The sequence below is a fragment of the Dendronephthya gigantea genome, unplaced genomic scaffold (assembly GCF_004324835.1).
Source record: "Dendronephthya gigantea isolate DGI-Jeju-01 unplaced genomic scaffold, DenGig_1.0 000103F, whole genome shotgun sequence".
Lineage (NCBI taxonomy): Eukaryota > Metazoa > Cnidaria > Anthozoa > Malacalcyonacea > Nephtheidae > Dendronephthya > Dendronephthya gigantea.
In genome coordinates, this window is record NW_021163113.1 from 753,236 (window position 1) to 825,324 (window position 72,089).

At 37.0% G+C, this 72,089-nt stretch overlaps 5 protein-coding genes and 1 long non-coding RNA gene across 12 annotated transcripts in view; 5 read left to right on the forward strand and 1 right to left on the reverse strand.

The window, feature by feature from the left end:
- The first annotated feature begins 620 nt into the window (after positions 1-620).
- LOC114534621 lies at positions 621-8,145 on the forward strand. 3 transcript variants are annotated; one of them, XM_028556088.1, is made up of 2 exons: positions 621-766; positions 6,618-8,145. In XM_028556088.1, the coding sequence occupies exon 2, from the start codon at positions 6,630-6,632 to the stop codon at positions 7,566-7,568; it is 939 nt and encodes a 312-aa protein (XP_028411889.1). In that variant the 5' UTR covers positions 621-766; positions 6,618-6,629; the 3' UTR covers positions 7,569-8,145. The 3 variants fall into 3 exon arrangements, with proteins under 3 accessions (XP_028411889.1, XP_028411888.1, XP_028411890.1); XM_028556087.1 differs by lacking the exon at positions 621-766 and adding an exon at positions 2,367-2,584; XM_028556089.1 differs by lacking the exon at positions 621-766 and adding an exon at positions 3,984-4,058.
- A 624-nt stretch (positions 8,146-8,769) lies between these two features.
- On the reverse strand, positions 8,770-10,146 carry LOC114534637. Its single transcript, XR_003688147.1, has 3 exons — positions 9,922-10,146; positions 9,596-9,674; positions 8,770-9,235 (listed from the first exon to the last, which is right to left on the reverse strand). It is a non-coding gene; the product is annotated as an uncharacterized LOC114534637 (long non-coding RNA).
- LOC114534636 (gamma-butyrobetaine dioxygenase-like) lies at positions 9,615-29,615 on the forward strand. Of its 5 annotated transcripts, none has more exons than XM_028556111.1 (5): positions 12,901-13,039; positions 15,491-16,064; positions 27,380-27,485; positions 28,368-28,573; positions 28,961-29,615. In XM_028556111.1, the coding sequence occupies exons 1-5, from the start codon at positions 12,985-12,987 to the stop codon at positions 29,325-29,327; spliced, it is 1,308 nt and encodes a 435-aa protein (XP_028411912.1). In that variant the 5' UTR covers positions 12,901-12,984; the 3' UTR covers positions 29,328-29,615. The 5 variants fall into 5 exon arrangements, with proteins under 5 accessions (XP_028411910.1, XP_028411907.1, XP_028411908.1 ...); XM_028556110.1 differs by lacking the exon at positions 12,901-13,039 and adding an exon at positions 13,666-13,948; XM_028556109.1 differs by lacking the exons at positions 27,380-27,485; positions 28,368-28,573; positions 28,961-29,615 and adding exons at positions 9,615-9,699; positions 10,490-10,558 and having other exon boundaries at positions 11,326-13,039; positions 15,491-15,576.
- A 338-nt stretch (positions 29,616-29,953) lies between these two features.
- LOC114534602 lies at positions 29,954-47,532 on the forward strand. The gene is made up of 26 exons (XM_028556064.1): positions 29,954-30,030; positions 30,244-30,277; positions 31,388-31,508; positions 32,083-32,229; positions 32,601-32,661; positions 33,272-33,431; positions 33,780-33,918; positions 35,050-35,132; positions 35,726-35,860; positions 36,388-36,523; positions 36,750-36,823; positions 37,163-37,281; positions 37,346-37,355; positions 37,562-37,648; positions 37,833-37,908; positions 38,014-38,062; positions 38,216-38,318; positions 38,639-38,834; positions 40,129-40,321; positions 40,869-40,953; positions 41,276-41,341; positions 41,500-41,568; positions 41,744-41,800; positions 42,413-42,561; positions 42,695-42,774; positions 46,946-47,532. Exons 2-26 carry the CDS (start codon positions 30,248-30,250, stop codon positions 47,320-47,322), a joined length of 2,802 nt encoding a protein of 933 aa, XP_028411865.1. The 5' UTR covers positions 29,954-30,030; positions 30,244-30,247; the 3' UTR covers positions 47,323-47,532.
- An 11,696-nt stretch (positions 47,533-59,228) lies between these two features.
- Positions 59,229-63,633, forward strand: LOC114534567 (core histone macro-H2A.1-like). The gene is given in 6 exon segments (XM_028556029.1): positions 59,229-59,748; positions 59,751-59,788; positions 60,734-61,115; positions 61,254-61,343; positions 61,527-61,701; positions 63,268-63,633. Coding segments are annotated over 6 exon segments (1,089 nt in total). The 5' UTR covers positions 59,229-59,507; the 3' UTR covers positions 63,431-63,633.
- Positions 63,634-63,739: 106 nt separating this feature from the next.
- The window catches only part of LOC114534604 (ubiquitin carboxyl-terminal hydrolase 36-like), a 19,853-nt gene continuing 11,503 nt past the window's right edge, over positions 63,740-72,089 (forward strand). Inside the window, exon 1 of the mRNA XM_028556065.1 lies at positions 63,740-63,956. Coding sequence (XP_028411866.1) covers positions 63,874-63,956 — 83 coding nt within the window. The 5' untranslated portion in view covers positions 63,740-63,873. The remainder of the gene's footprint in view (positions 63,957-72,089) is intronic.

Genomic DNA, 72,089 nt, shown 5'->3' on the forward strand with positions numbered 1-72,089 from the left:
CCAATAATTCGGTGACCGAAGTCGGTGTTTAAAATCTTCAGTCACAGAACTTCAAAGCAACCGGCGTCTTCAAGATGTTCACATCTTTAATTACTGTGATGAAGGCATACTTGGACCGCAGAAATTTCGGATAAGTAAAAACTGGGCCTTAAACACTACACAATCGTTTCGGTGTAGGCAAATCTTCAACAGTGTTTGTGCAATTCAAAAGCGGTAAAATTCAGGAACTTTTTAAGGACTTTCAAGGACATATCTTAGGAAATTCAAGGACTAGTAAGACGCGATCGAGTTGTATAAAAATCAAAACTACAAAAGTGACGCAAGAAATACACATTAAAGAAGGAATTTTTTCTACTTCAGGAAAAGGAAATTCCTGCGTAAACTGTCATGTTTACAAAGGTTTGATCAAGAAAATTTACAAATCATGCAAGGATTTTCAAGCTATAAATTTAAGCCATCAATTATTTATTTTGAATTCAAGGACATTCAAGGACATCCAAGTTTTGTACGAGCCCTACTTTAACCAATCAGGTTTAATTTTAACAATGTCGTCATTTCCTGGAAATTGTATATTTAGGACTTCGGAATTTATGACTTAGGGTATAACGCAACCTGAAACTAAACACAGACGGTTGACAGTGACCTAATTGCGTTAAAATATTTGGTCTCCACTCCGCCAAACAACCAGTTTTTGCTTCTTTGATCAAACCAAGAAGTCAGAGCGAATACAATACACAGTCTATAGAAACAGCAAAAAGATTCGAAGGTAATAAACTGAATTAATATAAAAATGATACAGTTCAGGAAGTACAAATATCAACATGCTCGTATTAGAAGGTAGCATTCAAGTTATATTCTTCCGATGTCTGTTTGTATTGAAAGAATTGCTTTAGATATCATATGGTAAACGATAGAATGGCTTTAGATATCATATGGTAAACGATAAAGCAATGTATAAAAGCAATATTTAACCGACAAGCTAACGGTAACCATGCATGCGAAACCGACTTGGTTATATCACCCAAAACCACGATAGCGAATAGTATAATTGTAGCGAGTAAAATAAATAAAATGTGCAAACTTTTATTAAATTTTTATCATTGTTTTACTTGTTGTTTTCACCGCTCGTCTTATATTATGTGGCGTCTCTTTTGTGATTGATTGCGAAGAGTGAAAGTGAAAGTGCAGTGAAATGGAATATAATATTTAAAATTCGGGGAAAAATCACAAACTGTATGAGACGAGGATTGAAGGAAAATTTGATTCGGGTAAAACTATATTCTTGTTTCCGGTACCTTTCTATTAAGTTGTTTTTCCTTTAGCTGGCGAAACGCAGTTTACTTCTGAAGTCCGTCATGGACGCATGAGCCGATTCTGAAAGAAAGCTTTGCCCACGCCGGCAAAGGGAAAGTACTGGAAAACAGCACAAATTCATCCTTATTTCTTGTTTAGACTCAGGATAAATGTGATTTTTGATAAAAAGAGCACAAAGTATTCTTGAGAAAGTCTGCGTGTTTGAACTATTTAAGCAAGCACCTCACATGGGGCATGAGAAAACACTCCTGCTGTTAAGCCTGAATAATTGACACTGCCAAGGTTTCGAAGACGTTAGGCCACAGTTTTAGTAACCAAAGTCTTCGCTCAAAGAACGTTAACGCCAAAGCGACTGACGTCCTCAAAAGATGTTTAATTTTTAGTTAATGTGATGAAGATATATTTTGACCACAGAAACTTGGGATAAGTGTAAACGGTAAACACTACACAATCGTTTCGGGGTGCGGAAATCTTTAACCAATTAGGTTTAATTTTCACAATACCTTACTTTCCGGGATTTCTATATTTAGTTTTTAGGGTGTAGCAACACAAATTGAAACTAAGCCCAGACAGTTGAATGTTACTGTATTACGTCCGAATATTTGGTCTCCACTACGTCAAACAATTGGTTTTCGCAGGTATACTTGGACCGCAGAAATTTCGGATAAGTAAAAACTGGGCCACACTACACAATCGTTTCGGGCTAGGCAAATCTTCAACAGTGTTTGTGCAATTGAAAAGCGGTAAAATTCAGGAACTTTTTAAGGACTTTAAAGGACATATCTTAGGAAATTCAAGGACTAGTAAGACCTCGCGATCGAGTTGTATAAAAATCAAAACTACAAAAGTGACGCAAGAAATACACATTAAAGAAGGAATTTTTTCTACTTCAGAAAAAAGAAATTCCTGCGTAAACTGTCATGTTTACAAAGGTTTGATCAAGAAAATTTACAAATCAAGGACTTTCAAGCTATAAATTAAGGCCATCAATTATTTATTTTAAATTCAAGGACATTCAAGGACATCCGAGTTTTGCATGAACCAATCAGGTTTAATTTTAACAATGTTATCATTTCCGGGAAATTGTATATTTAGGACTACGGGATTTATGACTTAGGGTATAACGTAACCTGAAACTAAACACAGACGGTTGACAGTGACCTAATTACGCTCCAATCCGCCAAACAACCAGTTTTTGCTTCCTTGATCAAACCAAGAAGTCAGAGCGAATACAATACACAGTCTATAGAACCAGCAGAAAGAATCGAAGGTAATGAACTGAATTAATATAAAAATAATACAGTTCAGGAAGTACAAATATTAACATGCTCGTATTAGAAGGTAGCATTCAAGTTATATTCTTCCGATGTCTGTTTGTATTGAAAGGATTACTTTAGATATCATAAGGTAAACGATAGAATGGCTTTAGATATCATATGGTAAACGATAAAGCAATGTATAAAAGCAATATTTAACCGACAAGCCAACGGTAACGAGGCGAAACCGACTTGGTTATATCACCCAAAACCACGATAGCGAATAGTATAATTGTAGCGAATAAAATAAGTAAAATGTGCAAACTTTTATTACATTTTTATCATTGTTTTACTTGCTGTTTTCACCGCTCGTCGTATATTATGTGGCGTCTCTTTTGTGATTGATTGCGAACAGTGAAAGTGAAAGTGCAGTGAAATTGAATATAATATTTAAAAGTCGGGGGAAAATCACAAACTGTATGAGACGAGGATTGAAGGAAAATTCGATTCGGGTAAAACTATATTCTTGCTTCAGGTACCTTTCTATTAGGTTGTTTTTCCTTTAGCTGGCGAAACGCGTTTTACTTCTGAACACGTCACGGATGCATGAGCCGATTCTGAAAGAAAGCTTTGCCCACGCGGGCAAAGCGAAAGTACTGGAAAACAGCACAAATTCATCCTTATTCCTTGTTCAGACTCAGGACAAATGTGATTTTTGATAAAAAGAGCACAAAGTATTCGTGAGAAAATGTATAAGAAAAAATATATAAGGCTGCGTGTTTGAACTATTTAAGCAAGCACCTCACATGGGGTATGAGAAAATACTCCTGCTGTTAAGCCTGCATAATTTACCCTGCCAAAGTTTCGAAGACATCAGGCCAAAGTTTTAGTAACCAAAGTCTTCGCTCAAAGAACGTTAACGCAAAAACGACTGACGTCCTCAAAAGAAGTTTAATTTTTAGTTAATGTGATGAAGATATATTTTGACCACAGAAACTTTGGATAAGTATAAACGGTAAACACTTCACAATCGTTTCGGGGTGCGGAAATCTTTAACCAATTAGGTTTAATTTTCACAATACCTTAATTTCCGGGATTTCTATATTTAGTTATTAGGGTGTAGCAACACAAATTGAAACTAAGCCCAGACAGTTGAATGTTACTGTATTACGTCCGAATATTTGGTCTCCACTACGTCAAACAATTGGTTTTCGCTTCTTTTGCTTGAATCGGGAAGTCATAACGAATACAATACCATGCAGTATAGAAACCGTAGAAAAAATCGAAGTAAAGTTGATAACTAAAATAACACAGTTCAGGGAGTTCTAATTACCATTATTAGAAGGGGGCGTTTCATTTATATCCATGTCTGGTTGTTTGAAAAATTTGCATGAGAGAAAGGGCTTTAGATGTCATATATGCATGGTTAACGTAGTTTGATCAAATCGAGAAATCACAGGGAATACCTACAGTCTAGAACCATCGAAGGTAATCAACAGAAATTCAAATAATACAGTTCAGGAAGTACAAATATTAACATCCTCATATTAGAAGGTAGCATTCCAGTTATATTCATTCCGATGTCTGCATGGTTGTATTGAAATAACGGCTTCAGGTGTCATATCGTAAACGTTGAAGGCTTGAAGCATTAATTATATGAAAGCAATATTTAGCCGATTAGCCAACGGAAACGAGCCGAAACCGACTTGGTTATATCACCCAAAACGACGATAGCGAATGGTATAATTGTAGCGAGAACTTTATAACAATTTAATGTGCAAACGTTTTTTAAATTCTTATCATTGTTTTACCTGCTTATGAGCTTGATATAAAGTGAGTAGCTCAGCCAATCAGATTGTGTGAGTAATTAATGAGGGGGTGAGGAGTGTGAGAAAGACAATTATTTTGAAAAGACAATCAGAGTGAAAATGCAGTGAAATTGAATATGATATATCTGAAAGTCGGGGGAAAATCAGAAACTGTTTAGGACGATGATCAAAGGAAGATTCGATTCGGGTAAAACTGCACGTATCCTTGCTTCGAGCAGCTTTCTATTAAGTTCTCTTCCTTTGAGAGGGCGAAACGCGGTTGTCTTTGAAGCCAGTTATGGACGCATGAGCAGGTTTTTAAAGACAGTTTTGCCCACGCAGGCAAAGCGAAAGTAATGGAAAACAGCACAGCTTGCCTCCGATGCCACTGACCAAAATTCATCTTATTCTTTGTTTAGACTGAGAATAAATGTGATTTTTGATAAAAATAGCACTAAGTATTCCTTATATAAGGCACAGCTAAAGTTAAGCCTGCATGCGTGTTTGAACTGACTAAAACGCTCGGCTGCACCTCACATGGGGTATGTGACAAAACACAACTACAGTTAAGCCAGATTTACACTACCAAAGTTTCAGTGAGCAAAGTCTGTGTTTAAAGTCTTCAGTCACAGAACTTCAAAGGAAATCGAAAGATGTTTACGTCATCGAAAGATGTTTACATATTTAAATACTGTGATGAAGGTATACATGGACCACAAAAATTTCGGATAAGTATAAACGGTAAACATTACACAATCGCTATGGGGTGCGGAAATCTTTAACCAATTAGGTTTAATCTTCACAATATCTTAATTTCCGGGCATTTCTATATTTAGTTCTTAGGGTGTATGCAACACAAATTGAAACTAAGCTCAGACAGTTGAAGGTAACTGTATTATGTCGAAATAATATCATTTGCTCTAAAACAGTTAGTTTTTTCTTCTTTTGGTTGAATCGGGAAGTCATAGCGAATACAATACCAGTCTAGAAACAGCAGAAAGAATCGAAGCCTATAGTCAAAAACTAAGATAATACAGTACATTCTCTTATTAAACATCCTCTTATCAAAAGGGGGCACTTATATTCATTCCCATTCCTGGTTGTATTGAAGAAATTGCATGAGAAAGAAAGGGCTTTCATGTGGTTCACGTTCAAGCAAAATATAAAGCAATATTTAAAAATTATACCCATGAGCTCGATTCGTATTGTTGAGGGTCGTAACTCTCAACAATAATTTCAAAAACCGCGCATTTGACCGTGTGAAAGCTAGTCATTTTCCAAAAGTAGGCCTATTGCACCTCGTAGAAATTATCGGTGTGAAAGATAACACTTTTCTTTTGAGAAAAAACAAACACCTTACAAACTATTTATCTGGGTCATAATTCTCACATTGATTTTTACAAATAATCTACAGTTATTTCTGAAGTAAACAAATTAAACGTAAAATAGCAAAACTGCAGTAATACTGATACATATACTGTTGAACTGTTATTTAAAGAGTAAATGAAACGATATCATTTTAAACAAATATTCAGTACGATCAATATCAATTCGGTGTATTCGGTGTTACACTGCTTAACACCCCTTTAGGTGGTGTTAAATTTGCAAGCTAAATTATAGTTTGCCAAATCCTTAACTCTTTAAATTGTGTTAGTTTAAATCCAACAATAGAGTTTTTACAGCTGAAATTTTGTACTCCCCTGCATTCACTTTTAAGGCATTTTAGAGGTGTTATTACACCTCTGTTATTACACCATGCAGTATAAGAAAAAACACACTAAATTACTGATTTTATTGTATGGAGGGGGGTATTTTACTGAGAACTAAAACACTCGTAGAACTCATACGCCACTACATCCGGGGTACGGTGCGGATTTTTCCGTATGTCACGTTTAGGAGTGACATAACAAGTTTCGAATTTAACGTTGGAAATACAAACGAAAACACTTAAAAGTCATCTTAAGATATAAGCAAAATTTATTCTATTTTAAAGTTTAGTCTATAATTTAAAAAATATTCGCTTTTATAATGGTCTTTCGCGGCGTCTTACTTGGCGTCTTTGTGTGTATTTTTGTCATTCTGATTTTAGTCCATATATTAAACAGAACATGACACGGTTCGCTCGAAGATATGGATTTTATGTTCTCGTATCAAAAACAGTATAGATATTACTTTTGCCACTCGAACATAAAATCCATATTTACTCGCAACCGTGTAATATCCTGTATTTATTTTCTAGATTTCATACATCATGTCTTGGACTTCCTGGGCACACACTGGTGCGATGACAGCAGCGAAAGCAGCTTTATCAATTTGGAATCCCGCATTTCCTATAGGGATTAGTGTGGCTGAAATATTACACTCGGCGTTTTATCGTGGTGATTATCATGGAGCAGCAATTGAGGGAGTATTTACCATTGTAGATGCCTTCACATTTGGCATGGCGGGTACAGCAACTCAGGCATCGAGAGAAAGTTGTAAGCTAGCTATCATACAAAAGGCAAAAGAACAAGCAAAGGCAGCGACAAAAAAAGAAATAAAAGCCGTCTTCAAAGCTGGTCCAAGCCAAGCTGTCATAAATACGGCTAAAACTTTAGTATCAGAAACTACCAGTGATATAAAGAAAAAGGAAGGTCGAAAATTAGCAAAAAACATCGCTAAAAATGGTTTGACAGGGACTGCCAAAGAAACCGCCGTCAAAGAGGCAAAACAAGTCACAAAGAAACTTACGAAAGAAGCGAAAAAAGAAATCGGTCAAAATTTGGGAAAAGAATTTGCAAAAGAGGGTATTAAGAAAGCTACTAAGGAAACAGGAAAGAAAGTTGGAAAGGCTTTTGGAATGATTATAAAAGACCTTCCGCAACAGACCATAGATGAAATATTCAAAGGAAGCAGCAAGCTGACTGCGGCTTCTGTTGTTAAAGAAGGTCTGATGGGAACAGCTAGTTTAACAGGTGCCAGAAAGAAAGTCTTTGAGAATCTGGTGGACACTTCAACTAAAAATTTCATTCAAAAAGCTTTACCAAAAGCTGCCAAAACAGCTTTTGATCCAGAATTTAAAAAAGTAGCTACAAAGGCAGTTACTGAAGAATTTACAAAGTTCAGCAATAATAGATTGGGCGTTGAAATTCTAAGAACCGGTGTTGTAGGAGCAGTCAACCTATACCGAGATAAAGGACAAGTGTTGTAGAAATATCAAGACCTTTACTAGGGGAGACAGTAATACTGAACAGATTTTGCAGTAGAAAAGCTTAAATTGCTTAATTAATAGACCGGCTGAAACTTAAGTTACCTCCTGAGAACTTTAGAAATATACAACCATTTGCAAGCTTTCATTAACCGCGCACCCGAAACAAGGTTTTGAAAAGTTTAAATCAATAAGATTTTTAACGGAAACACATTTGTTTTGACACTTAAACGTTTTCTGCGAAGGGCCAAAACAATTAGCTTCGCGATCAAAACATTACACTTTGCCTATAATTGTAACCAAAATTGTACATATAACCAAATGGTTGCATCCGCAGTGGCGAAGCCAGCCTGACGATTTTGTCCTGCTATGTAAATTTCGAGTTATCAATATTATTCATTTCTTTAGAAATTTATTGTTTTCACAGTCAATGAACACCAAAATATTAGCATATATAGCACGTCGACAAATCGTCAGGCTGGTTACGCTACTATAGCTGTAAAATAAGTAAGAAGATAAACTTTTTGGTATAAATAGCTATTTTGTTATTTCCTCTATGAATGTATTGTTTTTGGTAGAACTCTTGTTATATAACGTATAGTCGATACTTTTGGTAAGGAAATTCTTCAAACCAATCCAAAATAAGATTGCATCGTCGGGAATTCTTGCGATTTCCGAAGATGACACTTTCTAGTTAACATAATTTCCCCATGGGATTCAAATATTAATTAAATGTTAAACAAAACATGGAAAAAGGTCTTGTCCCCAAACCCGCTGGCAGATGAGGAAATATACCCGGGTATTGTAACAGAACATGCATAGCGGAATCCAAAGTCGTCTAAAATCTATGGATGGTTCTGTTAGTTATGCGCAAGATTTAAACGAACGCCGGAGACTGGTAATCAGCAGCCTACTGATTTGTTGTATTCACTTTCACTACATGTCTATTCAAGTAATCTATAAAACTATTTTATAAACATTACATCATACAAATTTGGAAAAATAGTATAACAGATCCAATAAAAATCATTAGAAAAAATCATTATCAAAATCAAAAAGGGTGCAGTTCAAGATTGAACAACGAACTGGAAACGATTTAAAATCCATAATCTTTGAAATGACAGGTACGTGCTTCTGGACTTTGCTTATTCCGTATTTGCTGTATTAAATTTTTAAGATGCAATTTATTTGTATAATATGAGCTTGGTACGTCGTTTTCCAAAGACATAATCGACTATCAAGGGCTATTACACAATCGCCTTAACAAAAAAGGGTTTTTTGAAAGCGTTGATTGCAATAATATAATGTAAAAATAACTTCAATGAAATATGCCCCACATTTTGTTCCAAATGAAAGTAATATTGGCTATCGGTACATTGAGTCTAAAGGTGATACCCCTATCGTTCGGTACAAAAACTGTCATATATAGAAGTGTAAACACTGCCCGTCTTTCTGCTGCCTTCAAGCAGGCAGTTCATACGAATCATGGACTCTTGAACTTATCGGTACAGGTTCATTAACCCGTTGGTATGAAGGATCCCTATACCGCCTGGAAAACTTCCGTGAGAACGTCTGTCTGCATGAGAATGTCCTTGATCGTTGCCAATTCGTGATAACGTTGCCAAGCTTAGCCTGTAGGCCACCTATGGTCTGAGATGCGTGTTACGATTCTATATAAGAGTTCATCAGAACTGGTTGATATACGAATTATTTACAGAGGAAAAAATGTCTTGACTGATCATGTCCATGAAAGATTGTAGTGTACAGTGATGCGATGCTGTACTTTAATTGCCGATAGACAAAGGAATTTTTATTGCACGGCTTTGTTGGTGGGTTCTGCATCACCTCGGATATATTATAAACAGCTATGAAAGATATATGTTAGGCGCCTGTTGAGCTGCTGCTATGGCCTATTTCTGTAACAGGCACGTACGCTTTTAAGGATAATAAAAATGCTGTAAAAACTCTACAATGTCGTCATTTCCGTGTAATTGAATATTCACCTTTTAATGAAACCAACACAGACTGACCTGAAATATTTCGTCGGGCCTTCTGGAAGACTTATATCTGCTTCTTTAGTCGTTCAAATGAACCAGAGTGATTGAAATTCTGTGAGGAAGGAACCAAAGCCAAGGTGAGAGTTTAAATATTAAGGCATATCTAAACGATAGCGCCACGTGAACAAGCGTAGCCTATTTGTATACAAATATTACAACTACAATGTATTGACTGAGTTCAATATCGATCAGTTCTTGGGGATCTTAAAGTTTATAGTTTCAACCAAATTTTTAACTTCGAGCCTTCTTTATAGGCAGAGGATAATGATTGATATAAACAATTGCCTGCCGTATTTTACCGCAAGTATCAACTTTAAGAATTAAGTGTCTGTAATCTGTTAGTTGATGCAAATATTCTTTCCTTCACGGATATCAAATATTTAAGTCATCCAGGCCCAGGTATATTCTAACTGCTCACTGGCGAGCTTATTAAGATTCACCAAAGCTACGACACGTATACGTAAAAAAATACTGCATGTCGCTATTCGTACAATTTCATGACACGGTAAAGTATGTGATATAGACGCCAGTCACGCCATTTGGTAAACAAAGACAGCCGTATGGCAGCATAAATTAAATTAAAGCTGGTATCATGTCACCAACCGCTGTTTCTATGTAACGTCGGCGTATGTTTGGTACATGTTTTACTTCATGTAGTGTTAATGCAGTATTGTTTGCATGAATGTGTGTTTCTAATGTTGTCGTAAGAATTCACATTCTTGGTCCACATTCATCCATATTGACTCACGCGGAGATGTAGAAATGCGAATGCTTAAAATGCGGCCTGTTGGAAATGGCGCGTATTAGGAATGCAGGCTTTTGGGAATGTAGGGTGTTCAATTAATTAAGTCGAGATATTTGATTTAGGCTGATGTGGGCTCAACGTGATATATTTACTGGCTGGACAAAAAAACTCCGAAGGACTGGCTTTTGGAAGTATACAGGCTTGTTTTTGAATTGAATGAGTTATCTTTGAAATCAGAACATCAATATATTTCAAGCCGATATTTTCAATCCTGTCAATTTCTCCACAAACCGAATTGTTAGGAATCGAATCTAAATTAGCAAGTAGAGCGTGGAACGGACCTTTTTCATCATGACGTCAAACGTGGAAAGTCTGATGTTACACGAAGTTTGATTGGCCCGTTAGTTTTGTGGAACCAATCAAATTTCGTGCAACATCAGACTTTTCGCGTTTGACGTCATTATAAGAAAGGTCTATTTGATTTGAAGCAGCCATATTAGTGTGAGCTCACTGGTTATTTTATTTATTTTATTAGATTTTAAATAATAAAAAATAATGAGATTCGAGGCATCCTGTTAAGAGCTCATTAGTTATTCAAATAACGAGTTTTTGTCCCGTTCACCGTGTTAGGGGCTGTTCACATGAGCCCAGTTACCGAGATTTAACGAAGCATAAAATGGACTTTAAGGTAAAAAGAATCTTTTTAAAATAGAACAATCACATGCTATTCATTGTTAGGATGATCAAACGACTACCGGAATCGTGTTTTCTCATTTCAATACCTCAATACCTTTTACGCTCATGTGAACAGCCCCTTAATCAGGATTTACGAACCATAGTAACAATATCACTTCACCAAGATGGCTTCAAGTATGAATGCCAGATGCATTTTCCAATATAGTCTTAAGATCAGTGGCTAGGTATACTCTAGTTTCTAAACTTGTTATTTTTTGAACAGGTGAAAACAGGAAATGGCATCGTACGAAACAGGTTATGAAGATGAACTATTTCAATATCCTGTTAGCCAGACATTTCATTGTGGTATTTGCTACAATGTCATGAAACATCCAGTCATGTGTCGACGTAATGAACACTTGTTCTGTCGAGCTTGTATCACCAGGCATCTCGTGAACTCTCGAACATGTCCGGTATGTATGGAGCAACTAACAGTCAATACTTTAACCCAAGCATCGCGGACCTTGACAAACCTACTTTCAGAGTTGAAGATTCGCTGCGAATTCTTCAACCGCGGTTGTGAAATGTTTGTCGAGTTAGGAGATCTTGAAAGGCATGTTGCCGAATGTGCGTTTTCTCCAGTGGTCTGTGCGAACAAAGGCTGTGGTCTAGAAGTGAATAGGCAAGACTTAATGCATCACGACGGCGGTGCGTGTGAAAAACGTAGGATTAAATGTCACAACTGCAGTGGTATAAGTCGTGAGATGGATGTGGTCAAAAATAATTTGGCTGCGATGAATGTAAAGTTGAACGAAGTCGGGGAAAAGCTGAAAAGAAGTGAGAGAAATATCAAAGCAGTGGAGGAAAATGTAATCGCAAAAGTTGAACTGGTTCACAAACAACTCAATAAGCAGGAAGAAAGCAACCAGGAACTCAAAGCGGACAATATAGAAATAAAGAAAACTTTAAATCAGTTGTCGCAACAGTTGGAGTTTTTGACAGAGCAAACACTGCACGTAGTTCTGGCTGGGCGAGAAGGCGTAAAAAAAGGTCTCGCAAAAGCGGGTAGAATTGAAAGAGAGGGGAAGATTGTTGTTGCTGGAGGCAAGAATAGTGAATGTTTGAATTCCGTTGAGATGTTCGATCCCTCAACTGCAACGTGGACGCTGCTTCAGCCGATGAAAGAATGCCGTCAGGTAGCATCTTCGGTTGTTTACAACAATCAAATTTTCGTCATTGGTGGTTTTTTAGGCAGTGGATCGAAAGCAATTGAGAAAATATCAACGAATGCTGTTCACGTTGATCAGTCCATAACCTGGGAAATCGTTCCTGCTGAACTATCCTCGTCGTTATATGGTCACTCCAGTTTCGTCTATAATGGACGGTTAATAGTAATTGGAGGGTATGATTGTAGCGTTGGTGCGTATTCAAACAAGATTACCGAGGTTTCTCTTGTCCCACCATATACCAGGAGAGAGCTGGCTACCATGCCCCAGCCAAGATGGTCACATTGTGCCTCGTTGTTTGGTGATAAGATTGTCATTCTGGGAGGTAGAAAAGACATGAACTATAGAAAAACGTTTAAAAGTGTTTTGCTGTATGATATTGAGAGGTGTGAATGTCAAGAGTTAGCACCATTGCCCTATCCTGTGAGTGACATGGCTGCCGTCAAACAAGGCGATGACAATGTAATTTTACTCGGAGGCGTCGACACTGATGGTGAACCAATGGACAGAGTATTAATATACAATGTTACGACGCAGAAGAGTCACATGTTACCAAATATGAAGTATAAGAGGAAAGGATGTGCGGCAGCAACGATTGAAGACACCGTGTTTGTCATAGGAGGTGAAGACGATGGCGGGAATGAACTGAACTCTGCGGAAAGTTTCAAATTTGATTCCTTCACCTGGGAAGAACTTCCGACAATGCACGAACCAAGATGGGGTGCTACTGCAGTGGTGTGCTGATGAACACGATGTTTCAAAAAGTAAGAGGTAAAATTCTGACTGCTGTATTCACCCCAAAGGTCACGCACCAAACACAATTGAAATGAAATAAAATTGAAACATCTGGTTTTAATTCCTTTGTGTTAATGTGTTAATTGTGTTAATCAGTATTGCACTTCAGACATTCGTATAATAGATGAATTTCCCCTTCATGTAAAAAATATGTTTACGTCTGTGCAATATGCACAATCGAGATGCCTGAAGGCCCTGTTACACGGTGCAATTTTGCAATGCAACTTGCAATGCAATTCTTCTATTGCATTGCAAGTTGCAAGAAAAATTGAACCGTGTAACATGGCCTTAACGCGCTTAAGGTTGTCTTAAAAAACATATCCTTGAACTGTGAACACGAAGAGATGGATTAAACCCATTCTTTTTTTGACTCGACTTGAAAATTTGGCTTCCAATAGACAATTCTGACAAAATTTAATTAATTTATATTTAGATTTGAAATAATAATTTAGGTAATTTAGATTTGAAATACTATCAAATTATATCATATATCTGTAACATTATATATCAAGACAGAAAGACAGAACACCCAGGCGTTGATAAACTTCACTGCCCTTTTGAAATTCCACGTATCAATTTACATATAGCAATATTATCTCACGTCTTTATACTGTCTAATTATACTGTATGTGCGCTGATATCTACCAATTCTGTTGGACATAGATGAATGCGTTTCAATCACCTAATTCGCGACAATCAGTCTATTACCGAAGTACACATTTAGGCTTTAGCTACAGTTTATGTTTGTGCCTCTTGCGCTTGGGCGGACCGAAATGCTTCTCAAGACATTAAAGGCCTTCTTAGTGCGAAGAAATAGGACTAGTTTGTTAAGGTCTGTCGGTTCTTTTGCGACATCAAGAACAGCAAGCGATCCTTCACGCCAAGGTATTATCTATATTACATGATTTATTTATGGTTATATAGAGACTGTTGTGAGTGTTTTGTTCGCAAAGAAACGCACGCTCGGACCATACAATGAACGAGAAATTTCAATATTGAGATTTCGAGTTCATTGTATGGTTAGCAAGTGCGTTTATTTGTAAAATACAATCGAAGATCCAAGCTGTCATTGTCGACCTTTACGAAATTGTGAACGAATTTCAACTCGCGCATAAAGCTTATCACGAAAGGCTAGGTAATGAAGAGGAGAAATCGAACTCGACTCTTTATTGCGCAATTGTGTTAGAAGAAGCGGAAAAACATCAAACAAAGGTACCTCTGTGGCTGAGCAAACAACGGAACGGAGCACAGAGAAAAGATCCTGGGTACGAGGTTACGGAACGGAAGGATAATACACTTTTAGCGGCTGAGATCCGTCTCGAGGAATCGATTAATTGCGTCAGTTCCTTAAGGTCTAGAAAATCTAACGCAAGTTCGACGAGAAGTTCAGCGAGTGCCAAAGCCAGAGCTGCTGCAAAAAAGGCAGCGTTAGAAGCAAAGGCAGCTTCACTTCAAAGATTGCATGAACTCCAGTTCGAGGAGTTAAAACTTCAACAAAAAGGGGCGGAAATAGAGCTACGCTCCGAGAAATTTCAATATTGAAATTTCGAGTTCAGTGTATGGTTAGCAAGTGCGTTCATTTGTAAAATACAATCTGAGTTGATTGATTGCTGTATTGAAGATCCAAGCTTCGCTGCAGGCTGTCATTTGCGAATAAACCATGATTTTCTAGCCTGCTCGCAGACTGAATTAGGGGGGCGGAAATTAAACGGGGAAAATTCAGTCTGCTGAACAGCGGGCTTTATCGTGTAGGGTGACGTAATATGAACTGCATAATAATATGATAATTATTCGGGCGCACCGAATACTAAAATCATGGCCAGTCCTAATTGCAATTCCGGGAAGACGAAATTTAACGCTAGTGAGGCTCTTCGACAGTTGCCATTTGATGTTTTAGACTTTTAGAGACATCACTTTACATTTGTCGACAGTGTCTCGATAAACTAAGGAAACGAGCCGCTCTTCTTGTTCAATCAACATAACACCAAACTTTGAGAAGTGGTATATAATAAGTATATATTTTTTTCAACTTTATTGCAATAACGCCACCGAAATTGGTTTTATCAGTCGCTCTAATATTGCCCGTTTTTCATCACTACCTGCATTAAACCTAAAAAGTATATTAATTATTGATTATTGAAAATCGTGACCTCTGATCAGCCGTGCGACCTATTTTTACTAGATTAATTATTACAGCGATTTGTTATTGTCAAAGTGTCAGATGAAGAAATAAGTCATTTTAATACTGTATCTAAAGTACAAAAGAAGTGAAAAAATAGGCTTTAACTTTGTTTTGCCGAGGCGTTTTATTTTAATGGATGTAAATATTGCTTTCTAGGGGCTGGTTGTATAAAACTATAGTTACCTTTAAACTATATTCGATACGCTTGTAACTAACGTTATGTAATTGCATTCTGTTAATTCTAGAGTTTAATGACGACTCGGCAAAACCGTCCATAAAGAATATGAAGACAACCGCAGACAAAAGATGTCTGGAAATATTTTGGAGCGATGGCGTCACCTCGCGATATCCTCACGTCCTCCTGCGCGACAGCTGCAATTCCTGCAAATGTCCACAGTGTTCTGTGCATCAAACCGTCGTCAATGCAATCGTGGAATTTGGCGTCGACATTTCATTAAAGAAGTCGACAGTTTCCGACGATGGGAAAACGCTCTCGTGTCTTTGGCCAGACGGGCATGAAAGCGAGTATTCCAGTGAATTTCTTTTACGAATGAGAATGCCAGAAAGCAGGATAAAAAGAGGAGAGAATGTGGATGATCTTGTGAAAGATGAACTGGTGTTGTGGAACCGAGAAACGATGCAAAACGCAATACCGTCTTACGATTACAATGACATCATGAATGATCACCGCTGTCTTTTCGATTCGCTTTACGATCTGTATCAACGGGGTATGATTATGCTTAACAATGCACCTCAACGTGATGGCGTAGTTTTGGAAATGGTCGCTAAGATCGGTTGGGGAAGGAAGACAAACTTTGGGTAAGTGGAAATTGTTGTTTCATACGTGTTTTTGCAAGTACGGCAGTTTGCCGCATCACGGCAGTTTGCCGCATTACTAAGCTATTCACAGTAACATGGCGAATCTATTTACATCAGTATACAGGGCGCATTGTGGTCGAAAATGATTTAAAACAGCAGTTACATAAATCCCATATCAAAATACACTATGCGAATTTCAGGTCATTTTAACTATTCATTTCTGTAGGAATTGATTCTTTCACAGTTTCAGTATGTTTGTGACGCTTGCGCTTATGCCAATTTCAGGTCATTTGAACTATCAGTCATTTCTGTAGGAATTGACTCTTTCACAGTCATGCAATGAATAGTCGTAAACATCGGCGAGACCTAACCAGTGGCGTCGCCAGCATCGATAAGTGGGGTGGACATATTCATATATTAATGTTCACAGAAAGTTAAAACAACCAATTTGAAAAGAAATGAATAATGAAAAACACGAATATTATTGTTAAAAACATGGTTATGAAAACGAAACAAGAAGTAATCGTATGTTTATGGACTTTTCGTTCTCCTTCGGCCGGATCTTAATTTTTAGTTTTAATTTTCATTTTTACACGTAATAAAACCGCTAAAGTTTCATAAAGGCTGCTTTTCTTGTAACATATTTCGTCATAATTCGTCGTAATTTACCTTTCGTAATTCGTTGTATTTCGTTCTTATGCGAAACCCATCATATTACACATTTCATTCGTACGTGACAATTGTCGCCTACAAATATTTCTAGTCTACGGGGGAAACCTTTAAAACATTTTCAACATGGATGGAGAGCTTATGTTTCGTTTGGCTAACGAGAATGACCTACCAGCCATCTATGAGATGTCAGAAGGAATTTATGGAGGCTATGATTGCATCACCGTCGAGTTTTTAAACTATTTGAAAGACCCGTATAGAAGAATTCTAATCGCAGAGAAAAATGGCAAAGCTGTGGGTCTACAAGTTATGCATTTTGTCGACGAAGGAAAAACAGTGATTGTTCAAGGACTTCGGGTACATCTCGGCTATCGTCGCCAGGGAATCGGTAAACAATTGATCCAAAAGAGTCGAGATTATGCGAAACAGAATTTTTCACGAGTAAAAGTTGAAAGATTTGCAATGTCAGCAACTGCAGTAGAACACATCGACATTGTTAAAAAGTCGAAGGACGTTTTCTTGGATAAAGTTGCAATTTATCGTTGTTTCGTGAATGGAAACTCATCTGAGCTATCTTTCAGTCTTCAGAAGCTCTGGGCAAATTTGCGCGTGGACTTTCCTCGCTTAAGTAAATTTGAATTGTCCAGCTATCTTGAACAAGGAAAGCTTGCTAGCATCCTGTTCAAGAATAAATTTATCGTTAATTGGGAACTATTAGAAGCTCTTGCGTCTAATATTTCGAATGGGTTGTCGAAGGAGAGTGATTGCATTTTCGCCTCTCTGTCATCCAGATCCGTCCAATCGTTGAGTCATTCTCAGTGGTGTCCTCTCCTGAAATGTCCTCAGTTGGTCACCACGTGTTACACACGTGACGAAGAGTTGCTCAAAGCCCACATTGTCGCGCAGTTGAGGAATGCGATGCAGATCAACCCAGGCGAAAGATTCCTTTTTGCGTGCTTCGTTGATATATCCCTGGTAAAATGCACATCTCAGCTTCTGTTTAATGATTTGTGGTTAAACAGTTCGGAGAAATTCGAATACTGTGACGTGTACTTTTATGAGAAGTCATTGACATAAATGGGCAAGAATAACTCATCACAGCAAGGGGTTCCTCTCAAAACATTACATAGTACGAAGCACGAAGTAGCACGAAATTTCTCGACCGAAAAAAAAATTGTAACAAGACAAAACTGCAGTTCTTTCACATTTTAGATGCCTATGTGAGCTGTGGCCTGTAGTTATTGATTTTAATTTTTCCCTATAGGTAATTAAACATTTAGTAAAAAAACTATAGGCTAAATTAGTGATATTGTAAACAAACACGGCACGAAGAAAAATGCATTTTTGTATAACTGTTATAGTAAATATCTTACCTTTATTGCACAGTTAAAAAAATTCCTTTGTAAAATTGTATCAAAAATGAGTAGATTTAAAGTAATAATGTAATTAGGTAGTATATTTAATACGCATAAATAAACTGTAATAGAAAAAATTGGCAAAAATTCCGTTATGGCACATCAGAGCCATAGATACAGCAACTACGATGCATTACATTTGCCGATTCTCACTACTTTTCACGGTTACGTTCTCAGGTGCATTGTTTCAAGCAACGAATTGATTTTTCTTATTCACATTATTACTTCCGAGTGGCAGTACCTATTGTGTACTCTACAATATGAGATTGCCCATTTTCGTTTAGAATCTATCTGTTTTAAGGAAAAACTCCGGTCCATTACTAGAAAGTAATGATCTCGTAACCTTAGTTGGAACCGTATATATCGCTTCGTGTGGCGCGAATAAACTCGCCTAGTGGAAAGTTGACCAGTGTGCGCCAGGTTTAAGAATTAAGCAGGTCGATTTCGGCACGTCACGTGCGATCCATATTTTGTGAACGCTTTCTTTATATCATTGTAATTATTATTTTTGTGACGTAAAATTAATTCATCTCTCAATAAGCTCATTAGGTGTTTTTGCAAGTCAGTGCTCTAGTTTCTTAGATATGTTAGACAAGATTGAGCTCGACAAGAAACATCAAACGTATTGTATAATAAAATTACTTGTATAAACACTTGTTTCAAATCCCCCCATGCTTTTAGATCAACAAAATCAAATCATATACTTATTATAATGCATGCACAATATAAATAAGAGAAATGTCTTAATAAGTAAACAAATCATGTATATAAACTTAAATATAAACTACAGCAAACCAAATTAAGTAATATTTGAGTTCTATTCCGACAACGGGATATCTGTAGTTGAATGAATGTTTACAGTTCTCCAAGAACGACTACCACAGACACACACAACCCTAGCTCGATTTTGGCATAACCAGTTGAGAACGATGGAGGTACTAGGAACGAAAGGAAGTGAGAAGTCTCCCTTAGGCACTAAAAACGACAGGGGTGAGGGATCTATGTCAACTTCAACAATTCTTTGATTGTACTGACGTTTCTTCTCACGTTCGTTGGTGCTAAACGAGCTGGTAAGAGTCTAGCGTCGATGTGTTGAAGCGTAAGCCGTAAGGATTAAACACCCTGCCATCAAAAAATTCTTTTTCACATCTCTGCCAGAGACCTGTCGCAGCTATGTCCACTCTGGCGTATATAATTTAAGTTATTGATTATACCTGACCCTACAGTATATATACTATTTACATAAAGATATAATTATAGGCATTATAACCTCCAATTCAAATACACAAGCTATCGATTATCTTTTAAAAAACCCTGAAATTTCTGGTATTTTTGCGATTGGAATCTTTTCCACTAAAATTTGATCCATGATACAGCTCATCTATACAGCTATTTGCAAGCCACCGAGTTCTTATCACGTTTGTTTACATGTCAAACTTTCGGGTTTAACCGGAAACATCGAATGTTAAACTATTGACAGGTCGGAATCGCACCTACGCCTTTGCGATGCCGGTGCAATGCTCTTGCCACTGAGCTACAGAGGTAGCTGACAAGAGCAAGCGTATCAACCTCTGTAGCTCAGTGGCAAGAGCATTGCACCGGCATCGCAAAAGCGTAGGTTCGATTCCTGCCGAAGGACCTATGGTTGACTCATTTTTCCATCAACTGTTCCTGGCTTGAATTTGAAGTGTGTATAATACCACTCGAAATTAAGACTCTTTAAACCTTTAGAATATTCCTGCATCGAGTGAAGTGCCACAAATCATAATTTATTGACAGGTCGGTCCCACCCATGCTGTCAAAACTGTCGAAATATCACAGTGTACCGGATTGGTTGATAGCTCAACACTCGACGTTTCCGGTTAAACCCAAAAGTTTGAAACGTAAACAAACGTGATAAAAACTTCAGGATTAACGGTGGCTTGTAAATCGCTGTAACGGCCTATTTACATGGAGCGAGTTAGGCGAGGTAGATCATATGAAAGGCTTAACCTGATTAGTCTTTCATTATATGCAGTTTTCACCTCGCCTAGCCGGGATAACTTGCTCCATGTAAACAGGCCCTAAGGGGCTGTTTACACGAGCCCCGTTACCCGAGATTCAACGAAGCGTGAGATGATTTTGAGGTATTGAAATGAGCAGATAACGGCAGTCTTATATTCATCACAACAACAGCATGTGCTTGTTTGGTGTCATAAAGACTTATTTCAATACTTCAAAGTCCTCTCACGCTTCGTTGAATCTCGGGTAACCGGGCTCATGTAAACAGCCCCTAAGATAAGCTTGTTCTCGAAAAAGAAGCCATGTCTTCGATTTTGATAGGAAAAGCTTTTGATGGTTTTCAGACATGCACGCATAGTAACCTTTGTCATGCTATGCTAATATTTTGTTATTTCTAAAGAAATGAATAATAATAACATGAAATTTGCATACAGCATGACAAATCTTCAGGCGGGTCACGCCACTGAATAACCTCACAACGTAGCAAATAAAATCACTATTCTTTATAGTTCATTTCGAACACAATGAGATTTAGAACAAGGTAGAACTGAAGTTGATTACCCAGGTGGGGCTTACTACTCTCTAATAAATGAAAATTTGATAGAATTTGGTTAAAAATTGAACGATATATTAAAGAAAATTTTATTTTGCTTTCCGGGCAAATCATGGCCTGCGGCGATGAAAGAAAAGAAAGAAAACTTACTGAATGTATAATTAAAGAGCGAGGTCTATAATTAATTTAACCATATCACACGAAGTAGCGGACGAAGATATTCAATCTCTGTGTGCTCTCTGGAATAAAAGGCCATGGTTTCGTGAAGATGTGTATTTAGAGAACAAAATAATGTGTGTATTCAGAACACAAACAAAATCTTGACACAAGAATTCTCTTTACATAAAATCACACTTTGATAAAATCAATCACAACTTGTTTGTATAATCAGTTTATAACGGTAAGTCGTTCTACCACAAGTTCGTAACTCAGAACTGTGTCATACTCGTAATGACTCCTGGTCTCCGTTTTTCTTATATGATATGTCTATATATAGACTGCCCGGTCAACACTTCAACCAAAACGTTTAAAACATTTTCAACATGGGTGAAGAGCTTTTGTTTCGTTTGGCTAACGAGAATGACCTACCAGCCATCTATGAGATGTCAGAAGGAATTTATGGGGGCTATGATTGCATCACCGTCGAGTTTTTAAACTATTTGAAAGACCCGCATAGAAGAATTCTAATCGCAGAGAAAAATGGCAAGGCTGTGGGTCTACAAGTTATGCATTTTGTCGACGAAGGAAACACAGTGATTGTTCAAGGACTTCGGGTACATCTCGGCTATCGTCGCCAGGGAATCGGTAAACAATTGATCCAAAAGAGTCGAGATTACGTGAAACAGAATTTTCCACGAGTAAAAGTTGAAAGATTTGCAATGTCAGCAACTGCAGTAGAACACATCGACATTGTTAAAAAGTCGAAGGACTTTTTCTTGGATAAAGTTGCAATTTATCGTTGTTTCGTGAATGGAAACTCATCTGAGCTATCTTTCAGTCTTCAGAAGCTCTGGGCAAATTTGCGCGTGGACTTTCCTCGCTTAAGTAAATTTGAATTGTCCAGCTTTCTCGAACAAGGTAAGCTTGCTAGTATCCTGTTCAAGAATAAATTTATCGTTAATTGGGAACCATTAGAAGCTCTTCCGTCTAACATTTCGAATGGGTTGTCGAAGGCGAGTGATTCCATTTTCACCTCTCTGTCATCCAGATCCGTCCAATCGTTGAGTCATTCTCAGTGGTGTCTCTCCTGAAATGTCCTCAGTTGGTCACCACGTGTTACACACGTGACGAAGAGTTGCTCAAAGCCCACATTGTCGCGCAGTTGAGGAATGCGATGCAGATCAACCCAGGCGAAACATTCCTTTTTGCGTGCTTCGTTGATATATCCCTGGTAAAATGCACATCTCAGCTTCTGTTTAATGATTTGTCGTTAAACAGTTCGGAGAAATTCGAATACTGTGACGTGTACTTTTATGAAAAATCATTGACATAAATGGGCAAGAATAACTCATCACAGCAAGGGGTTCCTCTCAAACATTACATAGTACGAAGCACGAAGTTTCTCGACCGAAAAAAAATTGTAACAAGACAAAACTGCAGTTCTTTCACATTTTAGATGCCTATGTGAGCTGTGGCCTGTAGTTATTGATTTTAATTTTTCCCTATAGGTAATTAAACATTTAGTAAAAAAACTATAGGCTAAATTAGTTATATGTAAACAAACACGCACGAAGAAAAATGCATGTTCGTATAACTGAAGTAAATATCTTAACATTATTGAACAATTTTAAAAAATTCCTTTGTAAATTGTATCAAAAATAGTAGATTTAAAGTAATAATGTAATTAGGTAGTATATTTAATACGCATAAATAAACTGAAATGGAAAAAAATTTTTGGCAAAAATTCCGTTATGGCACATCAGAGCCATAGATACAGCAACTACGATGCATTACATTTGCCATTCTCACTACTTTTCACGGTTACGTTCTCAGGTGCATTGTTTCAAGAAACGAATTGATTTTTCTTATTCACATTATTACTTCCGAGTGGCAGCACCTATTGTGTACCCTACAATATCAGATTGCCCATTTTCGTTTAGAATCTATCTGTTTTAAGGAAAAACTCCGGTCCATTACTAGAAAGTAATGATCTCGTAACCTTAGTTGGAACCGTATATATCGCTTCGTGTGGCGCGAATAAACTCGCCTAGTGGAAAGTTGACCAGTGTGCGCCAGGTTTAAGAATTAAGCAGGTCGATTTCGGCACGTCACGTGCGATCCATATTTTGTGAACGCTTTCTTTATATCATTGTAATTATTATTTTTGTGACGTAAAATTAATTCATCTCTCAATAAGCTCATTAGGTGTTTTTGCAAGTGAGTGCTCTAGTTTCTTAGATATGTTAGACAAGATTGAGCTCGACAAGAAACATCAAACGTATTGTATAATAAAATTACTTGTATAAACACTTGTTTCAAATCCCCCCATGCTTTTAGATCAACAAAATCAAATCATATACTTATTATAATGCATGCACAATATAAATAAGAGAAATGTCTTAATAAGTAAACAAATCATGTATATAAACTTAAATATAAACTACAGCAAACCAAATTAAGTAATATTTGAGTTCTATTCCGACAACGGGATATCTGTAGTTGAATGAATGTTTACAGTTCTCCAAGAACGACTACCACAGACACACACAACCCTAGCTCGATTTTGGCATAACCAGTTGAGAACGATGGAGGTACTAGGAACGAAAGGAAGTGAGAAGTCTCCCTTAGGCACTAAAAACGACAGGGGTGAGGGATCTATGCTCAACTTCAACAATTCTTTGATTGTACTGACGTTTCTTCTCACGTTCGTTGGTGCTAAACGAGCTGGTAAGAGTCTAGCGTCGATGTGTTGAAGCGTAAGCCGTAAGGATTAAACACCCTGCCATCAAAAAATTCTTTTTCACATCTCTGCCAGAGACCTGTCGCAGCTATGTCCACTCTGGCGTATATAATTTAAGTTATTGATTATACCTGACCCTACAGTATATATACTATTTACATAAAGATATAATTATAGGCATTATAACCTCCAATTCAAATACACAAGCTATCGATTATCTTTTAAAAACCCTGAAATTTCTGGTATTTTTGCGATTGGAATCTTTTCCACTAAAATTTGATCCATGATACAGCTCATCTATACAGCTATTTGCAAGCCACCGAGTTCTTATCACGTTTGTTTACATGTCAAACTTTCGGGTTTAACCGGAAACATCGAATGTTAAACTATTGACAGGTCGGAATCGCACCTACGCCTTTGCGATGCCGGTGCAATGCTCTTGCCACTGAGCTACAGAGGTAGCTGACAAGAGCAAGCGTGTCAGCTACCTCTGTAGCTCAGTGGCAAGAGCATTGCACCGGCATCGCAAAAGCGTAGGTTCGATTCCTGCCGAAGGACCTATGGTTGACTCATTTTTCCATCAACTGTTCCTGGCTTGAATTTGAAGTGTGTATAATACCACTCGAAATTAAGACTCTTTAAACCTTTAGAATATTCCTGCATCGAGTGAAGTGCCACAAATCATAATTTATTGACAGGTCGGTCCCACCCATGCTGTCAAAACTGTCGAAATATCACAGTGTACCGGATTGGTTGATAGCTCAACACTCGACGTTTCCGGTTAAACCCAAAAGTTTGAAACGTAAACAAACGTGATAAAAACTTCAGGATTAACGGTGGCTTGTAAATCGCTGTAACGGCCTATTTACATGGAGCGAGTTAGGCGAGGTAGATCATATGAAAGGCTTAACCTGATTAGTCTTTCATTATATGCAGTTTTCACCTCGCCTAGCCGGGATAACTTGCTCCATGTAAACAGGCCCTAAGGGGCTGTTTACACGAGCCCCGTTACCCGAGATTCAACGAAGCGTGAGATGATTTTGAGGTATTGAAATGAGCAGATAACGGCAGTCTTATATTCATCACAACAACAGCATGTGCTTGTTTGGTGTCATAAAGACTTATTTCAATACTTCAAAGTCCTCTCACGCTTCGTTGAATCTCGGGTAACCGGGCTCATGTAAACAGCCCCTAAGATAAGCTTGTTCTCGAAAAAGAAGCCATGTCTTCGATTTTGATAGGAAAAGCTTTTGATGGTTTTCAGACATGCACGCATAGTAACCTTTGTCATGCTATGCTAATATTTTGTTATTTCTAAAGAAATGAATAATAATAACATGAAATTTGCATACAGCATGACAAATCTTCAGGCGGGTCACGCCACTGAATAACCTCACAACGTAGCAAATAAAATCACTATTCTTTATAGTTCATTTCGAACACAATGAGATTTAGAACAAGGTAGAACTGAAGTTGATTACCCAGGTGGGGCTTACTACTCTCTAATAAATGAAAATTTGATAGAATTTGGTTAAAAATTGAACGATATATTAAAGAAAATTTTATTTTGCTTTCCGGGCAAATCATGGCCTGCGGCGATGAAAGAAAAGAAAGAAAACTTACTGAATGTATAATTAAAGAGCGAGGTCTATAATTAATTTAACCATATCACACGAAGTAGCGGACGAAGATATTCAATCTCTGTGTGCTCTCTGGAATAAAAGGCCATGGTTTCGTGAAGATGTGTATTTAGAGAACAAAATAATGTGTGTATTCAGAACACAAACAAAATCTTGACACAAGAATTCTCTTTACATAAAATCACACTTTGATAAAATCAATCACAACTTGTTTGTATAATCAGTTTATAACGGTAAGTCGTTCTACCACAAGTTCGTAACTCAGAACTGTGTCATACTCGTAATGACTCCTGGTCTCCGTTTTTCTTATATGATATGTCTATATATAGACTGCCCGGTCAACACTTCAACCAAAACGTTTAAAACATTTTCAACATGGGTGAAGAGCTTTTGTTTCGTTTGGCTAACGAGAATGACCTACAGCCATCTATGAGATGTCAGAAGGAATTTATGGGGCTATGATTGCATCACCGTCGAGTTTTTAAACTATTTGAAAGACCCGCATAGAAGAATTCTAATCGCAGAGAAAAATGGCAAGGCTGTGGGTCTACAAGTTATGCATTTTCGACGAAGGAAACACAGTGATTGTTCAAGGACTTCGGGTACATCTCGGCTATCGTCGCCAGGGAATCGGTAAACAATTGATCCAAAAGAGTCGAGATTACGTGAAACAGAATTTTCCACGAGTAAAAGTTGAAAGATTTGCAATGTCAGCAACTGCAGTAGAACACATCGACATTGTTAAAAAGTCGAAGGACTTTTTCTTGGATAAAGTTGCAATTTATCGTTGTTTCGTGAATGGAAACTCATCTGAGCTATCTTTCAGTCTTCAGAAGCTCTGGGCAAATTTGCGCGTTGACTTTCCTCGCTTAAGTAAATTTGAATTGTCCAGCTTTCTCGAACAAGGTAAGCTTGCTAGTATCCTGTTCAAGAATAAATTTATCGTTAATTGGGAACCATTAGAAGCTCTTCCGTCTAACATTTCGAATGGGTTGTCGAAGGCGAGTGATTCCATTTTCGCCTCTCTGTCATCCAGATCCGTCCAATCGTTGAGTCATTCTCAGTGGTGTCCTCTCCTGAAATGTCCTCAGTTGGTCACCACGTGTTACACACGTGACGAAGAGTTGCTCAAAGCCCACATTGTCGCGCAGTTGAGGAATGCGATGCAGATCAACCCAGGCGAAACATTCCTTTTTGCGTGCTTCGTTGATATATCCCTGGTAAAATGCACATCTCAGCTTCTGTTTAATGATTTGTCGTTAAACAGTTCGGAGAAATTCGAATACTGTGACGTGTACTTTTATGAAAAATCATTGACATAAATGGGCAAGAATAACTCATCACAGCAAGGGGTTCCTCTCAAAACATTACATAGTACGAAGCACGAAGTTTCTCGACCGAAAAAAAATTGTAACAAGACAAAACTGCAGTTCTTTCACATTTTAGATGCCTATGTGAGCTGTGGCCTGTAGTTATTGATTTTAATTTTTTCCTATAGGTATAATTAAACATTTAGTAAAAAAACTATAGGCTAAATTAGTTATATACTGTAAACAAACACGGCACGAAGAAAAATGGATGTTCGTATAACTGAAGTAAATATCTTAACATTATTGAACAATTTTTAAAAATTCCTTTGTAAAATTGTATCAAAAATAGGTAGAAATAAAGCAATAATGTAATTAGGTAGTATATTTAATACGCATAAATAAACTGAAATGGAAAAAAAATTTTTGGCAAAAATTCCGTTATGGCACATCAGAGCCATAGATACAGCAACTACGATGCATTACATTTGCCAATTCTCACTACTTTTCACGGTTATGTTCTCAGATGCATTCAGTTTCAAGAAACGAATTGATTTTTTTTATTCACATTATTACTTTCGAGTAGCAGTCTATTGAGTACCCTACAATATCATTGCATTTGCGATTGCCATTTTCGTTTAGAATTTATCTGTTTTCTCTCGTCAATTAGTGCCCGTCTATTGAGGAAAAGCTCTGGTCCATTACTTGAAAGTAATGATCTCGTAACCTTAGTGGGAACCGTAGTCACATGCATTTAAAGTTCCCTAAAGAAGAAATAACGATGCAATTTTACGAGCCCGGTCATTCGTTTTTCTCGCTTTATCTTTCCAGGGATTGCTGGAATGCCAAAGTTGTTGACAACCCTACCAATATCAGCTACACGAACAACGCGTTATATTTCCACACCGATATATCAAATGTTTGTTCACCGCCGTCTGTAAGTATCCAGCACTGGTCGACGTAAGGGTCGTTACTGGCAAGATTGTTCGGATTTGATCCAGTATCACAGCAACAACCACAGCAACAACTACAACAACAACGGCGGAAAACAGCAACAAGGCGACAATAATAACAACAACGGCAACATATATAAGAATAACAACGAAAGCAATAGCAAATAACAACAATAGCAAATAACAGCAACAGCAACATTAGCAACCGCAAAACAACAGGAACAATAACCAATTCTCCTCTCTCACGATGACGTTTTGGGGTACTTTCAATTTTCTGAAATGCGTTTAAAAATTATGATTTAACATAAGAAGCAATATTTTTAGAATCAACAGACCATTTGAAGAATAAATTCACTCTAAGATTAAAGACAGTCGCCCTTACGAGTTCTTACGTTCAGGGTTTTGAAAAAAAGTACCCCAAAAATGGCGACGTATTCGTCATCGTGAGAAAGGCTAATAGCGACAACAATTAACAACAACCAGCCACAATAACAGCCAGCAACAACAACAACAACAACCACCATGCACCACCACCAACAACAACAACAACCAACAACAATCAACCACAACAACAACCAACCACCAACAACAACTAACAACCACCATGCACCACCACCACCAACAACAACAACAACGACAACAACAACCACCACCAACAACAACAACCAACAACAACTAACAACCACCATGCACCACCACCACCACCAACAACAACAACGACAACAACAACCACCATCACAAACAACAACAACCAACCACAACAACCACAACAACAACAACAACAACCAACAACAACCACAACTATTACTCAACGCCTTTACGATTTTCTTCTCAAGTTGTTCTGATTTCAAATTATTCTAAACTAGATTGCAGCATTACATTGTATCGATCAACCAGACCAGGAGAGGGGTGGTAAAAGTCTTTACGTTGATGGTTTTAATGTCGTTAAACAGCTGAAGCAAACCTGCCCTGAGGCATTCGATCTTTTAAAAAACGTCGAGGTGAAATTTGCTGACGAAGGAGCAAATGTCACCGGGGAATATTCCATAAGTTATTCCAATCCCATTATCAAGTAAGTTTCAATGAAACAATTTGTGTAACTCGATGGTAAGAAAGCTCGCTAGCTTTTAAATAAATTAACAATTCCAGAGCGACGGGGGAACCAACCCCTCGCCTTTCGCTTCGTCTGTTATTGGTTTTTCATGGACTTGTGTCAAAAACATGTCCTCAAAATGTCTTCTCGCGAAGTTCGACCATTCGTCTTTCTTGATCTCGTCTCTCTTCTATTTCACGAAGCATTTGTGCATTTCATCCACTTTTACTTCTTCAAGAAATTTTCCTCGCTCATAAAACAAATTCAGCAGTGATGTGCATCTAATCCCACAATCTATGGATTGAAATCCGATAAGTAGAAGAAAATGACCGATTTTTAGAGAATGTTACTTTTCTGATTTCCTAGAACAAACAAACATGGACGAATCACGGATTTCATCGTCAGCAACATGCTGATGTCAGAGATTGACAAGTACACAACCGTCGACCAACTTCTTCAATTCCACGATGCTTATCATGAACTCATGAAAATACTCTATGCACCAGAAAACACCGTCGATTACCATATGAGACCAGGCCAGATAGCCGTAATTCAAAACACAAGGGTCCTACACGGAAGAACGGCCCTTGATACAACAGCAGGGCCTCTCAAAAGATGGATTCAGGTCACATACATGGATTGGGATGCGGTTTTCTCCAAACTCCGCGTCTTACAAAGAAAACTCGGCCTTAAAAGTCCTTATTTGCATGAAGTATCAAATGACTTTTTTTAAACTAGATCAGGGGCGCATATAAAAAGTATATCTGGAGTCTCCCGCGTTCGTTGAAGGCGCCAGGATTTTTTTAAATTTAAAACCTTTGGAAGCTTTATTTTGGGTTGCAATTTATTTCGGCTATATAGCATATAGGTCTCTCACCAGGAATCGCCCGGTTCGCTAATTGTAACACTAATTTCACAAACTCTGGGGTATCACCCCCCCTCCCTCAATATGCGCCCCAGGACTAGTTCAGTTGTATGAAAAGGTAGTTATCTTTTAGGATGAGCTATAGTTAGTGTTAGTGTTGTCTGCGATATAGTTGACATATGATTGGCTAATGAAAGTATTCAGTTGTGAACATTGTAATATTATAAAAATGGATGTAATATTATAAAAATGGATTTCATTAACTACCAAATAATTTTAAAGCATCTCTTGAGAACTAAAATGTAATCGAAAGTATGAATTAAATTTCAAACTGAAATTTAGGCAATTTTGCTCCAATTTCTGCGTCCAGTGACTTTGATGTCCAGTCTCAGCATATGATTTATAGCTCAGTGTCGTCACGGCAACGTGTCCCAATGGATCCTGGACAGTGATCCTGGAGGCAGATAGTCGTTGTCATGGAAACAAAAGTAATCAATTTGTCGATGTCCACGAGAAAAACAAATCAAATGGTGATGTTACGGCACGTTTAGTTGGAGAAATCGACTTTTAGGTTTGTTTTAACTTATTATTCCCATAAATCGTCCTCAGCATGCTTCATCGTATGTGTTTTTATTTAAAAATATTATTTAATTCACGAGTTTATAAACATTTTCATATTTAAACATTGCTTCTTCACAGGGGTTCGTTGAAATTTTATGAAAAAATATAGGTTTAAATTTAATATTGGCAGACGATTTTATAGTAACTCTATTGTATTTTATAGAAATATGGTTACCGAGGAAAGAGTGCACGCAGATGTAAGTTTAAACTTGATAAAAATTATTACAGCGCTAGACACAGTACCAGTCAGACACAGCTAGCTTGTGTTTATTATTAAGATCGAACCATGTTGTGATTATATTATTAAAGTCAGAAATCAGAATACTAGGGATCGTGCAATAGAAATTGTGCACTTCTAAAGACTCATAATTCTAAACTAACCCAAAAATCCATGAGTAAATTCTAGTATGTGGCTGCAACTCTAGTGCACCACCCTTTGAGATAGCAATTCATTGTACCTGGTTTATTACTGTGCTGGTAGTAATGGGGTCAGTACCATCTAGAAATGATTTTGTGCTATGAGCTCCAGCCACTCACCCGGGCTAAAGGTGCCATTCCCCATTTAGGGCATTGTATATTTGTCTTGTGCCCCTGACTGATGAATTAATTTGCATTGACTGGTACATGCCCAAATCCTTATATCCAGTTCCAGCCACACTTATCTTCTGTACAGTGTTTAATTTTATCATCAAATCATAGTTCTCAAATTGGCAAAATTTGTTGAAACCAACAATGCAACGACTGTATAACCTGCAAAATGCATTTAGGAATCCTACTCTTCATGCCAAAAAGTTCAGTCAGAAAAGGATTGAGACCACACATCAGTGGCTGGTGTTTTGTCAATCAGCAAACCTTAGATCCAGAGCCAAACCTCCCTAGGATTCAAAAGAATATTAATAATATTCATATTTACATATTGGGAAAACAATATACCTTTCAAAAGATATCAGTTGGGCATTAAACAGATTCCTCAATTTATATACAGTATCACAACACACCACAATCATTGTGTTAAGGTTTAGCTCTGCTGTAGTGTGTACATGGTTTCTAGTATTTAGGAGGTGATCAGAGTTTATGAATTATGGATCAAGTTTCAAGATCCATTATAGTGTCATAAGATGAAGTATGCCCACCTGTGGTCAATCAAGCATGCTTACATGCATGATGGTTTAATTACTTTTACTGGTACCATAAATATCTGGGACCAAGAAGCAATAAACAGTGCATTATAGTCAAAAGAATCATATATAGTCAATACTTTGTTAATACTACCAGCACTTGGTAACCATTTGGTTTGTATTCAACAGCAAGCATCTGTGAGCATCAAGAAGGTTGAAGATAAAATACGAAATGCAGTTAATGCGAAGAAAGTTCGATGTACTGAATTTTTTAAAGATTTTGATAGATTAAGGACAGGATATATTTCAAGTAAGCTTCAATATAAAAATGTAACAATACAATACGTACATCTATTATTACATGGTAATAATACTTCTAATGTATAATTCAATTTGAGAGTGGGGGTGTTCCTACACGGCCAAAAATTGATCAGGTTGTCGCATCAGGAGTGAACAATGTTGTGCTGCACCCTGGGAACAGTATTGTTAATAATGTTGTTGAAGCTTGTTGAATCATCAATGTTGATGCAATGTTGTTGTAACAAGTTGCAACAAGATTGATGATTCAACAAGCTTCAACAACATTGTTAACAATACTGTTCACAGGGTGCAGCACAACATTGTTCACTCCTTTTTTTAACAACTCGTATCAACATGATGATTTTTACGCGTGTAACTGGAACGCATGCAAACTGTGCAACCAAGATTGCAAAAAAATACTAGTAAACATATAGAAGACATCAAAATTGTACATCCCATATCTCAGTTGCATGATACAAACTTCCCACACTGGGGGGTGTTCAACACTTGCCCTGATGTTGTCAGTTTATGTGCAATTTTTGTTGCCTTGTTAATATAAAGCTTCTCTTATTTCACCCATATAGAAGCTCAATTTGAGAGATGCCTTGATCAGTTATTTTCTGTGCAATTGAGTCCACTGGAGACCAATGTTTTGTTGTCTAAATATGGCAGTAATCCACAACAGCAAGGAATGGTTTGCTATCGGGATTTCTGTGCTGCCATTGATGCAAGTAAGTTGACTACGATACATGTAACATACAATAAGAGGTTCTGGGGCAGGTTGTTCGAAAGGCATTTAGCTTAAACGGTGGATAAGCCAAAGTTTAAAAATAGGATGGATCTTGTGAATGACTGAACTTGCATCTTATGCGTTTAATTTGTACTTCCATTGAGAATTAAACTTTTTACATCAAAATATTTCAACTCGGTTGTTCAAAAAATCGATAATCCTGTTTTCCATTTTGAACTTATCCACCGTTTAAGCTAAACGCCTTTCGAACAACTGGCCCCTGATTGTAACCCTTATTGTAGTCAATTAGGCAACAACCTGTGTATGCACGCACAAGTCTCCCAACAGTCCAATTTTCTTGCATATTTCCAGCATTTGATGCAAATATTATGGACAAAGCACCTGACACACAGAGAGTTGGTTCTGCAGCAAGGTTGGTTTATATTGCCCATATTGCAATGAGATGTGAAAGAAATGATCAAATGCTCAAATGAAAAGAATATTTTGATACATATAATGGCCACTTGCCTAATAGGCCAACTTATGATCTAGGTAGCAAGAAGAAAATAAATCACTAAAGCTAAAAAGAACATATCCTTAATTAGTATAATTTCCAAGTTTGGCTGCAAAATGTCAAGCAGTACCAAAAATATAGCCAAGCAAAGTAGGTAATTTTTGTATACTTTTGTATTATGGGCAAAAGTGTTTAACTAAATTTAGTTACACTCTTACAGCAACAATACAAAAGTATACAAAATTTGCCAACTTTACTTGGCTATATCTTTAGTACTTTACAATAATTTGCAGCCAAACTTGGCAATTTTACTAAGTTTAGTATGCATTTTTTGGATTTTTTCTTTTTGTTGCCTAAACTAAAAGTTGGTCCGTCATTATGCAAGTGGTCAATGACGTTATCTGTGTGACCAGTTCTGATACTCTTTTTACAAGATCTGGCTGAATGCACATAGACAGCCCCATATGATTTAAATGAGACCAGAAGGAGGTAGTCTAACTAGATTTAATGTGTTTTTTAAAAAATCCAGTGATCCAATGAACAGAAGACCTCTCAGTCCAGCCTCACTATCAAAATATGACCACATCCTATCAAGATGTGCAGCTTTTTATAAATATCATGGCATCATTGTCAAATCATCCTATGCTGATTTTGACAAGCACAACAATGGTCTGGTCACTGAGAGCCAGGTATGTTTTCTTGCCCTCTTTCATTTTTTAAACTGCAGAGAGGCTGCATGTTGTTTAAAAAAATAGTTTGCTTAATCTTGGGTGCTAATCTTAATTTACCTCAATATTTGCAATTGCTTGTTCATAAAGTTTATACCAAGTACATTTTGCCATAAATATTTTCTGTAAAGATAAAAGTACAGAAAAAATTACAAATAAATACTGGTGTAGCTATAAGCACATGAGAAAGTTAGCTTTTTGCTGTTTTCCATTTAGAATAATTTAAACCATGCAGACATTAACCCAGCTTTGAAAAACTAATACTGTGGCTTAAAACTTATTTTTAACAAGAATTTTTGGATGTTTTAGTTTTACCGAAGTTTTCCTGGCCCACCAGATGTTGTTGAGGCAGAGATGAGGCTTGTTGCTAGAAAGCACAGACATCCTGACAAAGCAGGATTGTGTAATTATTTACAGTTTCATGAGGACGTTGTACAAAGACAACAAGGTAGGTTTTGGCACACAAGTATGGCTGTATGCCTGGGGATATTACAGGCCCAGAGAAAAAATCTTGTTGGGTGCCTCATAATCCTCAACCAAAAAAAATTAAACTTAAAACAAAAATAGCATAGTAATTTTGTTCATGTAATTTAGTTCTACTTTAATGTGATAACACATTTTCCAAAATTTGACTTTTGCAATGTATTTCTTTGTAAGAGGGTGTAATTTTAAGTGTGTTTGCATTAGGATCAATACGATAGTGTATTCCATTGGTAGAACTATAAAAATAAAAAAAAACTTAATGGTTGATTAAACAATAGCTAATTCTATGATTGTACAATGATTATACAATTTTGAGGGCCCCTGGAGAGCTGAACCAGGTGCAAACAGGAAGTTGCACACCCATCTCTAGGCAGACCTGCACATAAGGTGTTGTTATATTCGTAAGCACAGATGGCAATATGGATAAAATATAAATATCAAAGACTATAAAGTCGATAGCGAATAGCGATGCAATAAGAATCGCCAAAAATATGACCAGTAAATGTGTATAAAACACGTTCAAACTTATTTATATCTGTTACCTTTCCTAGACGTACTTATATTTTCCTTTTATATGCATTATTAAAATGCCTATTTATATGAATGAACTGTTTATAAAATTATAAATGCACTTTTGCAACGAAACGCTTTTAACACCCCAAATAAAATACAGCAGTCAGCAAGCAACAAATATTTTATGCATTAAAACGTAATCCCTTACTGTCTCTTTCCTCGTGATTTTGTGCCATGGAGATTCAAAGATATTTTTTCTAAAGATTCATCGTGTATTAAATCTGCAAATGCAGTAAAATAGCTCGGAATAATTAATCTTTTGAATCCTGAAATAACGGACGCCATTTTGAAACACGTGTAAACAAGTTACCGCCAAAATGCCAAAAGACGATTTTTTACTGGTTATTCGTTCGTCCAATCAAAATCCATGAACCAAGACGCTTGTCCAATTAGATTGCCTAAAGCGCTTTTTTACGAAGTATTTTATTCTAGCTTTAAAATCTTTATCCATATCCTAAAAAAAATTATAAACCTGATTCCTTGATCATTTCTTAACACTAAATCTAGCTGCATCTTTATATAGACATCGCAGGAGATGAAAAAGTTTATCTTGGGCCTGGCGACCAAAAGACTCTTGACACTGTTGCCTTGGCACATCATTTCCAAGTAGGGACATGTTCACCAAAAACATACCCCTCGCATTTTCGTCTAATTTTGGATAGCGGTCAAAGCGATTAGCGTGCTGACAGGCTTTCAAATCCGGCGATAATAAAAATATAGGATAACTTTGATCCTGTAACAGATATTTCACATAATGAGCTATTAGTTTGGTATTCTACAGGGTGTCCCAAAAAAACCGAAAACTATTGAAATCACTCATTGTTAAAATTTGAATGCCGTGTTCACGAATTTCAGCCCGTGGGGATTTAATGCAACTTATAAAATGCTAAATGCTTTGTGTTGCTAGAGAAAGGGGACATGTCGAAGGTCATGGTCCTTGAGATGCACATCTAAATAATGTTATCCATATTTGTAAATTGTAAATATTGTTGATTAATAAATATCATTTTTGCGAATAAGCAAATTTTACTGCATCATGTATGCATGCGTAAAAATGAGTATGGTAAACATTTATACACCTGTGGGTCCCAACAGAGTGCTTAGGCATTCAAACTCTAACAATTGCATTGTTATGGGTGATTTCAATAGTTTTCGGGTTTTTTTGGGACACCCTGTATAATTGTACCTTTTTGTTACAGGAGGCAAGCAGAGGTTCAGATCTTGGTGCTATATTTGAGAAGATTCGTATTGCCGTGTATAAAAATGGAGTAAGAACGACCGAATTTTTCAGAGATCACGATAAACTCAGGAGTGGTGTCATCACTGAAAACCAGGTATGCATGCATGAACTAGACTACGTAGCTAATAATAAGGATATTTAGCACGAGGATGTCGACGTCAAAGACGACGAATGGCGAATAAATGACGTGATACGTCTATATATGGGCATGCCACGCCATTTATTCTTCATTTCCACGTCGTCTTTGACGTTCCAGTCCTCGTGCTAAATCTCTCTATTACTAAAGGCCCAATTCTTCTTTTAAAAGATGTAAATTTGGCAACTACCGAACTTTTATGTTTATTGCACTTCATGGACGTTTCTTACACTTACATTTTGAAGACTCTTCACTTATTTACATTTCTTTAAAGTAAAGTATTGCATTGCAAGTTGCAAAAAAAACTGCACCGTCTAACAGGGCCCTAAGTGGTCTAGTTCATGTGATCTAGTTCAATATCTACCTTTCCGTTTAATTAACATTCTTCACATTTTTATGTAAAATGATGTATTTTTTTATATATATTTCTCATACTATATAATGTTCATACCTATTAATATGTTCCTATTTTTATTCACCGACAGTTCGTGTGTGGTTTATCTTTGTGTTGCGGCACCATCGCGAACTTGTCACGTGATGAAATACAGCAAGTGGTAGATTTCTATCGTACCGAGGACGGCCGTGTGCAGTATAAAGAATTTTGTCATTTGATGGAAAATGGTGAGTTGTGGCGAAAATAATGAAGAAATAGTAAAGCAATATGGAAATAATGCAATTTTAGTAGGTACATGCATCCAGGGGTGGCTATCCCTTGTTAACATGCATGCATTAGGAGGTTTTGTTCCCCCCCCGTCTCTCATTTCCTGCATTTTGCATGCGGATCTCCAAACCGGTGACATTCCCGGGACAATCGTAACAAATATACCTTCTTTTTGTGCACATGCAGCATTTACAGAACCTGAACTTGAGAAGAAACCGACAACTCAAATGCTTCGACCTCCCGTTGGAGCCCTTATGAAGGTAAAATGATGCCACTGTATACGACTTTCAATGCTTTTTGTATTTTATATTGCAACTTCGGTCGTTCTGAAAATGGACAGAATTGAAATACACACATTCTTGTCCTGGAATAGGTACATGTCGTGCGGTCTTCGGAATTCTTTTAAAATATTTTTTGGTGTTTGCATATACCCGTGTTCTTTTAACGGCTCGATTACTATATACTATTATTATCCTATACTACATATTTTATTATATTTTGTCTCTCAAACGTTTTCACTATAGTTTGATGACCGTTTCATCAATCTCATCTGAAAATTACATATGTCCATTCAACCTCTCCTGATTACCTTAACATAGGTCCCAAACGCATTGAGCGCTCACGAGGAACGACAAGTCCAAGAGATTCTTGATCGTCTAGCCAGCGACGTAAGAAGAAGAGTCTTATGGTCTATCCTTTCTTCAAAGACTTTGACAGAGTAAGTAATAATCAAGCTTTGTCATGCTCGTTTACACTTGCAATTTAATTTCTCCTTTCAATAGATGTGAACGAGTAATTAGTTACGAATGTTCTGAATATAAGAGCTCTTATTTGAACATTAGTAACTTATTCACTCGTTCACATCTATCAAAAGAGGCAAATCGCAGCAAAAATCGCAAGTATAAATGGGCCTTAGAGTTTCTCAATTCTACTACTCCGTGGGATAGTTCTTCTCAACGTACAACCATGTATTTTTGGGTCTTTTTTATTTGATATAGAGTAAAGCGTATACTCGCGGCATTACGAAGCCTCAATTTGAAAAGCTTCATGTTTTAAGCTTAAACCTACAGGCAAATGAACTCGTTGTAAGTGAACCAATTAAGTTTTTTCAACTGATTATAATATGTCCAATAATTATGCTACTTTAAACAAGTATTCAAGCTCGGTGAATGCATGCAGTGTTGTGGGGATAAAAACCCTCCTATCTGTCATCATTCGTCACTCTTTCAGAAGATCAAACATATTCACTTTCCCCCTTCAAAATTTTAGCTGATTTGCAAGAAATTTGAATATCCTGTTGGTGGTGATGTCAATTATCCAGCCTTTATCCAGGCTATTGATCCAGGTAGGCATATTTAATAGCATATCTAAGTACGTTACAACTTTCAAAGGGTTGCATCAGTTCAACATTAATTTTGTGTGCCTGTAAAATTTTCCCCCCTTATTTTAGAATACGTCGCTTCCTCCAAGCACTTAGTGTCCGACGATGATTTTAACAGGTAAGCTAGACATACATTTAAAAAACGACCATGTGATACGTTGTATGTAGTTGTGATTGGTTGAAATCTACGCTTTGTACATATGTGATTGGTTAAAAACAATTATTTTTATGAGCAATCTTCGGGTATTATTTTGGCATTTTTGCATATTAGATCTGAGGAAGCTCCACCGCCTCCACCATTGGATTTGACTACAGTCGATTTCGGCGAGCTCATTGGTCGTATTCGGCATCACGTATTGACCAATAGAATAAGGGTACGTTTACACTGATTTCATGCAATTTTGTGTACAGAAATTTTCTCTTTTACAGAATTTTTTCTCTCATGTTTAACTAAATCCCTATCTAACGTTTATTCAACTGAAGTGCCATCAATATCAATTTGGTTGACGTACTGTATACTGTATACCAATTCGTTCTGATAAATCCAACATTTCATCTTTCAATGATTCCATCTTAGGTTTAAAAAAATCTGAGAGTTTAACTTTAGATCCAGTATTGGATCCAAAGTAGTTCGCTCTTTGCATTAATGGATTCAATCTTACAACAAGATTAAACTCCCTTTTGCTCTTCTCAGGTGGAGGAGTATTTTCAAGACTTTGATCCGCTCCGCAGCGGTTCTATTAGCAAAAGTCATTTCCGTCGTGGCCTTAGCTCACTTGGTCAACATCAACTGACCGACGCCCAGTTTGAGGTCATGGCGTTGCATTATTCTGATCCGAAGAGAGCTGGAAATGTTATATGGACTCAATTTTTGAAGGATATTGAAGAAGGTGAGAAAAGTTCTGGGGCGATTACTCTTTGGGGGTTTTGTGAGCCGTCTTTTTTGCAGGGCCTATGCAAAAGATTATATAGTTAATCCCATTTAATAATCCCCGAGCCGGCGCGAAGCGCCGTGCGAGGGTACTAATTCCGCTGGGAGATTTATTACACCCGGGTATTGTGACAGAACATAGCGGAATCCAAAGTTGCTCAAATTCTATGTCGTGGACCGTGGACGTTCAATGGTCATGGTACTTGTGCGCATGCGTGAAATGCGAACGAGTGTAGACTGGTAATCAACGAACGTTCTGATTGGCTAAGACAGAAAGTTTGTATTTCAATGGGAACGTCAGCAATTTAACTGTCATTTCGTAAATATTTTTGTAAAAGCGTTTCATAAACTTTGTGCAAAGAAAGTAAAACGAGAAGAAACAAGATATATGAAGCATGACAGTTAGCAAAGATAAACGTAGATACAGTCAAAACAAAGCAGTGTAAGAGGAATAATTCATAATCTGCAAGCTTATAAATGTTTTCAAAGACAAAGGGTACGTGTTTACTTTGTTTATCTCGTACTTGTTTCGCGGTAAGAATGAGCCGTATTTGTGTACTTTTCAGCTTTGTATGCCGTTCATTTGTTAAATTTTCAGCTTTTTCTGCAAACGCATAAACCTGTGAAGGGCTATTACACCTTTGCTTTAACTTCAAAAAGTGTTTTTGAAAGTGTAATTTGAATTTTGGTATAAAAAATACACACTATATTTATAAAGTATACTGAAACTTTTAGCCGCCGGCGTTGACTGCAATTACAGAATAAAATGACATTTGAAGTTTTTTCTTTGTCTGTGAAGATTTTGTACTGTTTTAATCGTTTGAAACTTCGATTTTAAACCGTTACTTAATTGCTGGCATGGTATAATGCAGCAAAATTGAACGGGCAATGTTTACACTAGCTTTGTGATTATTTTTGTATTGAACGATGGAAACTTTAAGACTGATTTGAATTTTGTGTCATTTCATAATATAAGTTTAGGTCAGGCTAACTCAGGAAATTGTGTACTTGGTTTGAAATAGCGAGGGGTTGCTGCATGCATGTATTTCTAGTATAATATCATTCATATCATTATAACAAATACTTTTGGCTCGATCAATCTTCAACCTGGTTTTGAGGGCACTTTATCTTTTTTAACCGGATTTCATTTTTTGACTGTTTGCGACACGTTTCGTGGTTTGCAATATCTATGTAAAAGTAGTTTTTCGGGTCGCGATATGATTTAGTATTTCTGTATTAAAATATATTTACAGTGTTTACCAGACGAGGCTTGGAGAAGATCCCAACATTTGCAGTTCCTGCTAGTGAGACGTTTTTGATGGAGAAACCAGGGGCAAAGAAGGATCTTGGGGCGACGGAATTGCTAGATCAATGTATGCATCGACTGCGAGAGAGAACAAAACAACGACGACTTCTTGCCAAACCATGTTTTCAGGACTTTGACAAGTGAGGATCTTTAGGCTTTATTTATTTCTAAACTGCATGATCACGCTAATTCTTCGATCCAAAATGAATATATGTGGATAAAAACAGAACACCAATCATCGCGTCTTTTTTACCCTGTCTAAGAACCATTATACATACTACTTTACCTGACAAGATTGAAAACCGCTCGTCTTAAAATTTTTCCCATTCCTTCGTGGAATCCACACAATCGTAGAACGCTTTCCTTTAAGCGGCCAAAATTGTCCGACTGGTCATATTTTGGATTGAAATAGAGTATTTCGTTAAGAATATAGCAGTGAAGCTGCATTTCCTGTACCAGGTGTTTGTAAATAACGTTATGCTTGAATGCAGATTTCTGGAATCGCTCTAAAACATAATACAAATGGACTGGTCCGCCTGACTGATCGGACCCTTCTTACCGCATAAAAGGAAGCCCTTCTAGTGGACAATTCACAATTGCATTATAGAAAAACTGCTTCGCATCTCATTTTTTGTTCCAAGTTTCAAAGAAACTCTAGAAACCAAATATGATTTTTCTTTCTTGTAGACATAATAATGGGCATGTGACAAAATCACAGTTTCGTCAATGTCTTCAGCATTTGGAGTTGAACGCCACAGTTCAGGAGATGGAGGTACGCGTAGTTTGTATTTATATAAAGTATAGGAGAGCTTTCTTCTTTTGATAGATGTGATCGAGTGAATAAGTTGCGAGTGTTTAAGTAAGAGTAGTTATACACGAATCATTCATAATTATACACTAGTTTGCATCTATCAAGAGGCGAAAAGTGCAGCGGCCTCTGATTCAAAACTTGTATACGATGTGGATTTTTATTCTCGACTTTCTCGTTCCGAATGCATGCATGAGAGCGCGTGCCCGAATATTGAAAATTGGAGGAAGATTTGTAATCTTTTTCACTCCACAATGGCGCCTGAATTTTTTTGCTTTTCTCGTAGGCAATGGAGAAAAAGTTTTCTGACAATATTGGTGTTAACTATATCAGATTTTTAGAAGAACTGCAGGTAAACACGACCAACTCTACAGTATTTATATTGTTGTCAGCCCTGTTCTTCAACCTGGCGAGTATTCATGAGCTTAGTGAAGTAGTAGCTGCACCAAAGAATCAAGTGGTTTTCAGCAAATATGCGTAAGCTGAATGCACGTATGATGTATTTTGCAGCCAACGGAGAAAGAAGCAAACAGATATACTCAAAGATTAGAAGAACTCAAGCTCGTCAATAGCAAAATCGTAGGTGAACTTTCTAATTTGACTCTCTCTTCTAATAAATTTACCCTCGCCGTTAATATATAGTAATGTATAGTGTTTCCCACACAGGCGTAAGAAAATGTATTCAGTTCATTTCTACTGAACTAATAAATGGAGATGTTTATATATAAAAATACAATACTTTAATTTTTACCAGATGCCAGATCACGGTTCAGAAGACATCGACCGAATTCTACAGAAGATAAAAAACAAGGTAAGCTGGGAAGAATTTAGGAGCATTTTTGTTTCATAATAAAGTCAGTAGCGTAGACTGCTGGACGATTTGTCTAGCTATGCTAATATTTTGGTGTTCATTGACTGTGATAACAATAAATTTCTAAAGAAATGAATATAATTATAATCACTTCGTAATTTACATAGCGGGACAAAATCGTCAGGCTTGCTACGCCACTGCGTAAAGTTATTCATCTAAACAACAGCTTTGAAATCGATTCAAGTTGCTTAGCCTTCTCGCTGTTTTTTCCTTTTCGTAAAAATACAACAAGTCACATGATATTCTTAGGAGCATTAATTTAATTTAATTTAGGAGCATTTTTGTTTCATAATAAAGTCGACGATTTGTCCCGCTATACTATATATTTTGGTGTTCATTGACTGTGATAACAATAAATTTTTAAAGAAATGAATAAATTATAATAACTCAAAATTCACATAGCGGGACAAAATCGTCAGGCTGGCTACGCCACTGAATAAAGCTATTCTTCTAAACAACAGCTATGAAATCGATTCAAGTTGCTTAGCCTTCTCGCTGTTTTTTTCTTTTCGTAAAAATACGACAAGTCACATGATATTCTTGCGTGTGCAGGTTGTGAAAGAACGTATCCGCGTGTTGGAATTCATGCGTGACTACGACAAGTTACGAAGTGGTCGCATGCTGAAAACATGTTTTCCTCGAGCTTTGGATCTCTGTCAGCTGGGGCTGACTAAAAAGGAAGTTGAGATTCTTACTAATGTGTAAGTAAAAGAAATGCTATTACAGGCTTCTTTTTTTAGATATTTAAATATATTTGATGCCTAAAAAGTATATATAGTATAAACCTTCTTGTATATTCCCAAATCTTGAATTTCGATTTTTTCTTTCTTGCAGTTACACATCTTCTCAAAACCCAGATTACGTGGATTACGTGGAGTTTTCGGATTACGTGGAGTCTATATTTACGTTGAAACGTAAGTTTTTTAAGTGATCCATAATCATTCGTTCTAGAAATGTTTGTTTTTTCCAAGGGGTTATCTATTTGCTATTATATTGTTATAATATTATAATAATGATATAATTATTATTTTAATATTATAATATTAGTATTATTATGTTATATTGTTTATTTATTTATTTATTTAAAACGGAGCAGATTTCCTGCAGATTAGCATGTTAAACTTAAGAATGCATTTCATGTTCATGTTTTGTACGAGCAGCATCGCATGATTATTTATTTAGAATTATAGCATGGTAAAATCGTCGCGCCAGACTTTTATACGCAATATTTTGAATTTTATTTCCTCTTGCTTCAGTTTGTATCAAAAAAGCTTTCCGCTATTTTGTTTATTTTGGCAAAATCATTAATTATGCTGCTGAACAATTAATGATATAACTGTCTCATCTCGACTAATCAGTATCCAGTAGCTTAATCATGCTAATAATAAGGTTTGTTTCAATGCTATTCGGCTTCGAACGAGGGTACTAATCTCCCTGGGGTAATTTCACCTTCACCTAATTTGTAAATGTGATTTATGTCAGTCTCAAAGAATCCGGATGCTCCAATCCGCGCTTTTCTTGTTTAGTGCCGAAAAGTATCATCTGCGTTTGTGCAGAGCTTACTGTGCCCTCTCAATAGCTAAAATTTCTTGAAATGGAAAATTTCCACTCTTCATGCACTTAATCACCAGTGAGGAGAGATATGCCATTAAGAACTCTAAAGGATTCTGTTATCTTCAACCCACACAGCACTGATAACATATTGCTGCTGTCGCTGATATAATGTAAGTTCAAAGGGCATGAAAATCTCGATGCTTATTTCAAAGGTGAAGACTTTGACAGTGCATGCCGTCATGCTGTGTTTACCTTTGTACGGTTGCCTTGGTGTTGGCCACAACATCTTAAACTACGTTAACAAACACTTTATTCGACGAAAGCAAGCTCGTAATATTGCTAGTTATTTTTCAAGTCTAGCCATGAAGTTCATGCACTTGCTTCTCAAAAATTTTTTTAGGAAAAGTAGATATCACTCTTCTTTATGACAGATCTTCATCACAGCTATGGCAGAAAATTATTTTTCAACTCTAGCCATGAAATGAAGTTCATGCACTTGCTTCTCAAAAAATTTTTTTACGAAAAGTAGATATTATTCTTCTTTATGACAGATCTTCTCCACAGCTATGACTGAAAATTCTAAAATTTGAAGTTCCAAAAATTTACCGAATGTATAACAACCGTACCTCTGATAACCAGCAAACAAACCCCCAGGCTATAATGAGGGCCTACATGGAAGTTGTTTAAAGTTGTTTATATTATGTTGTTCAACATAATCTCATGCTTGCCCCCTGACTTCCTTTGCTATGACCTTGTAAAGTAAACTCATCGATATCTCTAATAAGACGACGGAAATATTCAGTGAGATTTAGTATATAAAGAGTGAGAGAGAAACGGAAATGCGTTATCGCGGTTACATGATGTATCCCCATGAAGGACTTTATCTGCAAGTATGGTGGTATCTCCGTCTTGCAGTGGTAAACCCTTCTCGAATATTATCAATCCTGTGAATTTTGTGTGGTACAAAACATCGGGTTTAGTGGAACTCACTACGGAAGTTTCACAACTCAATTCTGTGGAACCCACTACGAAGTAACACTCGCTTCGTCTTAAAATGCAGACGTACAAGCAAAAGACAGAAAAACTTGAGATTTGCAGTTGTAGCGTATATATAGAAAGAGAGAATTAGACTTATCATGCCCAGGCTAACCACTGCGTGGTTATTTTTTGGTCAAAGTTTGGGAAGATTTATCACAATTTCCATAGGTCTTTGAAATTATCCTCTTCAATGATAGCCTATATATACATCCAAGGCGGAAACACTGCTACGTAGGGTATCTCAATAACCGATTGTGGTGATAAATGTAGACAGAAGGGAGCTTCAGCAGTGACTACGAGTGCACGATTCGTCATTTTCGCGCCAAACTCGGTACTTTTTCTACGCCATCTGTCGAAACTCGTAGACTCGTTGGGTTCGCTTTTGAATACGAGATTGATAAACAAACTCGTACTCAAACGTTCGACGCGACTACGAGTATTGGCTGATGGCGTAAGCAAACAATGCACGAGAATGACGAATCTTGTAAAGATGACATTAGAATGGCGAAAATATAATGAGGTGTTGCGCCCAAATAGGGATGTGCCAAGCCATTTTTTCTCTGTTCTGGGGTCGTCTTTGACGTGTCAGTCCTCGATCTAAATCTGTCCACTGACCTACATATACCCGATGTAAACAGAGAAAAACTGTTATCGCTGTTTGCAGTGTCTCTGTTGTTTTGTATTTCGTGAAAAATACTCGGTGGTTCTCGAAATGTATCTTAGCAACAGACCTGTTACAAATAGACAAAGTGTTGTATTTCCACTCGGTTGCTGATGTGTTATTTAGTCGCACTTTATATCCAATTGTACATCGCGTGCATCGGTCACGCGATGTTTTCACGTGCGCAATTTATTCACACGAGTTAAATAAACGCGCAAGTTGGACCTCGGCGGCGCCACGGAAGAACCTTCCCGTACATTGAGCTACTTTTTACCAAACATGGTTAAATGTTGGCTCGTGTAGTGCTATAGCCCTCTTTAGGAAATTCCAACTGAGCGCTTAAAAGCAGGGATATTGTCATTAGTTCATTATCTTTCTGTGTCATCATTAACATGTTTTTCACCGTCGAGTGCGAAGTGGTCCCCACGGGAGACCAAGTACCAGATTACATGATCAATTGTAAGTGATTTTGCAGCCCAAATTATAAGTTGAAACGATACAACTCCTGATAATGATGATTTTGCAGTAAAATTAAAATAATCTGGACTTATTCTTGTCTGAACGTATATTCTATGTTTCTAAAATTGTCGCTGGTATTTGTTTTAAATAGATATTTTGATATGTTATTCAATTCATAAGATTTGGTTAAAAAAACACCACGCAATACACTACACACTGATCACTTACATTTAAATTACTTTATATAATTGAATGTTTACTCTGTTATATGTTATTAAGATTATACAGATTAAACTATAACTAGGCTTCAGGTCTATAATAAACGTCCCCAACATTTTCACGTGCATGTGGACATGTGCAGACATTGCAAAACAAGTTAAAATGTAAGAGCGAAAAATTGCAAGTAAAATCATTATTGTTTTTTATCTGATTTTATTGTTTGTTGCCGTGGAAATCGCCTATAACTGCGGTCTCATTATAGATACAGACCAAACGCGTTACTTCTTCTATCAAAAGCTTTTAATCTATATATTTAATGCGTCGGTTGTCGTGGAAATCGCCGTCAGAATATTCGGTTAACCATTCAGTCTTTTTATCGGATTTTAATGTCTGCTGTCGTGGAAACCGCTAATATACATATACACGTGGTTTCTTTGGAAATAGGTATAAAATGCAAGTACCAACATCTTTTTCTTATCTGATCTCGATATTGGTGGCCACGATCGCAATCACAAAAGTCTATATACGTACAAAATGCGTAAAACACTGTTTTCCCATCTGATTTCAATGCTGGTTGCCTAACCAGCCATAACATGCATTAGGTCACGTTTAGAAATAGGAAGAATATATGAGACTATGTATCGTCTTTATATATACCACTTTATCGGCCATCCATTGTTTTCTTATCTGACTTACCTATTTTTGGCTTCCTTGGAAATCGCCATTGCATTCATAGGCTGTGCAACCAAACAATTTGTTGTCTAATCAAAGTGAAAGCATAATTTTTACACGCGTGCTAGCGCTGTTAGCTTGTGATAACCATGCATGCGGTCAAAACCGGACAAACTGTTTAGGTTATGCTATAAGAATAAGATATGTTGTGAAACTTTTACAGTAATTTATATGGCGTGGAATACTATATGTGGTAGGAACCGATATACGAACTAACAGTTTATATTCGGAATCTGACTTAAAATAACAAGCATTCCGCATTTGCAAACTTTGCGCCAAAAATTTATCAGTTATAACGTACTGTATATAGTGTTTAGTCCATTGTTGATTTGTCAACTCTCCTATTAAATAGAAGACTACCCTGTCTTGAAAGAAAGTTTCAAAGAGATAACATAATAACTCTTGGATATGACCTATTTTAGACCTCGAGAAGAATCCTTTGGTTGAACCGGTACAATATCGTCCCGAGCAGGGATCTGATCTGAATAGGCTCGTTCAAGATGCTAATGAGATGTTCGAAAAGGTCATGCACCGTCTCGCGGACCGCGTGCGCCAACGTCGCGTTCAAATGTTCCCGTTGTTTGAGGACTATGACCGCATACACAATGGCACCGTCTCGCGTAGTCAGTTTCGTCGCGTGCTGAGCGAGCTGGATCTTGGGAGCATGGTGAGCAGTCGCGAATTCACCGTGTTGTATCAGAAGTTCGATGTCCTCATAGGTGGAAAACACGATTTCAACTACATCGCGTTCTGCGACCTCGTCAACGAGTATGCGCTGTTTGAACACGGAAAACCGTAAGACTTTGAGTTGATAGCTGAACGAAGAACTCTCTAGTGTTGTAAGGAAAATTTGTTTTGAATTTCAAGTATTGGTACTCTAATAAAGACTTCTATATGAAATCGGTGTTATATTTTTAGTATCATGATTTCTTAAGATAAGAAACCGCTTATGTGATGCGAATGTTTGTGGCGAAAGTACAAAATCTATAACCTAGCTATATGAGAGAAAGATTGATAACTTGTTGATAAATACGAGTGCTTTGAAGTGGTGTCCCTTTGAAAGACTTACTTACAGATTTCGCTATTTTTTTTCATGCGGCAATAAAGTATATTTCACATAACTGTGCCATCAATATTAATTTTTTAGGTAATTTTTCAATAATTCACCAAAAATTGATGTTCTTTGGTTCTTAAATGCTTGTACGTGACCTAAAGTTGTTCTTGTGATTCTCGTGTTCTCGTATCGCATCCTGGAATCGCCAGTCGTTCGCTGAGAAAACACGGCTGGATAAGAAATTTTATGGTCGCGCGTAGTGTTTTCATAGATAACTGCATGGTGTCCGAGTTGCGCTCCGCGCTCGAAGCATTTGTTAATTACGATATGAATGACATCCGAAGAAGTGTGAAACAGTGAAAACCAACCACTGCAATCTACGATTAATGAGAGAATATGTTTGACTTAATGAGAAGAATTGTAGATAAGTTGGGATATAACCAGGGAGCAGCGTGGCGGCGTCTTCAAACAACTTAGCATCAAATGTGGTATAGCAACTGCCTGAGTAAACGAAACACTTCTCGATGTTTCGACCTGAGGGCTTTATACTGACTCTCCTAATCATATTTACTCTCCTGACGAAGGTCCTCAGGTCGAAACGTCGAGAAGTTTTGTCTATTTTAGGCAGCTGTTATTATTATACCACATTTGATGCTAAGTTTAATGAGAGGAATTAATTAGGAATATATCAGGTATGTTAGACGTTGAAATTAATACGCGTCTAAATATTCAATTGAATCGACGTATTAGTTTTTGTGACGCGAAATTTTTTATCAAAAAATTAACAATTTATTGCTTCATTTTTTTGGCATACGCGAGTTTAACGTTGAAACCATTCAGAATCTGTCTGAAGGTATGCGAATATCCTGAAAAAGTTGCGAACTTGTTTTATATTCGTCGCTTCACGGCATCGCGGAAATTGATTTGCATTTATATTATTGACGCAATTCTTTATACTGATTTCCAACTGCTCAACAAAATATGACTTTCAAAGATTTGAAGCTTAATTGCGCAAGGTAAAAGCAAATCAGCTCATGTAATAAAACCTTGTGTATATCAGTCTCAAAATGGCCATTTCACACCTCAGTGCCAAATGATGTTTTAATATCTTTCGAAAGAGCACGCATTCAGAGGGAATTTGAAATTTCAAAACAGTAATGCGCAAAGTGAACCAGTGAGATTTTCAAGTTAAAATTTATTTTCAAGCATGTCACCCACAGTTTTCTGTCAATCTTCGACTACTTAGTCTGTTGTCAATCCCACGTGCCAAACTCACGTGCCAATCTCATGTGTCAATTCCGCATGATTCACTAAATTCATAATCATGCAATATAATCGCTGATTCGGAATAATTTAATCGCACCTGCCGAACTGTGAACGAGTCTTTGATATGTGCAATGTGGGTGGGAAATCATTATATGGAAAATCGTTGATTTGAGAGATTCTCTTCGTTTTTCCGGATCTGATTGTTTCTTATTTATTTTCACTGTTAAGAAGATAAAAATTGTCAAAAACGTGCTGGAAAAACAATGTGTTTTGGGAGAACACGTGGGATTGTGAGATTCGGTGAGGTGAGTGTAGTGAATATGAATTATGAAGTATTTTTCCATGCATTTTGTAAGGTTTACAAATAAGATTGCTGCAGTAATCATTCAGATGCTTAATTTTGAAAACACAATACTGACTGATATTGTGGATGCTGATACTACCACAAAATTGTATTAATTTACACAATTTGTCTATCTTTCATTGGCGCGGGCAAGTCGATGTAGCACTGGGAGTCGCAATCAGAGCAGTAGCACATTTGTAACATCACTTGTACATTCTCATGTTGATTTAAAGCTATGCACAGACGGACGAGGAGAAATTGGGGGGCAAATCCAAGTCCTGGTTATTGAATCATTCACGATGTCCGAGGCCAAAATATTTCGTTTTTAACGAGTTTTTTTCTAGATGTTTTTTTCCTAAGATATCATTTCAGGTAGTAAAACCAGTTCCAAAAAACACTGTTTTTCCTCAAAAGACCAGCAAAGCGTCCTAAAAAACGAAGATAATTTTTAATACAAATTTTAGTTGTTGCTAAAGTGCATGTTCGCTAAGGATGCATTGATCTAGCCAATAAGCGGCTCCCTTTTTCGACTGATGTTTTCCGGATACCAATGGCTCCTCTAGTGTTATTTATAATCTCTATGGGCAGGCAGGCAGGCAGACAGACAGACAGACAGACAGACAGACAGACAGACAGACAGACAGACAGACAGACAGACAGACAGACAGACAGACAGACAGACAGACAGACAGACAGACAGACAGACAGACAGACAGACAGACAGACAGACAGACAGACAAATGTCTTTGAAAATCTAAAAAAGCGCGACCTTTTTGATCACTCTGAAACTTGCACGCATCTTCACTGGCCCCGATCTGTGCCAGCGATGAAATAGTTGTGTATAAACTGTCGCACATCGAAGCTCTGATAAGGCTTGCAAGTATTTTCAAGTTCGCAGTACAAATAATTTTTATAGTACCTAGTATGCAATTTCATAATTTCTAACGTATTTTAACTAAATTGAAAACTCGCTTCATACTTCAGCTACTTAATAAAGTCTGGCCGCCGGATGATACTTTTTTCTATTCAATAGGCCTGATTTCCATCGTTCGATCGCCGGGCTTTTTCGAGAAGTTTGAATCTTCTAAAGCTGTAGTTGTTGCAGATAACACGCGAACGAACCTTGGCATTAGTTCATGGGCGATGTAATTTAAAGATAAACATGGCGAAGCAATGATTAATCAAAGATTCCTGAATTAATAAAGAGTTTTCAATAGTCAATGGTGTTTAAATATTAATCATTATGGCATATTAGTCTCACAGCCTGCGGAGATCGTCGATAATACTTTGTTGTGTCAAGAGCGTGATATGAACTAGCACCTTCAGGTATCCTTAGCGCAGCTCTGAAATTGAGCCATCAGTTTATCAGGTCAACTGCTATTGAACGGTCTCATCCAATTCGAGTACTCGAAATGACATGAACGGTCTCATCCAATAACGGTACCCGAAATGACACGAGTGACGAGTAACAGGACGCGAATACGTCCAATCCTATAATTTATACTGAATTATTCTTAGGAGTATAAGATTTGAATTCTAAACCGGGCTCTTTTTGAAATCACATCATTTCTAGTACTTTTTTACTATCATGCCTAGATGGCGTTATGCCCTTTTATCAAAACTTCACTCGCGGTTTTGTTGTTGACACAGTTGCGTGTGATTTTCGTATCAACCTGTAATTACTTCTTCACAGCCAAGTTTGCATTTTATCAATCTCATTCATTAATATGCTGTTTTTTTCATACATCACAGACCTAATCTTCAAAACTAATTTAAACATTAAAGGTTATTACCGCGCGTGCTTGGTTGTTTTGGCGAAAATAAACGTAAAACTGCTAGCTTTTTTCAGTTTTTAGATCCTTTATTCAGGTCTACTAGTTTCTGTCTGGAGTAGAACTCTAGTTACGGTTTTGTGAAAGTAAATTTTAGGTATCGGTTATCAGATCAGCCTTTCATCAGTGGAATGGCCGAGAGGGCTTGCTCGCTGATATTTTCAAAAAATACGCCTTTGTGACGTTGATAACAGACTATTCGACGATTTGCATTACAGAACAATTATTATCTCGGGAAAAAGTCATTTTCTAGAAGAGTAAAATAAAACAGTTGCAAACTGCTATAAATGTTACAAAATTTAGGCCGACCGCTTGGGTGCACACAAAACTAACGCACAACCTTAAAGGAATATATAATTATATGTGATTTTCTCATGTTGTGAGATCACAACTTCGCATTTCTTTATGGTAGTAATAAATTGAGCTATAGATTTAGAAATGATATCTCGGACGTACACTGTAAACTTTTGTGCGATAAAGAGTGCACAATTTTGCCAACTTTGCTAGTTTACGCGCATTTTATAACATCATAAACTTTACAATTCCTTATTTCAGAAATATGGCGTAAATTGTGGTTTCGCGCCATTAGCACTCCGCCATTACTTCGAGAATCTCAATAATGGCCGCCTTCCAAAAGGAATGCCTGTTTCAAATGTACGAGTGCATCAGTATTGATGATAAATACGAGCACCCAGGCACCGCAATTGATTTTTTTTAAAGCTCTGTTTACACGATCCAATTATGTCCAATTCACTTCTGACGCATGTAACACGGTCTGTTATTGAAAACAACCGCACAACGGTTTCTTTGAAATTCCCTGCCTTTGCCACGCATTACGCAGAGACAAGTCAAACGGCTGCAAAACATCCGTCAAAAGTTAATTCGACACTAAATTGAATTGTCTAAATTTGAAGGTAGACCTCTAAGAATGTCTGAAAGCCTAAACGAATCGTGTGTTTTTCTAAGGCTTGTGTATGGTCAAACATTCAGGCAGAGACGCATCTCTTTTCAGTTTTTCCCCATTCCCCAGTCAAAATTTACGTCGTTAGTTGGGCTATTAGCAAATCGCAGGAAACGACTCCCGTGGACAAAATTAGATTCACACCTAAAAGGTGCGATAAACCTTACGATTTGCGTATTTCAGATTAAAATACGCCCGTAAGCTATAACGACAAGTTAGCTTTGAAACCAAATTTGTGTTCATTTTAAATACACAGACCTACAACTAAAACTGACGTCGAGTTTCATTGCACGATCTTCAGATATATCGACAATGTGCCAATAGATATGCAAGTCAACCGTTTCTGATGAGACGGTTATGAATTTTTAATTCCTCGTTACACACATATTAATTGATAGAAAAACCTGCTATTATTAACAGCTATAGTGTTTACAGTGAACAGGATGTATTGTGATCCTTTTCAAACAAGGACACTGATTTCACGTCAAAACGACGGTATACACACTCGTTATATCACAGCATCAGGCGAACACAAATAAATAGATCGGCTATATATATTTTCCGTTTAAATAAATAGATTTTACGTACACGTACAGCCGATTTCATTGCTGCCTCATGCATGCAAATGTTTATGTAATCTTATGACAAGATCTCGTAATTTATACAGTCGCAAACTTTTATCTGACGGTCTCTTCTGTTTGTACTTAGTAAGTATAAATATTTCTGTACACACGCACGCACAGCACTATAGCCGTATTAAATTGCACTGTTAACTTTATAACCTAGCTAAAGTATGTGTGTCCAACGTCTTGTTGAACACCCTCTCATAGTCTCATGCGCTGGACACAACGTTTTTAACTCAAGCGTCATCTAGAAGCAAAGAGGCATGAATTTTGCGAGGTTCAAATCACTGCAACGTATATAATCTAACTTATTTCATCTTTCGGATTGTCTGGCAGATATGGCTTTCCAAACACCGCATTCTGTGCTTCCATGGCCAGCCTTCGGTACATTCGCTCTTTGATGTAGTTTCTATTTTCCGTCTCGATCCTCGGCGCGAGCTTCATCAGGGTATGCGCACGTCTTTGCGAATTCGGAGATGAGCGATGCATCATATCCGAGACAAAATGCTTCAGGACTTCTGTGTCTTGTATCGCCTTTCGTTCACAGACGGAATTCAAATTCACATAGAACTCGTGGGTCTTTCCTATACGCTTTGGGGACGACTCGAACGCCATTAGGAATACCGTCGTCCCGATTTGTATCCTGAAACGACTTTGACTTCGAATTCGACTTGACTCGTGCGACAATTCAAAACGCTTTACGGCTAACACTGATTTTCGATGCCTTATAAACTCGCTTATGGGCATGCGTCCGACAAAAACTGGAATCTTGCTCAGGCGCTTCCGGAACTGGAATCACAATTAAGAGGAGAATGTCCGGCCCGTGAGTTTGTCGACGCTTCGTTTCGCTTGTGCTACCGGACAAACGTATATAATTATAGAAGATTCCTTAAAGAACATTCGCAGAGAAATCGCGATGATTACTTTCGCTTTTCTTCGCCGAAAATTTGATGTGCAGAATCGGAGAAGTGGAAAGTGGAAGCTACACCAGTAATGAGTAATGAAGAAACTGATTACAACGATATCGTATGATCAGGCATATCCACTGTTGTTCAACGTTGGCTACCACCTGTCACAAGGCGTTTATGGAAAGCTATGGGAAAAAGAGTATTTTATGCGCACTATGATTAATGCAGTATTTGTTTAAAAGTCGCGTGGGCAAACCGCATGATTTGAAAATACTCCGAATTAGACACGTTGTTTGTTACGATAAATTATTTTCAACCAAATCAATATCAGAATCAACATGCATGCACCTCTCTTGCATACCAGGCAGGTAGAATAATAGCAATGCACCTCATTTTTGCCGAGGGGAGCGGAAATTAAGAAACGGTAATATATTTTACCACTGCATTTCAGATCAGTGATAAAACTCTTAACAATGTTTTTTTGCCACGAAGTACCTAATAGAAATCATATGTTTTTTTCATACTAACTCTCTTTCGACTCCGGCTTAGGTCGAAACGCCGGGACTCAGAAAGCGTTTTGTCTATATTTTGGTGTAGTTAAATAATACGTATCGAATCGGCCATTGGAATCCAATGAATGTTGACTATATATGTAGCTATAATCAAAGGGTGCTCTGATGTTTTAGAATGAATGATTTTTGAAAGTATTGTGAAATATTCCTGATAGGAAGCAGCGATGACGCCAGAGATAAACGTATTCATTATAAAAATTCTAATAAAACTGCCATTTTAGGGTTGCATTTAGACTTTTAGCCGCGTATATTTATACCTTGCATCAGTTGCATGGGCAAACAGAAAAATGGCAAAGAGCATTCTTTGTTAATCGGAAAAGCCGAGATTATCGCTTTAGGGTGTTAAAATCAATAAGTCACATGCTTGTTTTTGGCCGGCATAACGACTGCATACAAGAAAGAGCGAGCGAACAATGTCGTTCGAAACGTCCAGAAATGTTTTGCGTATGAAGTTAATTAATCACTTGCCATCCCACTTTCAAGAAAGAGCGAGCGAACAATGTCGTTCGAAACGTCCAGAAATGTTTTGCGTATGAAGTTAATTAATCACTTGCCATCCCACTTTCAGTTTAGAAAGTAATTGGAAGACGCTGCTATACGCTACTCCCTGGTTCATTAAATTGGAACGTACCCAAAATCTTGTAGGGAATTTTAAACAATCGGCCCTTGGTGTCACAAGACTTCTTTCAATACCTCAAAGTCCAGCATCTCAATCGTCTAAATCTTTGTCTTAATCTTATGTAAGCCGAATCATGTGAACAGCCCCTTAGGCTTACTCGCAACGAACTTCATTCACATATTTCAGAAATCGACTTCTTTCAATGAGACACTTGCAATTTTTGCTACGATTTCAATATGTGTGATTTTCTTCTTTTGATAGATATGAACGAGTGAATTAGTTACCGATGTTCAAATAGGAGCTCGTACACATCCCAGCATTCGTAACTTATTACTCGTTCACATCTATCAAAAGAAGAAAATCGCAATAAAATCGCCAGTGTAAACAGGCCTTCACAAGTAAGTAATTAGTTACGCCTCAACCCTTATCACTTTAGTATATCTTTAACGTACTTGATAATACTACTCAAGCAAGGCCGTGAACTAGCAGAAAATTCGGGATTCTTTCGTGAACTGAAAAATATAGATAATGAGATTATATAATCGCATCAAGGCCATTTTTTGTGTTCTTCTGACAGGTTTTTATCATCTTGTTATATTGACTATGTTTTCATTTATCATCTTTGCGATGGATTGGATGGGAGGTTCCGGAGGAGGGGTTGTGGGGAGTGCTTGGGGAGAGGGGCTTTGATCTAAGGCTCTGAATCGTCGTTAACACTACAAGTTTTAGGGCGCTTTCCTTTACTACGGAAAAAACGGCCAGACCGGTCCTGTTGTATTTCGATACAGACAGATTACTGCAATTTTAGAGCATTTCAAGAACTCTCTGCATTCAAGTATAGCGTTATTTACACCTAACCTGCACGGGAAATGCTGTTTCACCGCTATATTCTTAACAAAATACTGCCCTGATTTTGGCCGCTTAATGGAAAGCGCGCCCTTAGTTGGAATCTATAGCCGCCAGTATTCTAAAACCTCACTCACACTTACACTCGAGTGGAATATATTGATCTTGTCGAGTTTGTTGTTCAAGTTTCCATGGCGGTATTTCACCTGATCTGAGCCTGATTCACCCTTGTTTTACCCAGAATTACTTCACTGCTATCATAGCATTTTCACCTTGGTCAGTAATAACGAAAATTCTATGTCACGCTCAAAAAGTGTGCATGAGGGTGAGGCAGCTTTCAAAGTTCAATCCAATATTCGGAAAAGCTGAGCAGTCTCAGGTAAAGTTCAGTGAAAGCTTTCAATAATCAATGATCAGCAGCCAACAGCCACAGCTAATTTGAGACATTCTGTTTGACACTCGATTTGACTTGTAAATTGTATATAATGAATTTTTCCGCTCGCGTATTCAAATCTTTTCACCTGCCTCAGAAACGAAAACAAATTTTTGGAGATTGTGTGTGACTGAATTTTAGTGCGAACCTTGTGAGAACTGAATCAATCGTGAGAATCTTGCGAAAATTTTAACCTTCCATTTGAAAAATTTGCCTCGCCTCTGGCCTCTCCCCCCCTCCACCGTTGACGTTCAAGGTGCCTCTTCCCTGTGGCCGATCTATTGTCGTTAATGTTATCAAAAATCGTGGGCTCCAAGATTTTAATATTTAATACTACTTACATCTAGGCAAACAACAATGACGGTGAAAAAAATTGTATAGTTTGACTAAAAACTTTCCCTTCTCGGTATTCCTAACACGGGGCCAGTTGTATAATACAACCTGCCACATATCTCTATATCCATTAACTCCGTTCATTATATTTCTGCAACGTAAATTAATTGGAAAGCTTGTGCTTTGTAGTAAATTATTAAGTATAGTTACTGACAGAAATGCCAATCAAAGTCGTGCATTAAACTACGATTTAACTGCCTAAAATGTAGTTGATAAAGAGTTTTCATAACCTGTCCCATGTCTACAATGTGTATATCTGTATTCATTATGTATTTTGGTTTGCATTTAAACCATCCATTCTCCAGATCTCGCGCTCCAGTACCTTCGCGACGAGTCCGGATTTTGCATTGCGTCATTCGGCCGGCCATCTGCCGTTCATCAATCAATGAGCTGCTGATTCACAAACCGATGCAGCCAATCAGCGCACTCGTTGTAATCCGTAATGACCAGCTCATGAATTGTAGCGCTAATTAATTACATGCTGTTACGATATAGGAAGTTGATTGAACTTGCAGATCAGACTAAGTAATATATTTGTTATTAGCCTTTTAAAAAAGATTCAACTGAAATATAAGAACTTCACAACACAAAACACCAAGTGTATTCCATGCGTACTAATTACTCTCATATTTTTTTAAATTAAAAAATCCAAGCTGGATAGCTAAGATTTTGCGGAGTTTCTTTTTGTGTCGCCAGTGAATATTTAATTAGGTAATTTGTTTTGACCAAGAATAAAGAATTGAATGTGAAAAAGACATATGTTTTAAAAATTTAACGTTCATTTCACATATGAAGTCGCCTACAAAGTTTCAAGGGATGTTTTGGAAGTATAAATTAAAGATGATTGCTTCGAAATCTTTCCACGATAAGTTAAATGATATAGATAGTCTTCAACTGATTTCTTAGCCCGGCAAATGTCATAGTACAGTCAGGCAAAGCATCACTGTATGCTACCACAAATGATTTATAGGCCTACATAGAACTCGCTTGTCAGTCCAGGATTATTTCATTGGACTGTTACTTTGTTAGTCTTTTTGAAATGAATCACTGTAAATTTTTTTCTGCGCGTGTCCTAATGTCAATTGTGTGTGGGGGAGGGGTGGGGGGCAAACAATACGCTAGGAAATCTTCTTGTTTTGACGATGTCTACATTTGATATCAGTTATTCAATTTTTGAGACAAAAGGCATGCCGAACCATGGAATTATTTCCAGACCATTGGTCCTGATGGTGATTATGGAATATTATTATATTTCTGGAATATTATTCAGTTTGTTTGGCTTATTTTCCGAAAAGAAATCAATTGACGGCTCAGTGGATGCCGTCAACACAACTCGCCACTTTTTATTTGCCGTATAAGGGCGTCTCCCTTTATGCGACCAAAATGGCTGAATTGAAATAGAGTATTCCGTTAAAAATATAGGAAATATAGGAATAGCAGGAAACCGCATTTCCTGTACCAGGCAGATGTAAATTACGATATACGTCAATGCAAAGTTCTTGAAACACTCTAAAAAATCAGTAACTGTCTGTACTAAAATGCAACAGGACCGGTCTGATCGTTTTTACCGTATAAAGGAAACGTCCATATGCCCGAACGATGAGGAAGTTTTCATCTTTTTTTTTCGTAATCAAACGAAACCGGCAAAATTATGCACGGCTAAAGTGATCAATAGCGATAGTATCGCCTTAAAGCCCTTAATAACAAGAACCACATACTGAGGGAGTGATTTTTTAGGCCAATAGCTCCTGCGTGATTTCTCGAGCCGATTTTTGCACATTTTGAGGAAAAAAATTTAAAAAATTGTTAAAGACAGTTCACAGCCGCTTCTGCGCATCGGTTCTGCTCATAACATTGGAGGACGCCATGTTTAGAAATTGCCCATATTTTGTATGTTTTCCCGTTTTTTTGAGCATAAACTATTTCTTATTCGTTTAGAAATATTGTGAACTAAAATTGTAATATATATTCTGACAGGACAGGATATTTCAAGAGATATAGTGATGTAAACTAGCTGCGTTTGTTTACATTACAAACTGTAAATAAAACTACCTTTGGCTTTGAGCAAAATCTAGTTCAATGTATTTCCAAACGATAACTTTTGCATAATGCTGAATATGAATCCAAATTGACTCGAAATATACATTTTCAATTAAAAAATTTGATGTATTTTAATTATTATGCACTCTTTATTCACAAAAAACTTTTGTATGACCATAGGCGTAGAGTATGGGGGGGCTGAGGGGCTGGAGCCCCCGGAGAAATCTTACAAGGGGGGCTCAGCCCCCCTAGAAATTTTCCAGAAAGTAATATTTGCATCAGAGCAATGTTGAATCTTTGAAAAGGCATCCTTACATACACATGAAACAGTATTATCATAGTGAATATAATAATATATCAAACAACTCGGAAAAGCAATTGCAAAATACAGAATTTTCGAGTTATAAAATCATAAAATACATGGCAGCTTGTTCATTTTATCTTTCATTAGTTTTTCTACCCACAACAGGTCATAATCATTGGTAAATATTTTCTCCGCCTGTCGGCCATATAAACCATGACTACCGATGCAACTATATATCAAGAGGAAATTTATTGTAAATTTAACTGTATCTAATGTCAGAAGGTGTTGCTAGCTAGATATCATGTATCTAAAATTTGAGCCCCCCCAGAGGCTCAAAATAAAACTCTACACCTATGTGTATGACAATTTTATTCTGTACCAGATTCATATTTTTATTCATTATTTCGTAACTAAATTTCTAAATTTACTGATTTTGAAATGCTCATTCCAGCTGTAAAGACCAGTGACGAATTTTCCTAATTTTGAATTTATGTGAAAGGGAAATTAATATAATAATCTCTTCAATGACAAAAATAGTTTGTTTATTTGTCGACTGGCTATCAAGATCAACCCTTATATTCTCCCAAAATGAAGTATTTCCGTTTTGCCGCCTAATGTGCACATCAATTATGGGCTCATCAATTCAAATTTTCCTTTTCTGCGCTGTGATTGGTTAACAAGGTGTTCGATTGTTTCTAAAAGGACGCTGAGAAATCCTTGAAGAAGCCATTATTAGTGCAAGCAACTGTTTGGATAAGAGTTTCTATATATTTTCATTTAAATCATCAACATGTCAGCCCGTGGAGGTAAAGCAGCGAAGCGCATGAGAAGCACTCGCTCTCAGAAGGCTGGCCTGATCTTTCCTGTGAGTAGAGTGCATAGATTTTTGAGAAAAACCACGCACCATTATCGCATAGCTTCGGGCGCTCCAGTGTATCAAGCGGCCGTGATGGAATATCTCACGGCAGAGATTCTCGAGTTGGCCGGTAATGCCGCAAGAGACAACAAGAGATCAAGAATTATACCCCGACACACCTACTGGCAATCGCGAACGACGACGAACTTCACAAGGTATGTTTTGACCACCATGTGCTTGAAGTCCTTCGACCTTCTCTTTGACTATTTCGTTTGCCTTTGTTTCGCTTTAGTCCTTATTTAGAAATATTTTAACCTTTGTAATAATCAAATATCCCGATTCATCAAAAACCGTCCCACTTCGGATGTATTTGCAGCGATTTTGACCCTATATAAAGCGATCTGGAAAATGCCTGGTCAAAACCTTTGTTGCAGCTGCTTTGAAAAATAATCACTGTTGGTGTTCCCGCGCAAAATTTTGAACGTGGCGTGGTCGGACCCAACACTTGGCCATTGGTATTTAGGAGAGACAATCAATAGACCACAGTCTCCTTTTGTTAGGAAAAGTTTATATTAAGTTAAATTTTTGGGCTCTAGTGTATTCATTGCAAGTTATTTTCTAAAATATCAAAATTTTAGGTGAGGTTTTTCTATCAACAGGAAGTAAATTATTGCCCCATATATAATTACTTGGCTGTTGTAGATTATCGATGATAGAGTGAGCTTCAGTTCTTATAGGCCCAGCTATCGACACTGATTCAAGTTGCAAAATTGTTGCAAAGATTCAGCAAACTTAAGTTAGGCAGAAAAAGTTTAACCGATGAAAATATTTTAGTTTAATTTACACAATTCTAAGAGCACTTACCTGTATATAATAGTGATTATAGTATATTAGTTCATCTAGACTGAGCTGATTTAGGGTAAAAAGAGATGGATTTTACACAATTCCTAGAGCCCTTATCTGGGCTGTGCTGGTTTAAGATCAAAACACATGAATATAGGTCTCAGAGAACCATGTACTGACATTTTGTGGGCAATTTGTATTTAAAATGTACAATAAAAGTAGGGAGTGATGGCATAATATTCAGTGCAGGAAGCCTTTGTAGTTGACAAAATATTCACCACTCTTTTCCAACTCAAAAAGATCAATCTTTGTTGCAGCTTCTGAAAGGTGTGACCATTGCATCTGGTGGTGTTTTACCAAAAATTCACCCAGAACTCTTGAAGAAAAGAAAGGGTGGCAAGTTGTATACTCCGGAAGAACTGAAGGCAAAGATAAAAAAGAAGGAATCAAAATCAACTCCCAAGAAGGCAGCCACACCAAAAAAGCCTGTGAAAAAAGAGGCATCAACTCCAAAGAAGAGTGGCAAAGCAGCAAAAAAAGATGCCAGCAATGATTTAGGACCAGGATTCACATTGCTGTCTGAGAAAACATTGTTCTTAGGACAGTCTCTGTGTGTAGTGCAAGGAAATATTGCAGAGATTGATGTTGATGCTATTGTTCATCCAAGCAATGCAAAGTTAAATCTGGCAGGAGAAGTTGGTAAGCGAATGCAGTAATTATTTCTATTGAAATCATAGAAGCCTTTTAATAATAACACAGGTTGGAATTGCACAAAGTCTGATTAGTTTAACTTATTAAATAGCATTATACTGACATTATACTTGATATTAACTTTAGGTAATGCACTGAAAAAGGCTGGTGGTGAGGCTTTTGAAGAAGAAGTGAAAAATTTGGCAAAAGATAAGAGTCCCTTGGAAGTTGCTGATGGTAAGCACAATTATTAGTTTAGATTGGACATTATGGGGAAATATTTGTGTTCCCTGCTACACAAATTAGCCAAGAAACCTTAAAAAATTTAGGAGCCTTAAAAGCTAGTTTTGGCAGAAGGTGTGATGGCATGTATTACTCTTGTAAAGATTATTTTTAACAAGAATTTTCTTGTTATTTTAGCTGCCATTTGCCAAGGACATGGTTTTCCTGCCAAATTTGTCATTCATATAAACAGTCCAACTGCTTCCCAGAAGGATGCCCTGGCGAAGATTGAAGAAGCTGTGAAGAACGTTCTCACTCTTGCCGATGAGAAAAATTTGAAAAGTATTGCTCTGCCATCAATTGGAAGTGGAGCGTAAGTAGATTTTTTTACATCACATTGAAGAATTAGTCTTAGATATGTTATTGTTTGATAAATTTTTTGTTGGTTAAATTCAATGCATTCACTCAAACCAAAATGCCATTAGTTTACATTTGGCCTTCTTGTATCATTACATAAAGAGCTTAAATATAAAGGAATATTTGGGTTTTCAAACCTTGTATTCATTGTGTAAGCTTGTTTAAAAAGGTACTTTGTATATTTACAAAACCGAAACCGGCAAAATTAAAAGCTAAGTATAAGTTTTTAATATGATATTTAATTGCTTTTAAATTTATAGCATAAAAGCCTATAGCATAATTACAAAATTTAAACTAGTTTAACAAAGGATTATGAATGACAATAGGTTACAAATAAATAAAGCGTAGACTGTGGATTTGATTTTAGTCCAGGTCATCTTAACCACATGTGAGATCAGCTGGAATATCTTGCGTAAATTGCATAAAGATATTTGTGCATACATGGCAGGGATTTTCCTCTGTTAACAACAAAACATTGGTTGTTGATTATGTGTATCTGGTTTTGGATTCTTCTTCCTCCTTGGAACAAGAACTTGACAATTCATCGCCAGCAACACAGTCACCCCTTACCTCGCTTTCTCCCTTGCAGAAAACCTGACTTGAAAGCAACCATTGTGCAAACAACCTTGAAGACGATCTCCGATTACTTTGTCACTGTAATGGCCTCCTCTTTAAGACAGATCAAATTTGTCATGACCAAAATGGAAGATATTGGAACATACACCACAGAAATGGCCAAACTTGATGCTTGATTTAGCAAACTTGTGTACAGTCTATATACTACATTATTATTATTATGTCTTAGTTTTTACCCTAATCACTGTAATTTTTAGAAATGGTGAACTCTATTGCTTCTTATTGACAATAGGCATTATATGATATTCCTCTGAGAATAATAGCTGATAAAGGTTTTATCTTTAACATTTTTTTGTAGAGGTTGACATTCTGTATACTTAGCCTACATTTTTATTCACTTTGAAGAGAAGAGATCTGTGTAATGCCAAAATCTTATTTTGCAGTTTGTGTATATAGCATTAAGTCATTTTTTCACTTTATTATTCAGAAGTAATTTTAAATCAAGTTTAACACATGCTGATCTGGTGATTCTGTAGAATGCCTGAAATTTCATTCAGCAAAAACCTTGACTATTTTATTAGCGGATCCCCAAATAAAATGTTCTGCCCTTAAAAGATTAATTAATTACAGCTGACCTTTCTCAACTGGCACTGGTAATAATTCCATGTCCAGTAAATCCTCAATCCGGGATTAGGATTAGAGTTAGGATTCAGTTTTTATGTTGATTAGGATTAACCCTACCTAATCTTAAATCTAATCCAAAGTTAGTCTCAAAGAAAAAAAATGGTTTATTTCTAATAACTAGGCATGGAATTTTTACCAAAAACGGATGCTTAAAGTTTAATCCAGGTATTATTAATATCGGGTTTTTTCTTCGCAAAATCTAAAAACTACAATATCTGAAAACGTAGCAGACAGTTATAGTTTTGTCAACGTTTTCTTTCAGGAATAAACTTCCAAAGCAAGCCACTGCAGAGGTGATCCTTCGAGCTATTTCCGACTATTTCGTCTCTGTCATGGCTACCTCGTTAAAAGTTGTCTATTTTGTCCTTTACGACAACGAGAGTATTGCTGTTTACACATCTGAGTTGGCCAGACTGGATGCATGAAGCATAAAAAACGTAACATTCGTCTTTTAACAATTAATTTGATGTCATATAAACCATAAATATTTGAATTATTGTATTACATCAAAGTGATATGATAGAGAAATCCGCCGATATAAACTGAACCGTGAGTATGAATTGTAGATTTCTTGATAATTTTAGTTGAAGAAAAATAGTCTATCGTAAATATTGTGATATTTAACACAAAATTCAGTGTAGCAAACTCGGTATAATGAAATTTATTCATCAATACAGTCCTCAGTTTGTTTCAATCTCTACTCGCTAGCATTTTATAAGAAGAATTATTGAAAAAAATCGTGGAAAGCAAGAATACAAAACAATGGAAAATTTAAAACAGTGCAAAGTTTTACAAAAGTGGAAGCATAACTTGAATATTTTGGCGGGAAAGAATTGCGGGAAAATCGTTGTTTTAAATCCTCTTCAAGATGGCGGAACAAAATTTTGAAAATCTTTTATCACGTAGTGGACGACAAGTGTTCTTGGGCGACTTGGAAAGACGTCGGCCAACGTATGTACATATTTTTCTCTTCTTTCAGCTTAGATTTATTCAGATCGCAAATAAAGTAACTATGTTACCTCATATATTAATAATATATATTTTCATAAATACTAATTAGTAAAGTTTGTCTCAGACATATTAATTAAATGGGGGAGAAAAGCCTTGGTTCAGAGCGAATAGATAATGATTGTTCAGAGCCAAGGCTTTTTACCCTGGCTAACGTTTGCCAATTATACTTTAAGTTGATTTCAATCATTTTATGTACATTGTTGCAAGCCGATAACTTTCTGTAGGGGCCAATTATTCTTAAAGGATGAGTCTCAGCTGTCTGAGTTTGTGATGCTAAGTTTACGGTTTCATCAATTTACAGGCACCCGGACATGGTGATAGATACTTTCCCGTAATGGTGATAGATACTTACTAACTGTAAACACAAAGTATGACGGTTGAGGCTCATTCTTTAAGGTACTCTGATCAGTCTGATGCTGACATTACCTAAATTTCAGATTTATTTAATGCTACAGAATCCTACCCCTAAATCACAGACTGCCATAAAGATGCATTTTATTAAAAAATATACATCAAATTAAACTATAAGGTATAAACAGCATCCACTTATGCCTCACAAAGTATGTGTCTCCAATTTTTGTATAATTAACAATCATACCATGAGCTTGAGTCGTATATGAGCTGATAGGTGCACTGAGTCAGCTATGGTAACACCGAGTCAGCTATCAGCCATTTACAAAGAGAGCGAGGGGTACAATTGTTTTATAATAGCGAGCGACAAAAGTATTTATTAACAATTTAATACATATTTACATATTCTTAATTTACCTCAGCAAACTATTCAGCCATTTTGCTTTTTTTGGCTTTGCTACCCACTTATATGAGCTGGTATACGGTGGGTAGCTCAACCAATCAGATTGCAGAATAGCTTGTATACAATGAGTATTGAGATATACTTTGTATAACCATCGTATGGTTGCCGTAGTAATGGTAGAGAAGCCAATGCAGGCAGTGTATTGGCCAGAAAGTTAATTAACATGTCAATCATGGACCAAAATAATGGTGGACATGTAATATGATTTGCTTTGGGAAAAAGATACAATGTTCCAACATAGATTTTTAAGCGCAGTTTTCCATCACATCTGTATGCTCAACTTTTGCAAGCAAATTATGCTTTGTTTTGCATGCCTGCACTAGCAGCTTTGGTGGAGGCAGCTTTGCCTAAAGCAAACATGAAATAAATGTGCCTTTTTTTGACCAAGTGTGTCAGTGGATGTTAGCTTTGAACTGATATTATTGTTAGTCAGATTATGTAATTTTATGCATATCCATCAATAGTGATTCCTATTTTGACCTAAAGAGGGATTGAAAGTGTGCTTACAAAAGCTATCAAAAGTTTTTAAAAGATGGTAAAATATTTTGCAAATTTGTTTTGTGATTGTGTTACTGATGTAAAGCAGCCTCATACCGAGGCGCTTAAAATTCATCATTCAACCAATTGGTACAATATTTTTGTGACAGTCCAGCAAGCTTTGAGATGAGAAAGTCAAAGTCTATATCACCTTTTTATTGCTAATAAACAAACTCCAGGATTTGCTGATGGTTATTATGAAACATTTGCAATGCGAGCATGTGAACTAATAAGTGTTTGGTGAGACGCCCAATGATCGAGACTACTAATTTTACAAACTATTTTCCCCAGAGATTAAAAAATGTTATCAAACAACGAGAAAAATTTATTTGGAAACTTTTAGCAACATTTCAACAACATAAAAATAGTCTACATAGTATGTGTAATCTTGTTTTAAGTTGTATATAAAAATCGAAGGTAAGGACTAATTTTACAAACGTTTTATACATCTCGTTTGACTTGAATATTTACGAAGTTTTTATTTTATGTAAACTACTGAAATTAGCATTCAGATATAAGTTGCTGGCGCTTACATGATTATTCCGGCTAACTGCTAAAAACTATGTGTCAGACGTTTTTTCAGTAATAATATTAATATAAACAGTGAATGAAGGAAGGAGTTACGACTTAACAAGATGCTCCTTGCCATACAGCACATTGAATGAGTGCACAGATTGCGATCAAAATCAGTGACAAGTTGGTGTGTATCGCTTGAACCTACAATGGTCGAGGTCGAACATTCAATCTTGATCTCATCCAGCAAAGGCTTTGCTACATTTCCCAATATTCGCCAAGAACGTCCTTGAAAAGTGGGTAGTACTGCTTCAGGTGTGCGATGCTTGAACAGGTTGGATATGGAACAGTTGCGATCTTCAGTGTATCATTGTATTCACCGGAGAGAAATACGTAATAATTCTAAACACCTTTATTCCTATTCTGTCTGCAAAAGCTCTTTTGTTTTGTTTTTGATAAATGACGGTAGCTCGTTACTTTCTGCTTCGTATCCTTTCGCGAGTAGTTTCCAGTAGCGGAATATATTCCAGGCGTCTCCTTGGTACCAATCCTTCCACTGATCACGTGGAACTGGGATTCTGATCAGCTTGTTGCACGTGTCATTCACACCAGACGCGGTAAAGTCTATCACTACGCCTCTGTTAGCGACAGCGTCGTCGTAGTAGGCCAGCGAATTCGTAGTGTACTCCAGGTTGGTAAGGTTGCCGAAGAAAGAGTTGTTCCAGTTGGCCAAATCAATGTCCTCCCCATCTCCTTCTTTATCACCGATATGAACGATCTTCAATTTTGCCCACTCTGGTGGACCTTTGCAGTATTTGTCTTCCCAATGTTTCTTACAAATCTCAACGATTTTGTTTGCGTCACAAGGGCTGTCGGCGTCGATGTCGAGAGTTTTCCTGCCGAGGAACTGGTCACGAACTGATCCACCAAATGGTATACACAGACAGCCACCTTCTTTGAGTTTGTCAAGTACATCCTTGATGGTTGTTTTCCCAAGTCCCGGTACACGAGCCTTTAACGCCTTTTTCATTCCTTAATTAAATCAATTTAATATTCAATTTTTATTCATATTTTATCTTTAATTAAGTTAAAAAATTCTACTGAATTTCAACAGTTGCTCTTCTTCAGGAAAAAGGTACAAGCAATTGTGCACAAAGGCCGATTGGTGTGCGATTTAGTAAGCACGTCTTCCTATACGAAGCAGCAAACAGACATTCTGGTAACAAGACTTAAAAATAAATAAAAGACTGCTATAATGTTCAGATGTTGAAGAATAGCTGCAGTTAAAGACAAATGATCCGGCATTACTAGGTGTTTTGTAAACATTTCTTCCGTATTTAATTTTAATTTTCCTGCGTCACCAAAGCAACGTCCCAAGTGTATGTGTTCCGGGTGAACAACTTCCATAAAAACTTTCTTGTTTTGTTTCTTCTGTCAAATCAGCAAGAAATCTAACAAAATGTGTACCTTGAGTGACGTCGTTTGACACAAACGTTACTGCTGGTGGACGATCCCAAGGTTTCGGATTTCCATCGTAAGCTATCGTTTTTGGGTCAATTTCACAGTAGTTGGAACAAGCGCCAGTGCTTCGTTTTGTGCGAGAGAATTGGGTTTCGCTTTCTACCCCCTTTTTCATAGAGATCTTTAACCTCGCGAGTGTGGCCTCCGAGAAACCTGTGAAAAAAATATGAAACATACAAAATCTGATATCAAAGGTTCTGTTTACTTATTCCAAAGTTGTGCAGAATATGAAAAAAGTCCAGGAAATATCATTGTCATTATCTGCATCTTACCTAGAAAAAAGACCAGGATAGCGAGATAACTTCTTAGATTCAAAAACGTGGACATGCTGAACCCAAAATCCACTCACTGCGAAATACAATTTTCAGATGGTTTTATTGAATTTTATAATAATGCAATTGCACTCCATCATGAAATACCGTCAATGTGAAGTGTTGCAATGTTAAATGTTAAAATGTTAAAATCATATTTCTTACCTTTGTTTAAAAGTTTCCTGAGCTTGCAATTTGACTTATTTCCTGTTCGCGACTTGACACAAATAAAGAAGAAGCGTCAGAAGCGTTTTACTGTATACATTTGGTTGTCATGTATATTATATAAATTTGCATTCAGACACCTGCTTCCTAGATACACCGACACCTTCTATTATTAGCATAGTAAAAAAATCTGGATACTGATTGGTTGAGAGGAATACAGCTATTTTGTTGTATACTGCAGTACAGCTTTGAAATGATTTTTTTCAAAATAAACAAAATGGCGGAAGGTTTTTTTGCATACAAATTAAACAAACCTGGAGGAACAAAAAGGACCAGAAAAGTAAACGCAAATACTACCAAAAATACAAAGTTATAAATGAAAGTCTGACAAGACTGTATTTTCACAAGAAACTATCAATGCATGTTTGCTTTGCCTTTGGAAAAATGTGCTCGAATTATTCCTTATTCAATTGTCACGTTCGCGATAAAGCGATACAAAAAGTGTAGGATTTTATTTTTTTTGACAGGACACAACATTTGTTTTACAAGCGTTATAGTGTATACATTTCCTCTGAGTGAATAATTAGGAAGTTTATATTATCATGTAAATTCTATAAATGTGCATTACTGCATTATACCTCATAACCGGGATTATAGGCAACACCTGCTTTCTATTACTAACAATGATTTGTCACGTATGAAAGCCTTAAATTCGGATTAGAATATATTGTTAGCTAAATGATGAAACATGCATGCATCGATTTCTGTAGTTGTTTCAAAATTTCTCAAACTTGAGCAACGAAAGGGAAAAGTCGAAATAATGCAGAATTGTGTATTTTGATTTTATCGGAATTGTTAATACAGACCTTGGATTCGGCCCACTCCAACAAGGGGGAATTTCGTTTTAGACGTTTGAGTTTAGTACTTAGTAAAGTTATGTCTCAGACATAATGAAGGCAGAAAGCCTTGGTTTAGAGCGAATGGATTCAGAGTCAAGACTATTTAATCTGGCTAACGTTTACCAATTATAGCTTAAGTTGATTTCAATCATTTTATGTACAATGTTCCAAGTTCCTTTCTGTATGATTATATTATTAAACTAATTAAAGAATGAGTCTCAACTGTCATGCTTTGTGATGCTATGTTCACAGTTTCATGAATTTACAGGCACCCGAAAATGGTGATAAATACTCACCCAAAGTAAACATATAGCGACACAAAGTATAAAGGTTGAGGCTCATTCTTTAAGGTACTCTGATGCTAACATTACCCAAATTTCAGATTTATTTAATACTGCGGAATCCTACCTATAAATCACAAACTGTCATAAAGATGCATTTTATAAAAAAATACATTAAATTTCATTTTAAGGAATAAACAGCATCCACTTATGCCTCACAAAGTATGTCTCTCAATTTTTTTATTATAGTATATATTACCATTTTATGGTTGCCATAGTAATGGTAGACAAGCCAAACCAGGCAGTGTATTGGCCAGAAAGTTAATTAACAGTTCATTGACTGACCGAAATAATGGTGAACAGGGACATGTATGTAATATGATGTGCTTTGGGAAAAAAATTATAATGTTCCAACATGGATTTATCTGTTGCTGTATGTTTTTAACGGCAGTTTTCCATCACATCTGCATGCTCTGCCTTCACATTTAAATTTATGCTTTGTTTTGCATCCCTGCATTAGCAGCTTCGGCGGAGGCATGCAGCTTTGCCTAAAGCACACATGAAAAAAATGCGCCTTTTTGTGACCAAACGTGTCAGTAGATGTTAGCTTTGAACTGATATTAACGTTAGTCAGTTTATGCAATTTTATGAATATCCATCAATAGTGTTTCCTATATTTTGTCTAAAGATAAAAGACTGAAAATCATTTGCTTATCAAAGCTACCAAAAGTTTTTGCAGGATGGTAAAATTTTTTGCAAAAGTGTTTGTGATTAAAGAAAAATCTATTTGGAAAGTTATCAAACATAATAGTCTACGTAATATTTGCAATTTTGTTTTAAGTTGTCTACAAGAAGCTAACTTATTATTACTTAATAATGACTATTTTTACAAACGGTTTATACATTTCGTTTGAGTTGAATAATTACGAAGTTTCTATTTTGTGGAAACTACCAAAATTTGCACTCAGATATCAGTTGCTGTATGTTTATATGGGGTCTGTACGCTTACAAGATTATTATTCTAACTGCTAAAAACTATGTGTCAGACGTTTTTTCAGTAATAATATTAATATAAACAATGAACGAAGGAAGGAGTTACGACTTAAGAAGATGCTCCTTGCCATACAGCACATTGAATGAGTGCACAGATTACGATCAAAATCAACGACAAGTTGGTGTTGTCGCTTGAACCTTTGACGGTCGAAGTTAAACATACAATCTTGATCTCATCCAGCAAAGGCTTTGATACATTTTCCCAATATTCGCCAAGAACGTCCTTGAAAAGTGGGTAGTACTGCTTCAGGTGTGCGATGCTTGAACAGGTTGGATATGGAACAGTGGCGATCTTCAGTGTATCATTGTATTCACCGGCGAGAATATACGTAAAGAAGGTAATTCTAAACACCTTTATTCCATATTCTGTCTGCAAAACCTCTTTCGTTTTGTTTTTGATAAATGATGGTAGCTCGTTACTTTCTGCTTCGTATCCTTTCGCGAGAAGTTTCCAGTAGCGGAATAGTTTCCAGGGGTCTCCTTTGTACCAATCCTCCCACTGATCACGCGGAACTGGGATTCTGATCAGCTTGTTGCACGTGTCATTTACACCAGACGCGGTAAAGTCTATCACGATGCCTCGGTTATCAACAGCGTCGTCGTAGTAGCCCAGCGAATTCGTAGTGTACTCCAGGTTGGTAAGGTTGCTGAAGAAAGAGTTGTTTCAGTTTGCCAAATCAATTTCCTCCCCATCTCCTTCTCGATATTCACCGATATGAACGATCTTCAATTTTGCCCACTCTGGTGGAGCTTTGCAATATTTTCTTTCCCAATGTTTCATGCAAATCTCAACGATTTTGTGTGCATCACATGGGCTATCGGCGTCGATATCGACAGCTTTCCTGCCGAGGAACTGGTCACGAACTGATCCACCAAATGGTATACACAGACAGCCACCCTCTTTCAGCTTGTCAAATACATCCTTGATTGTTGTATTTCCAAGTCCTGGTACACGAGCCTTTAACGCTTTGCTCATACCTTAATGAAATTTATTTTTACTACGGATTCAGGTAGACCGCTAATTTTTGCGCAATGACGTGTATAGGCGTGGCTTTAACGTTCTGACATTTTCAGCATTCTATTTTAGTCACTTTTGTTTGCAAGGTTTGAATTTTGAACATAAACATTTAAGTCTTGCCCTAGAAACGTGAGAATGTCTGCCTGGAAACGTCATCGCCCAACCGTTAAGATTAAGGGGGACAACTATTCACAACGGTCTACCTAAATCTGCACTCAAGAATACAGTATTTCAACACAGTTACTTTCACGAAAAAAAGTACAAAGAATTTGAAGGCCGAATTTCAAGGAGCTGTGCATGCACTTAATATTTATGAATCGTCGAGAAAGAAGTAATCTTTATATACCTGGCTCCTAGAATTTAAAACTTTCCTTTCCTTGAAATTTTTCTGGGCTCGAAACTGACATTGTGTTTCATGCAAATATGCTGAAGTGTATATAATACATAATATTTTAAGAAATATATGCTATTAGTCCTTTAGTCTAATTCTTTTCCATGCTCCAACCGTTACATTGGTGGCATTCGTTACTAATTGAGTTAGTTCTATTATTAATTTAGTGTGTGTTTAGTACTGTTTTGTAATCGTCTGTAATCTATAAGTCTGTAACCTGTAATCAGCGGCTGAAATCTATAAGTTAAGTATACAGGACAAATGTATACCTTGATAGACGTCATTTGACACAAACGTTACTGCTGGTGGACGATCCCAAGGTTTAGAATTTCCATCGTAAGCTATCGTTTTTGGGTCAATTTCACGGTAGTTGGAACAAGCGCCAGTGCTTCGTTTTGTGCGAGAGGATTGGGCGTCGCTTTCTATCTCCTGTTTCATCGCGAACTTTAACCTCGTGGGTGTGGCCTTCTGGAAAGCTGGAATAAGAAATTAAAAAAAGAATATGAAACATACAAAATCAAAGCTTCACTTTACTTATCTTATTGAAAGGTTGTGCAGAATATGAAAAAA

Excerpts from the sequence above, each read along its gene's own strand:
- LOC114534621 (XM_028556088.1), top strand. The coding sequence starts at position 6,630 with ATGTCTTGGACTTCCTGGGCACACACTGGTGCGATGACAGCAGCGAAA.
- LOC114534636 (XM_028556109.1), top strand. The coding sequence starts at position 11,339 with ATGGCATCGTACGAAACAGGTTATGAAGATGAACTATTTCAATATCCT.
- LOC114534602 (XM_028556064.1), top strand. The coding sequence starts at position 30,248 with ATGGTTACCGAGGAAAGAGTGCACGCAGAT. Across the intron at positions 33,432-33,779 it reads GTCTGGTCACTGAGAGCCAG|TTTTACCGAAGTTTTCCTGG; the intron begins GTATGTTTTCTT and ends TGGATGTTTTAG. Across the intron at positions 41,342-41,499 it reads GATTTTTAGAAGAACTGCAG|CCAACGGAGAAAGAAGCAAA; the intron begins GTAAACACGACC and ends TGTATTTTGCAG.